The sequence below is a fragment of the Lactuca sativa genome, chromosome 4, assembly GCF_002870075.4.
Source record: "Lactuca sativa cultivar Salinas chromosome 4, Lsat_Salinas_v11, whole genome shotgun sequence".
Classification (NCBI taxonomy): domain Eukaryota; kingdom Viridiplantae; phylum Streptophyta; class Magnoliopsida; order Asterales; family Asteraceae; genus Lactuca; species Lactuca sativa.
Window position 1 is genome coordinate 2,450,466 of NC_056626.2, and position 72,089 is coordinate 2,522,554.

A 72,089-nucleotide genomic window follows, 5' to 3' on the forward strand; every position below is an offset into this window, starting at 1 on the left:
CCGAGGGGTCGAAGGTGAGGTATGCAGCAGGATGTTTACGGGACCGAGCCCGGGATTGGTGGGAGTCAGTGGGTGACTCGTTGGGAGCCTCAGCTATCGAGGCGATGACCTGGTCGGACTTCGTGACCAGGTTCAGGGCAGAGTTTGCGCCGGCTGTCGAGCTTCAGCAGCTGGCCAGGGAGTTTCTTGACATGAGACAGACGACGGAGACTGTGGCGGAGATCACCGCCAAGTTCCGGGAGAGGGCTTTGTTGGTGCCCCAGTATGCCGGTGACGAGGACATGAGGAGGACTCGTTACCATGATATGCTATGAGCTGACATCCGGGAGCATGTTAGCTTTTCGGCTTGCCCCACCTTGGACTCTATGATTGCCAGGGCGAGGGAGAGGGAGATAGATTTGGAGCACATCCGGAAACGGAAATTGGAGGAGGGACAGGCAGGAGGGGCTTCGGGGAAGAAGCCCAAGGGATCAGATGGTAGGCCGAAAGGTCAGTCAGGACCGAGCCGCTGCAGGAAATGCGGCAGGCCGCACGAGGGGGCATGCAGGATGGGATCATCAGGCTGCTACAAGTGCGGCAAGTCTGGGCACATCAGCAGGGATTGCACTGCTCCGACAGCAGTTATTCAGACATCAGAGTTGCTGTGTTTTCACTGCAACCAGAGGGGCCACAAGAAGGCCAATTGCCCCCAGTTGATAGTTTCAACGCCAGTGAAGGCGCCAGTTCCAGTGACCCTGCGGATCACGGATGGCCGGCAGGGCAAGTCAGAGGCTCCAGTGGTGAGGAGCCGAGCATTTCAGCTGACTACCGAGGAGGCACGCGCCGCACCCGATGTGGTGATGGGTATGATTCTTTCCCTCTATCTTATTTTTATGATGTTATGTTATTGATATGTGCTCTGTATGTATATGTATGCATTAGGATCGTTCCATGTGAACGGCCTCCCAGTTCAGGTGTTATTTGATTTGGGTGCATCCCGATCATTCGTTTCCCTTGCGCTTAGCAAGAAGTTTCATGAGCCATCAGGCGAGTTAGGTTGCCCTTTGGAGGTGGAGATTGATGATGATCGATCGGTGCGGGCATCGATGGTATTTCGAGACTGCGTGCTTCGTTTGTTCGAAGAGCGCTACTTGGTAGATTTGGTTCCCATACCGTTGCGTGGGAACAAGGTGATTATAGGCATGGATTGGCTGAGCCCTAATGGGGCTGTGATAGATTGCACGCAGCAGCTAGTGCGGGTCAGGACCCCAAGCGGGGGAGAGTTAGTGATTCATGGTGAGAGGCCCCAGTATGGACCCGCTGTATGTTCAGCAGCGAGGGCTAGGCGCTACCTTCAGCAGGGATGCGCAGGATATGTCGCGTATGTGATGGATACCCGGGAGGCGGGTAAGGCGACAGTGAGCGAGGTTCCGGTGGTCCGAGACTTTGCAGACGTTTTCCCAGAGGAGCTTCCTGGGATACCTCCGGAGCGACAGGTGGAGTTCAGGATTGACCTTGTTCCTGGTGCGGCTCCGATAGCCAAGGCACCGTATCGGTTGGCTCCTCCCGAGATGCAGGAGTTGTCTACGCAACTGCAGGAGCTGCTAGACAAGGGATTTATTCGTCCGAGCAGTTCGCCCTGGGGAGCCCCGATTTTGTTTGTGAAGAAGAAGGACGGGTCGCATCGGATGTGTATAGATTATCGGGAGCTGAACAAGGTAACGGTGAAGAATCGTTACCCGCTTCCGAGGATTGATGACCTCTTTGACCAGCTTCAGGGAGCATCTTGGTTCTCCAAGATTGATTTGCGTTCGTGTTATCCAGATGAGGGTCAGGGAGGAGGATATGCAGAAGACCGCGTTTCGGACGCGCTATGGCCATTATGAGTTCGTGGTGATTCCGTTTGGGCTCACCAATGCTCCTGCCGCGTTCATGGACCTCATGAACCGCGTATGCAGACCGATGCTGGACCGGTCTGTGATAGTCTTTATCGATGATATCTTGGTTTATTCCAAGACCCGGGAGGAACATAAGGAGCATCTAAGAGAGGTGTTAGAGACCCTGAGGAGGGAGAGCTTGTATGCCAAGTTCTCCAAGTGTGAGTTTTGGTTGCGCGAGGTGCAATTTCTTGGACACCTCGTCAACCAGAACGGGATTCTGGTCGATTCGGCCAAGGTCGAGGCCGTGATGAGATGGGAGGTTCCGAAGTCTCCATCTGAGATTCGGAGTTTCCTGGGATTGGCAGGCTACTATCGGAGATTTATTCAGGATTTCTCCAAGATAGTCGTGCCCCTGACACGGCTGACGAAGAAAGCCGTGGTCTTTCGGTGGGGGCCCGAGCAGCAGGCTGCATTTGAGACGCTGAGACAGAGATTGTGCGAGGCGCCAATCTTAGCCCTGCCAGAGTGCGTGGAGGATTTTGTGGTTTATTGTGATGCATCCATTTCTAGGTTGGGCGCGGTACTGATGCAGAGGGGGCATGTTATTGCGTACGCTTCGAGGCAGCTCAAGCCTCACGAGGCGAACTACCCGACGCATGATTTGGAGTTGGGGGCGGTGGTTTTTGCCCTCAAGATTTGGCGACATTACCTCTACGGGGTTCGATGTACCATCTACACGGACCACAAGAGTTTTAGGTACCTCATGGATCATCCAAATCTGAACATGAGGCAGCGTCGGTGGTTGGATGTGGTGAAGGATTATGATTGCGAGATCCTTTACCATCCGGGGAAGGCCAACGTGGTGGCCGATGCGCTCAGCCGCAAGGCGGCGCCAATCAGGGACGTTTGCTTGAGGATGACCGTGGTGACTCCCCTGTTGGAGCAAATTCGGGTGGCTCAGCAGGAGGCTATCAAGGAGGAACATCGGAAGAGCGAGCGTGTGGTGGGTCAGGTTTCCTCCTTTGACTATGATAGCCGAGGATTATTGACTTTGCACCGTAGGGTATGGTGCCGTATCACGGGGGTGTGCGCCAGACTTTGATGGAGGAGGCGCACAAGTCCCGATTCTCTATTCCTCCCGGGGCGACGAAGATGTATAGGGATCTTCGTCCGGATTACTGGTGGCCCTTCATGAAGCGGGATGTGGCATGGTACGTTGAACGGTGTTTGACCTGCAGGAAGGTCAAGGCCGAACATCAGAGACCGCATGGCAAGATGCAGCCGTTGGATATTCCACTGTGGAAATAGGAAGATATCACGATGGATTTTATCACGAAGCTTCCCAGGACCGCATGTGGAGTGGATTCGATTTGGGTCATCGTGGATAGATTGACCAAGAGTGCTCATTTTATACCGATTCAGGAGAGCATATCGGCCGAGAAATTGGCCAACATCTATATCAGGGAGATTGTGGCACGGCATGGGGTGCCAGTATCGGTGATCTCGGACAGGGATGTGCGTTTTACTTCCAGATTTTGGAAGAGATTCCATGACGAGTTGGGCACTCGTCTGCATTTTAGCACTGCCTTTCACCCGCAGACGGATGGTCAGAGCGAGCGGACCATCCAGACTCTGGAGGATATGCTACGGGCGTGCGTGCTAGACTTCGGTGGTAGTTGGGATACCTATCTTCCCCTGGCCGAGTTCTCCTACAACAACAGCTATCACGCGAGTATCGACCGCCCTCCCTTCGAGATGTTGTACGGACGGAGGTGCAGGACCTCGATATGCTGGGGTGAAGTTGGCCAGAGGGTCATGGGGAGCACCGAAGTGGTGCTCAAGACGACCGAGAGGATCCAGCAGGTCCGGAGCAGGCTTCAGACTGCTCAGAGTCGGCAGAAAAGTTACGCCGACAAGCGTCGATCCGACTTGGAGTTTCGAGTCGGGGATATGGTTCTCCTGAAGGTGTCGCCTTGGAAAGGCGTCATCCGATTCAGGAAGCGGGGCAAGTTGGGCCCGAGGTTCATCGGACCGTTCAGGGTTGTAGCCTGGGTGGGCAAGGTGGCGTATAGGTTGGATCTGCCAGCCGAGCTCAGCCAGATCCACAGCACTTTCCATGTCTCTCAGCTACGAAAGTGCTTAGCGGACGATTAAGCGGTAGTGCCGTTGGAGGATATTCAGGTTGATGACATCCTGAATTACATCGAGCGCCCAGTCGCAATCCTCGACAGGAAGTCGAAGGATTTAAAGAACAAGAGGGTGGAGCTAGTGAAGGTGCAATGGCAGCACCGCAAGGGTTCGGAGTGGACTTGGGAGCCGGTGGACGAGATGATGGAGCACTATCCCGAGCTGTTTCAGGATCGAGCAGCAGACTTCGAGGACGAAGTCTAAAATAAGTGGGGGAGATTTGTAGCACCTGATTCCTGGTATGTATTCGTGATTATTAAATCTCTTTATTTTGCACAATTAGCCTTGGACTCGGCGAGTTGAGGGACTGACTCGCCGAGTAGAAGCGGGACTAGACGCGGGATCTACTCGGTCTACTCGGCGAGTAGGTCCGATGGACTCGGTGAGTAGACCATGTTTGGACTTAAACCCTAACCCAGGTGTTTGCACCCTATTTAATCGATCTAACCCAGCCTCCACTTCCCTTAGCACTCCCAAAGACCTGTAGAAAGAAACCCTAGCCTCCTTTGTGTCCTTGTGGGTGATTGTTAACATTTTGAAGGTGATTTGGGGCTTGGGAGAAGAAGTAGAAGATTGAGGAGTGCAAGAAGGGAAGGAGATCCGGAATCTACTCTGTGAAAGGCCCCCATTCAGGTAGAAAAGACCCTAACTTGATCTTTAGCTTATTAGTCCCCTTTTTGTCCCTAAGAAAAGAGGTTTTAAGCCCTAAAAACCTAAATCTCTATGTGTTTATGGCTAATGTTCTGCAAGAACTTCGGATGTGGACCTTTTGGACTTCATAGTAGCATAAAGTCTCAGTGGTTGAGGTAGTGGAAGTCCCCAATGAGCATAGGACCTCTTGTATAGCTTGGAAGTGCATGTTTGAGCTCATAGGGCCATGCATGCACGTAAAGTTTACAACTTTACGTGGTAAATGAATCCTAGGACCATGGATCTGTGGTCTGGAAGTGTTGCATGTCCTAGATCTGGCCTACTCAGGAAGTGGGTCGAAGGACTCGGCGAGTCCCAAGGTGGAACTCGGCGAGTTCTATGAAGATGGTCGTCGACTCGGCGAGTTGGATGAACAAACTCGGCGAGTCCTATGAAGATTGCCTGGAACTCGCCGAGTAGTTCTTCAAACTCGGCGAGTAATATGAACATCCACAGAACACGAGGGGTTTAAGCGTCAAAGGCTCAACCCTTCGTACCTGTGCACAGAATTAACCGTATAACGTAGTCCCGAAACCCCCAAACCCTAGAATGGGGTGTTTTGGTGTGGATTGGAAGCAAGCAGAGGACCTGCTCGAGGAACTCGGCGAGTTGCTCGCAGGACTCGGCGAGTTGGTACTCGAGTCGGCCCCAAAGTCCCGGATAGCGAGTCAGGGGTGACTCAGTGAGTGAAAGAGGGACCTGGTGAGTGGGACCGGATCAGCGAGAGATGGACTCGGTGAGTCCAGTCAACTGGAAGTTGACTTTGACCTGGTCTTTGACTTGGTGAGGGGTAAAAGGGTCATTTTACCCTAAGAACATCTAGTGTGTTTGACTGATCGTTTTGTGGGAATTACAGTCGAGGGACGTTAGCAGCAGCAGCAGCAGACAGCCAGTTCCCACACAGACCAGCAGCCTATTCGAGGTGAGTTACCTTCCAGTAGCGGTGGGTCTAAGGCCACAATGCCGACCCACCAGTAGGAGACGTATGATAGATGATTGTTTTTGTGATATCATTTAGGTTGCTACTACCTGATATGTTATATGCTAGCATGATATGTTGTATGTGATAGGAGTCGAGTTTGGTTGTTAGGACCGAAGGGTAGTCAGACACCCCAGATACGTCTGACAGTATGTGATGATATGTTTGCATGCTGGCTTGTTATGTTATATGCGATAGAGGTAGTATGAGGGGACCAGTCCCTGTGTTCGGTTGTCAGGACCGAAGGGTAGTTCAGGCACCCCAGATATGTCTGATAGTATGTTTATGTTATGATATATGTGATAGTAGCAGTAGGGGGTGGAATAGTCCCCGACGGTCGGTTGTTAGGACCGACGGGTAGTCAGCACCCCAGAATGGCTTGACACGGGTAGTCAGCACCCCAGAATGGCTTGACACAGGTAGTCAGCACCCCAGAATGGCTTGACACAGGTAGGACGGCACCCCAGAACGGCCGCACCGGGTAGTCAGGCACCCCAAAATAGCCTGGCAGTATGCGTGTTAATTGTTTGTATGATATGTGGTACGATGGGGGAACTCACTAGGCTTTGTGCTTACAGTTTATGGTTTTGGTTTCAGGTACCTCTTCGTCGAAGGAGAAGGAGCCGGCGCGGTAGCAGCACATCATGCACACACACGGATTTCTGCACTTACGAGATTCTCTGGGATTTATACTCTGATATTATGATAATTGTATGATTTTATTTTAGACATGGTTTACGTTTTGTTATGGTTTGATCAATCAATGTTTTTAACAATTAATGTTTCTCTAAAGTAATGTTTTTAAAATGAAATTTTTGGATGTGAAATTTGGGTCGTTACACTTTGGCTTACCTGTTACCTGAGAATACAAGTTATTTTGGAAAAACGTCAACATATGAAATGTTGGTGAGTTCATAAGTAATGTTATGGAAAAATGATTTTTGTGAAGTTTGAAACACCCAGAAAATCCGATATTTTCTGAAAAGAGTATTTGTTTATAAAAAGTGTGAAGATCCGTAAATATGCTTGTCGATTTAGGAAACATGTATAATTGTTGAACTTTGTATACATCACATAGGTGAAAATGTTGAACTTTCCGGGAAAACCCGATGTTTTCCCAATACGTAAATTACATGACTTGTTTATTGTTATACCAATACGACGAATGTTTTTGACTACCCAGGTGACATTGAATTAATTAGGGTTTGTGAGTTGTTACAATCACGCATTAATGAAAATGACTAGTTTATAACTACATATTACGAACGATCCTTAAGGCGTCGTTCGTACTACTCACATAATCCAACCACCCTGAATTCTCTTGATTAACGCCACGAATCTGATTACTCGAATTCTCATAAGCCGGTCAACCGAGGAGAAAGGAGGGTACGAAGCCCCCTTTATTTCCATAAGTTATTCAAGGCTATCGGGAATGCGAAAGGCACTTGGCCCAACTCGCATTTGACTTCTCAACCTCACTAGCAGTACTAATGGACCATTAGGGCCCAATAGCACTATAGAGCTATTGAAAGTCCTTTTACATGAAATTGGGTCATAGGAGGCCCACTAACATGTAAGCGCGTTCCCTTCAGGCCCAAAGATCAGGTTATTGGGCTAGCAAGGCCCAACATGCATGATTTGAAACTTTCAAGCCCAAAGTTTGAATGTTGACTCATCATAGTTATTGCGTGTTTATTAAAATACTTTGGTTTATTGGTTTTTGTTTTGTTATTGATTCGAGACCGAATCAATTCCTTTTGTAACGATATTTGTTGTTGAGAGTGTATTTGTTTTTCCATTTCGTCGGTAGTCGTGGATCTTGTATTTTGTCTTAGTGAATTAATTTGTGTAAAAGTAAGATTTTTACTTTTTCACAACCTTTCTTTTATAAAATAGCACTTTTAGTCCTTTATATAAAAGAATTTCATTTTAGTCCTTAAAAGATTATTTTGACACTTTTGTATCATAAACTTGTTGAAAAGACATTTTTAACCCAATTTTATTTTGTCAACAACTTTAGCCCTTCCAGAATGATGTTTTCTCGGTTAAAACCCCTAATTTCGCAACTTTTATAGTTTTGGCCCAAAATAGAAATTTTTTACATTTTTGATCCTTTTTGAATTTGAAAAACATTTTTGACCTTTGAAATAGTTTTAATACACTTCAAATCCCCTATTTTATAGAAAATTGCATTTTCAGCCCCTCAAACTTATAAATCTCGCATTTTGGGGCTTATTGGGCCGAAAAGCCCAAATCTAGCCCATTAGGTTCAAAATTTACATTTTAAGTCCCTCAAAAATGTTGTTGTTCAGAAAATTTATTATGGAAACGGTTTGGAACCTTTTGACCCTCCAGAAACTATAAAGTGTCGGTTTGTACCCTAAGTTTTGTATTTTTGACATTTTAAGCCCAAAATGGGTTTAATATTAGATTATGTTCATCATGACCTTATAAGCCATTTTTCTTGATTTGATTAGTGTATAATAACTTAAGTTATGTTTATATCTCTTCTCACGCCTTAGATCTCGGTTTTTACACACTTTTTGATAGCATATACATCACAAAACACATGATATCACACACAAACATGCATCAAATCACACATAGCATACATTTACACATAGATCTACACATTTTCTTGTATTCTCCCCCCTTAAACTCATAAAAACCAAAAAGAAGGGGGTATGAAACTCACCTTGGGTGTGGTTTCGGTTTTGGAAGGAAAAGATGAAGAAGAATTTGATCCTAGCAACCTTTCTTGGAGGATCTCGAACTTAATGTGCCCTAAGATGCAAAATCATGAGTTTGAATGGATTAAGAGACGATTTTTGATGATAAGGAATTAGCTAGATTATGGATCTAACATCAACTTACCTTAGATGATGTGTTTATGGGTTAAATCTCCTTGAAAGCTTCCTTAATCTCGAAAATATGGAGAGGAGTGGAGAGAGTTTTCTTGAGAGAATTATGAGTGAAATGTGTGTATGTGTGCTTGGGTTCGGCCGAGAGAAAAAGAGAGAGGAGAGAAGAGAGGTTTTTGAATTGATTTGCATGAAAACATGAGATATTGCATGGGAATCCTATGGACAAATGTGAGGTGGCATAGGAAAGTCAACTCTCCTTCTTTGGTTCGGCTTGGGCTGAGATTTGGAGAGAAAAAGATGAGGATTGGGCTTTGTATGCTTAAGCCCATTTCATGGTTATGTTAAGTGATGTTTGGCCCCAATTAAATATAAATATGATTTTTATGACCTATAAGGGCTAAATTTGGTTAATTATGGCCCAATATGGTCCATTTAAATATCTTATTTCATTCTAGGCTCAATATGGCCCATAATATTAAAATAAATAAAAGTGGGTCCAATTAGAGTCCATTTAAGAGCTCTAAATCCATGATATTCCAATTGGAAGCTTATTGGTCCATTGGGCCCAATAAGGAAGTCCTAGTCCAAAATGGACTTAAACAAGGACTTCTAAAGTTTCCAATTGTTTGTTGACTATTTGTAGTGCTTGTATGAAGTGTTTGATTGAAATTTTGTTGTCATAGAGTAAGCATCAAGCATGCTTTCATGTTTTTGATTCATAGTTGACATAAGTGTTGTAGTTACAAGGCACCAAAAATTTCTAGTTGTGACATGTAGGTATATAGCTCCAACCTTGATGAGTATTTTTTTAGATCTAGTTTTAGCTTAAAGTTGGCACCTTTTTGTCCCAAATCTTGATCCTTGTGAGTATGGAGTACTCCAAGACATTTGAGTTGTCCTTTCAGATGTTGTAGGGTGTGTTAAGTCATATTAGTCGAAGTTTATCCTTTCCTTTTACCCAAAGTGGGATAAAAGCGATATCTGTGGGCCCCTTGATCATTTAGTGATAACACCCTAAGCACTTGGCCAAGTCTGGACTAAGTTGATGTGTTCAATTGTAGTATGTTTTCTGTCGTCATAAATTGGAAATCGGGAAACAATACATGGACAGAGAGAATGATTATAATCCATGTCTCATGTCCATACGATATCTTGTAGAATGAAGGAATATATGATCCCTTATCTAAAGGACGCGTTACTAAAAAGACCAGAGTTCGACAACGGTATTTGAAAGCTACGATTACTAATCAGATTCTAAAGTCGTACTTGTAATAATAGTTATTAGACTTATCCAAGTGGGAGACTGTTGGATTAGGTGTCTAATCCCATAACTATTTTTGGTATGTGCTTGATTTGATTATGAGCATGGTCCTTTTGGGTTGCCTTCACTCACGCAACTTGATAGGATGTCAAGTGGAAAGAGAGAGCAGGATTTATTATGTGAATAATAAATTGGTACTCAGAATGATTTTATTAATATATTACAAGATTAATATATTATTTGGAAAACATATTATTAATTAGTAATTAATCAGAAATTAATTTGATATTAATTTTGGGATTAAAGGAACTGATTAATAATTGAGGGAAAACTTTTTCAAATCATTGATAGTTGCAAAATTGGGCTGATGGACTCCATGGAGTGGTGTGGATGAAATCCTGTAGGGAAGCCCTATAGATTTCGTCCATGGGCTCTAAGGAAGGAGTTCATAGGCTGCTTGTTGCCTAAGTAAGGTATTAGGGTTTCCACCTGAAAACCCTAGCAGCCACAACAATATAAGGAACCCTCTATATGGTGAAATCGGCCCCCATGACGTGTCTAAGATAACCCTAGCCGATTTCACCTCTCTCCTAAGTTGTCCTTTGCATTGGATGTTTATGACTCCATTAGAGGTGCAACACTTGGGGTACTAAGCTTTCAAAGGTCAAGGAGTTCTTGTTATTGCTACATAACAAGTAAGGTAAAGTTTCTAACCCTAGTTTATATGTTAATTTCGAAAATTGTATGCTAGTCATAGGTGCTTTGGAGTTTATATTTGCATGTTCAATAGAGAAAAACTTAGATCCAAAGCATTAGGGTTGCATGTACACCATAGATGTTGTAGTGCTCAAAACTCATCATAAAGATGGTAGCTTGAAGAGTATCTAGACTCCATGCATGAGTTTGAAGCTTTATATGAAGTTCTAATGTGAAGAATGAAGTTTTTAAGTCCCATATAGCATGCAAGGGCATAAAGTTGCCAAATTTATGCCGTAGGACGTCTTAATGAGCTTAGATCTGATATTGGACGTTAGAACATCAAGTATTAAGCACTTAATGGAAGAAGGTGCTTAATCTGTTTGTACGTTGGGCGTAATTTAGAGTACGCAGCACGTACATCTCAGGGACTCAGGATGTTGCGCGTACAAGGGTGGTACGCAAGGCATACATACCTCAGATGGGCTTGGACTTTTTTTGGGCTTGTAAGCCCTTTGGGCCTTGATCAGTCATTGGGCCTGGTCACGTTTTAAGTTAGTGGGCCATGGTTACTATGGTTGGGATTTATTGGGCCATGAGGCCCATTAATGATTTTGGAGATTGGATTTGGGCCCATTAGCAAAGGAAGACTTTTGGGCCATTGTGAAAGGACTTGGGGTTTGGGTTCTTTAATTGGATTATGTTCATCCCTAACCTTGGTTTAATGGTATTATTGTTCAGCACGGGTGTTCACGGACTATTAGGAGAGCAACTTTCGGATTCAACAGATAGATGTGAGTCTCTTCAGCATACCAATGGGTCGAAGGCACCAAGGCCGACCCATTTTGTGATATGTGGTACACTATAGTCTAGTTGAATTATATGCTCTGTGGTATGTTAGTTGTATATATGGTATACTTGTATGAAAGACCATGGGGGAGCCCATAACACCTGGATGTCAAACCATGTGGAGAGCCCATGGCTTTCCTATTGAAGACCATGGGGGGAGCCCATGGCACTTGGATGTAAGATCATGTGGGGAGCCCATGGCTTTCCTATTAAAGACGATGTGGAGAGCCCATGACACTTAGGTGTAAGATCATGCGGGGAGCCCATGACATCTTGGAGTAAGACCCTGGGAGGAGCCCACGACATCCTTATATGTTTGTATGCATGGATTATGTGGTTTATGTAGCTTTTATAGCTAATATGGTATATGTAATTATATGGACTGTGTGGGGTATGCTCTTGGGAACTCACTAAGAATTAGCTTACGATTTTTTGATTTGTTTCAGGTACTTCTGAGCCTAAGGGCAAAGGTAAGACTTGATGGTGCGGCATGCACTCTCCGACATTTGATTTGATGAGACACTCTGATATTTGAAATAAAATGTTGATGTTATGGATTTGAAAACAATTGTCATTAATATTTCGCGTTTTATGGGAATGTTTTGGTTAATTAAAAATGAAAATTTTATTTGAAAATTTGGTCGTTACATGAAGAAAGGTTTATCCTTAACTCTGACGATGTAGTTGTTGCCTATTATTCGAATAAGAAGGTGAAAACATTTTATAGAAAGTCGATGAGTGGAAATTTCAAGAAAAATTCGAGAAGAACCTGATCTCAAATGTTGGTGGAAGTCAGAAAGGAGTTGCGAAAGTTAAGAAGAAAGAAGAAGAAAAGAAGTCTAAGGTAAAATTGAAAGGTTATTCGAGGTACAACTGCAATTATTACAGTGGTCACAATCACTTGGCTACATACTGTATGTTAAGATAGAAACAAAAGAAGAAAGAGAAAGTGAAAGATGAAGCCTACTATATGAAAAGTCTTGAAGAAGTTCATGCTCAAATAAAGAATCTTTCATTGATGGATGAAGGAGGTGATGTTAGCGATGATACTTATCAAATATGATCTTCTGGCTCAGATGACGAGGAAATGCATCATCCCACCCATGGTGTATTATTCGCTAAACACGAGGAAGGTGGATCTGGGTAGAAGAGATGGTTTGGGAAAGATGTGGAAGATAGTGATGATGAGAGGATGGAGTATGCAAAAGGAGAGGAAATTAACAAAGAAGATATAGAGACGGGAAGTGCTTTGTTTCGACAACACCAAAATATCCAATGACAATTAAGGTACGTGATCTTCTTATCTCTCTTAATATTCCTTTAAATTCTTATCATGTTATTTTATGTGATTTTGATGAAACTTACTCTTATCATGTTTTTTTATGTACCATATAATCAGACAAATATTATCATAAGGGTATTTTGGTCAATTAAACTATATTAAAATAAGAAATTTTTTGGATTTTAAGGGATAACTAATTCTCTTATTTTTAAAAATCTGAATTTTTTAAATTAAGTCAAATTTAATTATAATATAATTTTTAATAATAACCGATTTTATTTTGTCATAATGACAGAAAGTCAATAATAAACTAGTGAATATATTTTTGAGTTTATTCTTGCAGAATATGGTTACATTTAATATATTTTTAAAATAGCATGCTTAAACAAGTATACAATGTATTATCAAGAATAACATTTTCTAAAAAATACGGCTTTTATTTTTTAAGAATCACTAATTACATTAATTTGTAAATAATAAGACTATAAATAATATTACATCCATTCTAAAAAAATATGACTAATAATGGTTTAAGAATTACATATATTCTTAAAGATTAAAACTAAGAATGGTTAAAAAAGGGAAAAAAAAACATCAAAATCTAACAACACTAATCTATTATGAAAGAATATTATTGCTAAGAAACACTTTATACATTGTAGCATAATATATTTTGGTAGAATACACTCTTGTTCTCCATGTTTTCTTCCTTTTCCACATCAATGTCAGCCTCTTCAAAACCTAAATCCACTATCAACTTTCAAGTATTAAAAAATTTAGCGCATCTAAGAGAATAAAAACAATAAATTTTGACAGAATGTACCAGAGAATATAAAGTCTGACAGAATGTAGTAGAAAAATAAAAGCTATAAATTATGATAGAATGTAGTGAATATTAAAGAATTGTAATCTATTCCGATATGTAGTGATCCTGATTATGATGACATATGCAGAATTGAAAGGATCTAGTGAATCATTCAAACATCAAGAACACAAGGAGTAAATAAAATTATTTAAGCTCCATTAGAATAGTAAGAGTACAAGTGGGTTTTGAATATTCTATCACTAAACTAACACTTACAAAATGGGTCTTACAAGTTCTTAACTAAATGGGAGTCACTCACTTCCAATTTATAGGAAATACTCAACCTGTGACATCCCCATTTTCACGGCCAGAAAAGACCGATTTTGTTTATGCTTTATAAAAATCAGAGTACCTCTTTTTAATAAAAATGTGCGAAATTTGTTCCCAGTGAACATGATAAATACGTTATCAGGGCATTTCCGAAGAAAAGTATTTTTATTCATTTTAAAACATTTGGGATGTCATCGTCAATATAGAAACATAAACATAAACATAACTTACATTCATTATCACTAGTGATTTATATCTCCTTAATCTCTCAGTGTAATGTGACTTCATATCAACACCTGTGATATAAATAAATTGAGTGGGTCAGGTTGGGAAACCTGGTGAGTACATAGGGTTTTCAACCCATAATAATATAATTATTATGTTTAATCATCAAACAGTTAACCCAATTACCCATCCCCATCATCTTCTTTACTCTTAAGGATCTACCCTAAGAATCAACTATTTCTCATTCATTCATTCCTAAGGATTATCGTAAGGAATAGGTACGAAGTCCATCGTTGTCAATGACACAGCTGTCAAGCACAGCTGCTAGTTCTATCACTTAGGCGCAGCTGCCAGAATTGTGACATTCTATGTGAGGCGCAACTGCCAGTATTGTCCTTTGAGCACAGCTGCTAGGGTTATCTCGTTTATTGACAGTATCATTTTCGAGAGTCCAATCGCAATACATGTCAATGGGTTTTTAGAGTACACCGGTGAACACATCGTTCAAAATACCTACAGGTCGCGAGCCTGCTAGTGTTCCACTGGACTGTCTAGAATAGTTCGTGGTTGTCATCCATACTCTGCTAGATGACAGGGCCAACATTTGGGAACAAGGCTTCTCACATCGTCCACCTCTCATCCTTACCTCATGGTCTATATCACTTCTCAACTCATCATCCATCTCATATTTCATATACCCATGTTTTACCCAACATATTATGTAGATATAAATACATATACAGTTTAAATCATATAAAACTTGTATAAAATCGTTCATCCAACATAGATAGCAAGTATACAGATAATATGAACACATAGCACGTAATTTATATAAAATACTTCATACCTATGTGTAAGGTGAAAGGGACCATGCACTCACTTGAAAATGTGGTGATTCCGAACTCAGACAGCGCTTCGCTTCTTAAAAATAATTTTTTTCGACAAAACCTAGTATTATTATCCCTAGAGTTAAATCTATTATTCGTCGAGACTAATTAATAGTCTAGCTATTATTACTATTATATAAGCGTTAAACAATACTTATATAACTCATAATAATAGCCTAAGTACTTATTATAAGTTCATAATAACGTTACTATAATTAAATAAAAGCTATATTAAAAATAGTGTAGGCGTAGCTCACTTACAGCGGGTTTTATAGAAAACCGGACTTTTCTTGGAGCAGCGTTCCCGAGCCGAAAATCTCTTCTTCCCGGAGCCGTTGAGCACTCTGGGGCTTCCGCCTCGTGCTAGGGAGGTTCCCTAGGCTTTTCGAGGGGTTTCGAGGCTAGAGAGAGGTTTTAGAGAGAGAGTAAATAGAAGAAAGAATGGGAAAGGTGTGAAGAAAATGAGGATGGGAGAGGTTCTATTTATAGGGTGAATATGGCTGGACTTGATGCCACATGTTACCATCTAGTGGCAAGACTTTGGGAGAAAGCAATGGTCAAGATTGTGTCACATCACCCATTTTCGCGCAACACACTTCCGACTTTTAAAATCCGTAACCTTCACATACGAGCTCCGCTTTTGACATTCTTTATATCCACGCGTAGGCTAAAATAAGATCTACAACTTTCATTTTGACTCTGTCGACTAATTCTCGACCAATCTTAAATTTAACAGTACGAGGAGATTTTACTGTTAAATGTCTGTGTAAAATTCATAACTTCTACATACGGACTCTGTTTTCTTCCGTCTTTTTACCTTTGAGTTTTCATTAATGAGATCTTCAATTCTCATTTAGGTCGCATAGGCCAAAAACTGCTCGATCTAAAATTCGAGTTTCGGGCTGTGCACTGCTAAGCCAAATCTTAGAAAACTCATAACTTCCTCATACAAAGTAAGATTTGGGTGTTCTTTTTTTGTATGTTCTCGGTTTAACGTATACTACAACTTTTGTTTAGATTTCTAAGGCTAAAAAGTCCTCCATCGTAAATTCACTATTTACGTCTCCCGGTGTCGTGTCGGTTTTGCCGTAAAACTTCGATGAACCATAACTTCTTCGTTATAACTCGAATTTTGGTGTTCTTTATATGTACGGAACCCTTGACAAGTATTCTACAACTTGGTTAATATTATTTATTATTTTTTCAAAAAGTCATTTTTGACCCCTATTATCTCTAAATTGACTAGTCCGGATCTACAGACGTTACACAACTCATTTACACATACAGGAGGGTAAACCATATCTAAAAAGAACTTTGCACCCTAACATTCTCCCCCTAAAAGTTTAGATTGAATGTTCCGGCTTCACTTTCCAAATGATCTTGCGCGACCAAGACCAACTCCCCCTTGAAGTAATACCGATCTTTAAATCCGCAATGAATACCCGAGAGTCTTCGAATACCCATTTCTACATTCTCCCCCTAGTGACTATAAAATCCACAAAGGATGAGAAAAAATCGAGGAATAAACTTGATGAATCTCCCCCTCGATGTGTGCCAAAAATGAAATCGCGAGAAAAAATTTCAAATATCGTGAAATTTTTTGACTTTTGGGTGAAAGTTGCAAGAATTTCGAAAACAGGGTATAAAGTGTCAACTTTACAAATTCTGCAGGGAGCCGTTGCGCCAAAATAACTTCCAACACGAAACTTTACCCCGAATGCGAAACTGGGCATAAAGTGTCAATTTGCATAAACTTCAGGGACCTGATTCGAAAATTCTTCCATTTCTCAAAAAATTTAGCCCAATTGCGAAACTGGGTAAATTTTGCAAATTCACTAAAACTTCAAGGATTCAAATAAAAAATTATGCATTCTTCACAAAACTTTACTCCAATGTAAAAATGGGTAAAAATGCCACTTCATTGAAAGTTCAAGGATGCGAAGCAAACATATTTCTTTCTTCTTCACTTCGTTTCTAGTTGTGTTCACTGAATAATACAAAGAGCGAAGGTGTGTTCGACATCACCTCTATTGAACCCAAATTGAAGCCTTCAAAACGAACGATTTTGATACCTCAAGACTTCGACTCCAAAACAACACAGCGAAGGCTGTTTGACCTACAAACCCAAAATCGCATTCACACATCGAACTCTAATTTAGACATCGACACATCAAAGTCAACTATTTTCTTCCCAGTTCGATGTCCAGTACACATTCAATTTCAAGGCAAAGAATACTAGGATGCGAAAGACCAAAATCAAATATGTTCGACCCTCAAATGACTCCATCAAACATATTCCTAATCAACACCATCTGACTTTGAAATCCAATTTCATTTCTGATTTTTTAAAAGCACCAATTTTGACTTATTGTTTGACCATTGAAATCGAACTGCATAAAAACATTAAGTTCGATCCAGTCGACTTGAACTCAAATTCAATAGCAGTTGATACTTAACTCAAACAACAATATCGATTTCAAACCATCATTCAAGAGATTTCAACTTCAAATCGAACCAGTCAATATCGATTTCAAAACCAACTCAATACCATCCAAAATCATGTTCGACACTATAATTAAAATTGTCAAAATCGATTTCCGACTCAAATTAACACTAATCAAACTCATATTTGACTCTACTTTGCACAAATTGATATTAGATTTAGATTTGAATAGAAAACATATGCGAGAAATGAAGATATGTGACAAAATTGATTTTAGCTTAAGGAATGAACAATATCTGAATTAATCAAGATGGGCTCGATGGATTGATGAATAGTATTTGAGATTAGAAAGAAATAAAACATGAACATTAATGGATTCATTTTTGTTTGGGCTTGAAATTAACAATAAAAGGCTTATAAATTTTGTTGAGATTTGGGCTTGATCTAAGAAAAAATATATTGGATCATCAATGGCGTTGAAACGAAATAGATCCAACAAATCAAAATGATGACAATCAAAAACGAAAAGCACGATTTAAAAAATGATTGAATTAGAATTTTGAGAAAAACCTTGATCATTCATCTTCAATCTCAACATGAATTTTTCGGAATCCATTTGAGAATGTGAGAAACCTTCTTGACGATTCTTTTTCCATTTGCAACACACAAATCAATCATTGAAGATCTTGGTTCTTTTGTTGAAACAAGAAAGTTTCCAATCTTCCCATTATATCACCCACAATGTGTGTTGTACAAACCGTTCTTCATGTTCTTCAACGATCTATCATCATCTTCATAAGAACCATCAACACTTTTGGGTTTTGAATTCAAATTCATTGCAACATTTGATGATTGTTGGTTTGGAACCCAAATGTTTTTCATAGATTTCGGATTCATGATAGCTTTTGAAGATTTTTGTGAAGAAACCCAATTATTCTTGCTTTTGATCTTCTTCTTCTTTTTCTTCCTTTTCATCTTCTTGGATCTTGAAGATTTGAATTCAAGAACAACTTCATTCTCGACAACTTCAACTTTGCAAGTTTGAATCAAATCTTTTGGAGTTTGATACATTTGAACTTCTTGGATTAAATGATTTCGATAAGTCACCATTCCCTCAAATGAATCACAAGAATTCACGCATTCATCGGTTTGAACTCCAATTGAATGAAAAAATTTCACATCCTCATCAAAATCACATTGAATTCCCCTTTCTTGAAATTCAACAAACTTAAGAGCATGAAGATCATTTAGGTCTTCAATAAGAGAAACATATTACTTATCGAATAAATCTCTTTCTTTTCCTTCCTTTTGATTAGCACTCCAAGATAACATATTCATGAAAATTTGAGTCAAAGATTCAATCGTATTAAGAGGTTGAAATATCAACTTTCCTTGATCATCTTTCAATCCTCCATAAGAAATCACAGTTTCTCATGAAATCAACCCGCCTTTCAACAATAACCCATAAAATTATTTCTCATTAACTTTGTATTTGACATCTTCAATCATCACGATCCAAGAATCATAAGCCAAATACACCATGATCACAAGAACTTGAAAATTTCTAGAGAGGGAACGTGATTATGAATGAAATCTATAAAGAGAGAAAGTGAACCAAACATGTATTCTAGAGAGAGAAACTCGAATTTTAAATCAAATCAAGGAATAAATTCGATTTCTAGAACAAATACTTTCTCAAAGATGAAGAACCCACAACAATGAAGATTCACTCAAATCATGTAATCGTTATGGATTAATTCTTGAGAATTTCAAGAACATCCGCTTTGATACCAATTATAGTGATCCTGATTATGATGACATATGCGGAACTAAAAAGATCTAGTGAATCATTCAAACATCAAGAACACACGGAGTAAATAAAATCATTTAAGCTCCATTAGAATAGTAAGAGTACAAGTGGGTTTGAATATTCTCTCACTAAACTAACACTTACAAAATGGATCTTACAAGTTTTTAACTAAATAGGGGTCACTCACTTCCTATTTATAGGAAAGACTCAACCTATTTACACATACAAGAGGATAAGCCACATCCAAGGAGAACTTTGCACCCTAACACAATAGAATGTAATCCTAAAGCTGCAATGAAAAAATGGGGTCTTATAGGCATTTCATCGAACATTTAGAGGGCATAAAAATTATGAAAAATAAATTATGACAGAATATTGTAAGTATGAAATACATCAGAAATGGGAAGGCACATCAATCTAATTTTGAGGGTTTTGTCAATCTAATATTGTAGGTATGAAATACATCAGGCAAGCCAATGAATAAATAATCAACGATAAGGCAAATAATGAAAAACAAATTATGTAGACATCCAAAAAACAAAAAAAAAATAAGAAGCCGAAATCTATTTTTATGAACTCAACCCAATATCAAAAATCAAGATCTACCAGGAGTAATAATACCTGACATAATAATAATCCAAATTACAGAGCCTTTAAAATAAATCAGAGAGGGGGGGGGGGGGGAATGAGTAGAGTATCTTTGGGAATGGAACAGGTGATTCTGATGCAAATAGGGTTATAAGCATTGGATTTAGCGTTGATGAATTGGATTTTGGAAGCACCTTTTTCGTTTAACAGTTGTAGATTAGTTTGTTGATCATGATCTTTGGAGTTAGGGTTTCCTTCCGTTAAATTTGAGAAATTAAGAAGGTGGACCTCGATAGAAGCTTGGATTTAGTGATGCCATCTTCAGTTGGAGAGGGTAGCGCCGAGGTGGGAAATGAAAGAAGAGGGCGCCATAGGTAGGGAATGAAGGAAGCTGCTGGATGATGATAAAAGGGGTCGATGGGTGCTTTTATACAGATCAAAAACTAATTTCTCTGATTTAATGTATATTAAATGTTTTAAATATTCACCATAATTAAGTGTAACAAATATTACTGTTACACCATTTTTATTATTTATTATTGAATTTACTTTTGTTTAATTCTGATCGGTTGTTAGAGACATACAATATTTATTGGGAACATATGAACCTAATTATATATATATATATATATATATATATATATATATATATATATATATATATATATATATATATTGAGATTAAAATCATGATTGTATATTGTTCTTGTTTGAACCTCCATATAAACCGTGATCATAATCGTAGGATTGTACAATCCTACAATATCACCTATATAAATTGATCATGATCATATGTGAGTTGTTTTTGGGTAAGCTTAAAATATGATCGAATGATCGAATTGTAAGATCATACGATTGATTGTAAGATCATATGATTGTTATTCTTTATTTTTTTTTTAAATCTAATATTTTATGTTGGATTAGCTAAGTAAATCGAATACTAGCATGTAAAAATCTTTTTGGAATTGTTTATTCACTTACAGTTATATGAAGTATTTGATAAATATATTTTTAATATTTACTATTATTTATTGTTAAATTGAATAGTCAATTGATGAATATAATGTTTTTTTTTGTTTTAAAATAGTTTTGATAGCATTTTACTATGTCGATTCAATCTTAAAAAATCAAAAATGGTTTTAGGAAAGTATAGTGAAAATTCCTTATGCTTGGTATTATAATCGATTTAATATTTATTTTTATTTTTAAGTCAATTAAGTCCCAAAAACCGTAAATTGTATTCATTTTGATCCTTTTACCAGTAAACTGACGGTAAACCAGTCACCAACAAAATATAAAAAACTTTTCGCGAAAGAAAAAAATATATAAGGATTTTAAAAAAACTATATTAGTTTTCATTTTTTTTAAATATTACTTTGGTAGATTTTTTTGTCTAACGGATTGTATTATCTTATATTAATTTTATAATATTTTCTTTGTCTGGATATCTATTATGAAAATATATTTTTTCTTCTAAATATAATCGTTTTATAATAGTTTTGTCAAAATGATTGTATTATTTTATTTTAATCTAATATTTTTTTTTGTATTATCTTACATTACTTATGATATTTTCTTCGTTTGACAAATAATATCTATTATAAAATTAATTTTTATGTCGAATGAGTTGTATTATTTTATATTAATCTTATGATATTTTCTTTTTTCTTTAGAGGATATCTGCAAATAATTTTATTTTCTTATTAAATAACCGTGTTTATAATAGTTTTGTCAAATAGATTGTATTATCTTATATTAATCTTATAATATTTTGACAAAATTGCAAAAATGGTCCATGTGGTATGCAATTTTTTGGGGTTTTAGTCCAAACCTCGACTTTTTTGGATTAGTGGTCCTTTTGACCATATTTGTATGTAAATTTGGTCCCTCGTAAAATTAAAATGACTTAAATGCCCTTCTGATATATTGTTTTGTGTTTTTTTACCTAATTTAAATGAAAAAGAAATTAATTAATTAATTTGGGCCTACATCTCTCTCTCTCTCTCTCTCTCTCCTTTGTTCTAATCGACCCTCTCAAATAAACCACTGAAGACGCAATGTTTTTGATGATCTTCACCCTTGAATAACCCATCATCGTCGATGATTCTTCCTTCCTCCCCTCACCACACGACTGTCGTCTACTTCCTCCTCCTGCACCGTCGCCGCCTGCTCCTTCCCTTCTTTGCCCTAACCCGTTTTCCCTCTCATCGCCGCCAATAGGCATGCTCCTTCCCCTCTTTTCCCTAAATCCTCACATGAACTCACCGATTTCTCTCCATCAGGCACCAATGACAAACTTTGGAAAACACAACTATTTTTGCTTGGAATTCATCAATATAGCTCCCGCAACCCGGTTCGTGTTCTTGACTCTTGTAAACAAACCCCAAATCCACTGCAACCTGGAGAAGTTTTTTGTTACGTTTTTTAGAACTTGAACAGAGAAGGGGAATCGATGCTCAACCCAGGACATTCGATGGGAACACATGATGACGCCATTACGGGTGCAGGTGTTGGAGCATTGTGCATCTTTAACCAAAGACTAACCAATGTGGGTGGGGAACTCACCAGCTCTACAACAGGTTTTATTTTGATTTTAGGCCAAACCTGTGATGTTTCCCCTTTTTGTATCTAGAAAAATCAATTCCAAAAGTGGTTTGTACAGGGGTGGAGAACTGTTGGGAGATGAAGGTGAAAGAATGGTGTGATGTGTCTGATCGTAGGTGCAACAGGTCGGTCCGGTGTTTGATATTTGGTTTCATTAGCATGTATGTGTGTGTGTTGAATCAAGTTCATCAGTCTGTGAAACCTCATAACAAGTTGAATCGATGTGTGCAGCTTGTTGAACGATGTGTTGTGCGATGAATATGTTTTTCGGATCTGAGAACTTAGGATTTTTTTTCAGGGTTTATCAATGTATGTATGTTGAATAATAGTTCATCTTTGTGTCTTTTGAATCATGGCTTTTTCCTTGATCATATTTCGACACTACCTCATCGGATTTGGGTTCATCAGTGTGGGATGATAACGGAGAGAGCGAGAGAGAGGGAGAGAGAGAGAGAGAGAAAGAGAGAGAGAGAGAGAAAGAAAGAGAGAGAGAGAGAGAGAGAGAGAGAGAGAGAGGTGGCCCCACTTTTTTAATTATTAAAATAAATAGAAAACAATTAGATTTTAAAAGAATGAAAGAAAAATGAAAAATAAATACCCCAAGGGCATTACAGTCATTTCAGTTTACTAAGGGACCAAAAACGCAACGAAACTACTTCAAAAGGACCACCAATCCAAAAAAGTCATGATTTTGACTAAAACCCCAAAAAAATACATACCACAGGGACCATTTTTGCGATTTTGTCTAATATTTTTTAGTATTATCTTACATTAATAATCTTATAATATTTTCTTTATCTGACAAATAATATCTATTATGAAAATAATTTTTTGTCTTCTAACAAGAATCATTTTTATTATATTTCTATCTAACGATTTTTATTATCTTACATTAGTCTTATGATATATATTATTTATCTGATAGATAATATATATATATATATATATATATATATATATATATATATATATATATATATATTATGAAATAGTTTTTTTCTTCTAAAAATAACCGTTTTTATAACATTTTTGTCTAACAAATTGTCATCTTACATTAATCTTATAAAAACGGTTATTTATTAAAGAAAAAACATTTCATAATATATATTATTACAATGAAAATACGATAAGATTAATGTAAGATACTGATATGTTAAACATAAATATTATAAAAAATGGTTATTAAGAAAAAAAAAATTTTATAATAAATATTATCTTTCAGACAAAGAAAACATCATAAGATTATTGTAAGATAATACAATCCGTTAGATAAAAATATTATAAAAATGATTATTTTCAAAAGAAAAAAAACTATTTTTATAATATATATTATCTATCAAAAAAAAATATAATAAGATTAATGTATAACTAGGAAAAGGACCCATGCTCCGCATGGGTCCGAAATCCTTTTTCAAAATCATTAGATTCGATAGGACCGGTTTTTTCTTTTTTTGCCATGTACTAATGATCTGCATGGTTCCAAAAGTTATACCATGTGAACATGAGTTTAGTTTATCATAAAGTACAATTAACCATATATCAAATTCATCCTTACATGGTAGATGTTCTACCAGGTAAGCCAAATAAACAAAAAAGTTATCCTTCAACCCAAACAATCAAAATTTAATGAAACAAATTTAGATTGATTGTTTAGTAATCCATATATACAAACTGATTCACACACCTATACATGTAAATTCACACGTACATCCCCAAATGTAGAAATGTCACCTAATCAGATAAATAGTAAAGTGGTAAATTCAAGTGAATAGCATGATAAAAACATATCAAATCAAATATTTAAATGGAAAAACTATATGAAAACTTTAATATAAAATCTTATATGTTGGATCAAACTGACCACGAAGAAAGCAAAGAACAATGCAACTTTTCCCAACACCAGAGTTTCCCATTTAAAGCCATTTATTTCTATTTCCATTAGCAGCATAAGTTTTGCCTTCATCAGTAAGTTGTCATCTCTCTTTCTTGATATCCTATAAGCAAAATCAATTTCTGATTTATATATGGGAAGATACAAATATGACCACTCATCACCTCTATTTGATTATCCCAAATGCATTGGTTACATCTAATTTGCGAATTAGACTATACTTAACTAATTGTAAATCTACTTTAGAAAATGACATCATTCAATTACAAAAATATCAAATCCAAATATCTACGTTCAAATTAAGAGATGAATAGACAACATACCGGTAAACCCTCAGAGTCAAATGCAGGGACTTATACGAACTTCTCTCCTGATATTATCCCAAATAAGGCAAATAACTTATAGTTTGACAAAATGAAGTCGCAAGCAAAGTCAACCCCCCCCCCCCCCCACCCCCCCCCCCCCCTCTGAGTCGTCTCTAGTCTTCTCTTGTCTCAAAAATTTGTGACAAATGAAACTCCAAAAGTTCAAAATTAAAAGGAGTAATTTTTTTCAAAACTTTATCTAAAAAAAAACATTGCAATAGTTTGAGGCAACAACCACCATGTCTGATTTTTGTCTCCAACAAACGCTTGAAACAAACTGAATGCTTTCGTTTTCAGTATATTTTCCAGAATAGGATCAATAGACCAAAACTTGTGGGAAGTGATATGTATATGCAATGGTCGATAATAAGCAAACACCTACAAACATGTGACAATTAATTGAAATCACCATTCCATTAAAATTTCAAATTCTCAAAATGATAAACAAAAATAGGGCATAGACATAATACCTTATTAGTTTTTGAACCACATGTAATGAATCCATCAGCAACAAATAAACCAAAGAAGAATATTATCATCAAGAGAAAATAGTAAATGTAATAACATACCTTCTCATTAGTATGACCTTTAAAAATAATCCTTATATTTTTGGATTTATTTGTGAAAAAGCTCTTATATTTTCTTGATGACCGTTTACATGTAAATCTGTCAAAATGAATATAATTAACGGTGATTATGACTTAATCGAAACAAAATAATGATAAATCTAACTCAATTATAAAACCTAAATTTAAAGATTTTTCTTTCGGTACATTTTTTACCAATTTCATATATATCTTACAAATTTGATTGGAATGTTAAGAAATTTGAAAAAATAGTGTAAACTAAAAGCTGGAATCTCACAGGAAGACTCACAAGCCGGCTTTCTTTCTAAACACACGCTATCTATCAGTTATCTCTTTAGTCTTAAAACAAATATTTTATAGTTTCTCCCTACAAAATAGCGTTTCGTTTCTACCTCACCCTGTTATGCTATCTTCATTCCTTGATTTTATCCAATTTTGATCATTTATATTAAGAACTAGAATTTTTTTTTGATATGGGGTTTTGATTTTATTCGTGTTGTTAGATTAAGTTGAGTTGTTATGCATTTGGTATCTCGAACTTAACGATTTGATTGAAAAAGTCCCCTTTTCATTTTTATTTTTGGGGAAAAAGGAAACAGTTTTTGTAAAAGATTAATGGGTTGCTTTCCTTGTTTTGATTCGAGGGAAGAGGAGAAACTGAATCCTCAGAAAGTTAGGGCTGATCGTCATGAAGTCCACCCATCTGCGCCTACAAACATATCCAGATTATCTTCCGGTAAGTGTGTTTGTGTTAGAAATTCATGTTCATGAATTGAAGTGAACATATACTAATTCTACTTGTTTGATCTGATCCCTCTATTTTGTTATGTGATTATGATTAATTATTGCTTCAGATTTGTTTATATTGATTTTCTCCTTGTAATATGACCCCATCTAATCATGATATAAGTTTCTTATGATTGAATGTCTTTTCTTTTTTTTTTTTTCATTTTCCCACCATCATTACAATGAATTGCTACTTTTGTGATTGATGGCTGTATAAATTGGCGTAATCAAGCGATGAAACACAAGAATTTATAAGTAATTGTAGTGATACTGTACAGGGACAGACACATAGATGTTTTGTATTTGGATGGAATTGTGTAATAGATAATATATGGGGAAGTGATTTTGAAATGCTATAAAATTGATTTGGCAGGGGTTGATAGACTCAAGTCTAGAAACAATAATGTAAGCCTACGGAGGGAGTCATCAGGGCCTAAAGATTCACCAGATGCTCAAATTGCTGCTCAAACCTTCACTTTCCGTGAACTTGCAGCTGCAACAAACAATTTCAGGCCCGATTGCTTCTTAGGGGAGGGAGGCTTTGGCTGTGTATATAGAGGGCATCTTCAGGGTAGTGGTCAGGTATGGATATTTGATTAACCTGGTTGCTTATGCAGGCATATCTAATAGTATCTATGCATCAACATTATTGTGAATGATTTAATGATGTCAAAATTATGCTTTGAGAAAACCCGTGTAATTAAAGAACGCATAGATAGCATCACGTATCCAGCAGAATAAATCTAGTTCATTAATGGTACTGGATTATATCTTTATATTGCAACAACCTAGTGCTTCCTATTTCTAATTAAAAGGTAACAGTCACAGTCAGTATATATATATCTACTTAGAAGTTAGAACTAGATTGATGAGAACATAAACACCATCACCGGTTGAATGTGCATGCCTATCCATTATGGAATAAACAAACACTATTATTATTTCCATGTGTGTGTGTGTGTGTGTTGATAAACATAAATGATTATATTATTATAGGTTGAAAGAAGTAGTTATTGAATTTTGAGAATGACAGGTTGTAGCTGTTAAACAACTGGATAGAAACGGAGTCCAAGGTAACCGTGAATTTCTAGTGGAAGTTCTTATGCTGAGCCTTTTACATCATCCGAATCTGGTGAATTTGATTGGTTACTGTGCGGATGGTGAGCAGAGACTTCTTGTTTATGAATTCATGGCGTTGGGATCATTAGAAGATCACCTTCATGGTAATGAATATAATTACATACAAATCAATGTCCATGATTAGAAAATAGAAATATAAGTAAGTTGGTTGACAGATGTTCCGGCTGATAGAGAAGCATTGGATTGGAACACGCGAATGAAGATAGCTGCAGGAGCAGCGAAAGGTTTGGAGTTTCTTCATGACAAAGCCAACCCTCCCGTGATTTACAGGGACTTCAAGTCGTCCAACATTTTGCTGGACCAGGGATTTCAGCCGAAGCTCTCTGATTTTGGGCTGGCCAAACTGGGCCCCACCGGAGACAAATCTCATGTCTCCACGCGGGTCATGGGCACATACGGTTATTGTGCTCCAGAGTATGCCATGACCGGTCAACTCACGGTCAAATCCGACGTCTACAGCTTCGGTGTCGTATTTTTAGAGCTTATCACCGGTCGCAAGGCCATCGACAGCACTCAACCACACGGACAACAGAACCTCGTCACATGGGTAAATAATAAATTAATTTTATAATAATAAAAAAAAAATAATATAATGTATGAATTTTGTGCAGGCCCGGCCTTTGTTCAATGACAGAAGAAAGTTCACATCATTGGTGGACCCACGGCTGGAGGGTCGATACCCAATGAGGGGGCTGTATCAGGCTCTTGCGGTTGCATCCATGTGCATTCAAGAACAGGCTGCTGCTCGCCCTCTTATTGGAGATGTTGTCACTGCTTTGTCTTATCTTGCAAACCAACACCAGGGCTATGATCAACCCAGGCCTAAACCTGAAACAAATGCAAGGATTTTATCAACTAATACTGAAGAACAACAGGCTGGAGCCTCAGGGCGTAGCAGATGGGATTTGGCTTTGGAAGTTGGATCAGAGAAAGAAGAATCTCCTAAGGAATCTGCAAAGATGCTGAATAGAGAAAGGGCTGTTGCTGAAGCAAAGATGTGGGTGGAAAAAAGAAGGCAAACTGCTCAAGCTGCCTTCGATGCCAACAATTGACAATGCCTACTATTATTGCCTATTGCCTAGTACTAGTAGTATCTTTATATGTACTACTACTACAAACTGCTATATACTTTTTTAAAAACCTCATATTCCATCCTGTCATTCCCGACATTGGCAGTAATATTGTATAATTTAGTGATCACAACAATGAGTGCGAAATTCCTGGAAAAAAAAAATACAAGAAACAGAAATCAAACAAAAATTAGGTTGGATTGTCATGGATTTCTTGATTTTCTTAAAAGGAGTACAAAACAGTTATGGTTTTGTCTTAATTTTTTTCTTGTGTATAAATGGCGTATCGCATAATTTTTCCATTTTATACCCGGTTAATAATGAGTGAAAGGGTTTTAGAGCTACTATTTTTGGAATTTCATTGCTAAACGGTTAATGCATTCATTAAAATGTAAAACTAAACATTAGAATCTTGTCATTGCGTGGTTGTTTCTGTGGCAATTAAAGATATAGGGATTATTGGTCAACTTATTTATTATTTATAAGGGGAAATTTTATGCGGTTTAAGTTTGTTCGTCACAGTTAGTAGCTTTTACCAAGTCTAATGGTAATGGAAAATCAAGCCCGTAGCTTTTACCAAGTCTAATGGTAATGGAAAATCAAGCCCGAAGGTGCTGTTAATGTTAGGTTGATTTGAATGAAAGCAGGAATGCAAAGCCCATAGATGAAGTTTTGGATGAAACTCTATGCAATGGCAATGATTAGATGGATCTCGTGTTTTATTGGACCGCCGTGGCGTGACCAAGGATTTCCACGACGTGACAGCTGTTCTGGCCCAAGCTCATGATTCTTTTAGGGTTTACTTCATATTTAAACCCATCTAATTCATTATAGAGTTCATTACCTGTCTACAACACCCTTATACCTTAGACAAACCCTAGCTCTCATTCCCTTTGTAACAACCACAAAAATACTAAGTAATTTTTTTTATTTTTAAGTCAACCAAAACTATCAATAATTTATTTTAAAACCATCAAATTACGACAATGTAGAAATAGTTATCAGAGTATAATCATAAAATCATAAAATGCGGAAAGCGGGTGGATGCTGTGCGATCACATCGGGCCCTTCCCCTTCGAACCTGAAGTACCTGAAAACATTTCAAACATAAACCGTAAACACAAAGCTTAGTGAGTTCCTCAAAATACCACATAACATACAAGCAACAAGCCCTACCCAATGAGTATAACGGGACTCGCCCTAACTCACATGACGGGCCTCGCCCTAACTCGCATAATGGGTCATGCCCAACATACAAAACACACAAGTATCACATAGACAACTAGCATCTTACAAACATAATCCAGTGGGCCGATATTGGTGCCTTCGACCCATGAATACAATGAAGAGGCTTACCTCAAAAACACAACTCTTAAGTGGTAAGAAATACATTCTTGTGATGTTGATGACCATACCAAAATCACTTGGGTGTACTTTCGGCAAACCAAATCTGAAACCACCAATGTGCTAATTAACTTCATTCACTACATAGAAGTTAGGGTAGGCAAACCACTTAGAAGGCTGAGAAGTGACAATGGTGGCGAATTCAAGAACAACGCCTTAGATAACTTTCTTGTATCCAAAGGCATTGAGCACAACTTTTCGGCACCCTACACTCCACAACAGAATGATATAGTTGAAAGGAAGAACCGACCACTTTGTGAAACTGCTCGATCCATGTTGATGTTTGCAAACCTACCGCAACACTTCTAAGCCGAAGCCCTACAGCCGCTCGTTTCACTCAAAACATATCCCTAATCAACAACAGGCTTGAAGTCACTGCTTGTGAAGCAATGAACAATAGGAAGCCCAACGTCAAATTCTTTCACATATTTGGTTGTCGTTACTACATCAAGAACAATAGGGATCAATTAGGAAAATTTGTACCCAAGGCTTATGAAGGTATCTTTCTTGGATATTGCCTTTATGCTGCAACCTATAAAGTTTTGAACAAGCGAACTAGGGTGATAGAGGAAAGTAGTGATGTCACATTTGATGAAAGCTATGTGAGGGTTCTGGATCCAAACCACTTTGGTCCTCAAATGGTAGTACCATTTGATAAAATGAACCACCCATCACCTGCTAATGCTTCTACTCCAGTTCATGCTATTGAAGTAGATTTCAAATTCCTCTTTCCAACTCAAGCCTCTTCCATAGAATCAAAAAAGCTCACAAAAAAGCTTCTCCTGATGTCTCTCAACCTCATCAACCATCAAAAGACTCCAGTTCTACCAAAGCTCAGGTTGAGGGGGAACCATCTTTGAATGATTATATTCCTAAAAGTCCTTTAGAATCTTCTGAACTATCTACCCCAACCTCCCATCATCAATATGGTCCAGTCATAACACCAATCATTGCATCTTTTAAGGAGGAACCACCTTTGGATGGTTCCATTTTTAAAGGTACTTTAAAATCCTCCCAACCATCCAGTCCATGGTTTCAGAGGGAACCCCACTCGACTGGTTCCATTCCTTCAAGTTCCTTCACATCCACTCCATCTGCTGAATTTAAGCATGCAACAGTTGAGGGGGAACCACCTATTTCAGGTAGTTCCAGACGCTTTCAAGACGATATTTTTGAAGGAACATTCACTTCTGACTACCCACCTCGTCCAAGAGAACAATATGAGACAGTTTACACTCCTTAAATTCTTAAGGAAACTCGTCTCACAAAATGAACAAATGATCATCCAACCGAACAAATCATAGGTGATCTAGATTTTGGAGTAGTGACTCGTTTAGCAACCAAGAATGAATGTCTATACGCAAGCTTTATATCCATGATATAGCCCAAAGGAATCAAAGAGGCTCTACAAGATGCATATTGGGTAAAAGCAATGCAAGAAGAGTTAGATGAATTTGAACGCAACAACCAGTGGCGGAACACAAGATGAGCTGGGGGAGGCCATGGCCCCCCAACTTTTTATCCTTCTATGTATATATATATATATATATATATATATATATATATATATATATATATATATATATATATGTAGTAAACAATTCCTTTTGTATAAAACTCTTTTCCATCTACTGTTAATCATAATAATTCTCAGATACTTTAGAAAATATATTCCATAACTCATCCCACTCACATGGTGTTGACCTTGTCATTACTTTTAGATAAGAGTATATCAATTTTAAATGAGGTTTAAGATTACGACGAAAAGGATATATAATTAATAGAATTAATAATGTGGTTGAATATAGTGTATCAAATAAGATGGGTATTGAAACGAGTTACCTTAGTTTTCTTATATTATTTTATTTGAAGATTTAAATTATATATTTACAACTTTTTTATGTACAATCATCTCTATTTAATGAATCCAAATCCAAATAATCCGCTAAGTAAAAACTGAAATAATTTCATTAACAACAAACCTTTCCATATATTACCAAATAATATTTATTTGTTTTAAGTTATATAAAAGATACCATGTCAAAAATACAAAATCCATATTCATGTATTTGTAAGGCTTTGTTTTAAAATACAATTACATAATAAACTAGAAAATAAGTTCTACTTTGATTAACAATGTAAGAATATATCTTATTAGTTGTCTTGTTTTGATTGTTTGATGTATTATAACTTTGAACCATATTAAATTATATGGTTTTGTTTTGTTTTAGAATTTAGGTTTCGCCCCCGAGTTGTAATGGTTGTGTTCTGCCCCTAGCAACAACGTGTGGGACTTAGTGCCAACACCAGAAGGAGTATTAGTTTTTGGTTCAAGATGAGTCTATAGAAACAAGAGTGATGAAGATGGAGTCATCATCTGGAACAAAGTCAGACTGGTTTTCAAAGGCTACTCGCAACAAGAAGGCATAGACTATGATGAAATCTTTGCATCTGTTGCAAGAATAGAAGCCATTAGGATTTTATTGGCATTTACTGCACACAAGAACTTTATGGTTTACCAAATGGATGTGCAGCGTGCATTCTTAAACGACGAAATCGATAAGGATGTATATGTTCAACAACCTCCTGGATTCGAAGATCCAAAGTTCCTTAGCCATTGTTATAAGCTTCAAAAGGTTGTATATGGATTGAATCAAGCTCCAAGAGCATGGTATGGAACATTGTCCAAATTCTTGGAAGATTCAAAATTTCAACGAGGTTCTATCGATCCCACTCTTTAGGAAAACCCACAACAACTATCTGATCGTTATGCAAATCTACGTCAACGACATCATATTCAGTTCAACCAGCAAGGACCGTAGTGATGAGTTTGATGAGTTGATTAAAAGAAAACTTAGAATGAGTATGATGGGTGAACTCAACTACTTCCTAGTTATGCAAGTTCATCAAAAACTTGTTGAAGAGATACTCCATGGAGAACGCATCAACTACAATGAATCCAATGTCTACATCCTACAAACTTGATTCAGACCTCGATGGTAAATCTGTAGATCAGAAGCACTATAGAGGAATGATTGGATCATTACTGTACCTTACAACTAGTCGACCATACATCATGTTTTCAACATATATGTGTGCATGCTTTTGAAGCCAATCCCAAGGAATCACACCTCATGGTAGTCAAAAGAATTTTCAAATATTTGAAAGGAACTGCTTCTCTGGGTCTATTCTTGTCACACCCCCAAACCGGAACAACAAAAACGTTCGGGGGCGGATGACGTCATGTTCAGTATCACAACAATTGCATACTAGTAATCAAAGTACAACAACCATTACATTGATAAAGTATAGTTTTACATTCGTGATCAAATCAATGTATATTGACACCAAAATGTATAGCAAAAAATAAAAGACGTGACTCTATGAAGCACCGTCTTCTCAAAAACGTGTGGATACCTGTTTACCGATTTCCTGAGAATACAAGTAGTTTTGAAAAGAGTGTTAACAATTAAGTTGGTGAGTTCATAAGTATGTTTGTAATTGAAATCTGTCATTTGTTCCTTGAAAATGTAAGTATGTTTTCCTAGAAAATCCAATATTTTCTATTGTAAATGTGTTTGTAGTCTTAATACCCTAAGACCAGAATGTGTAAATGTTGTTGTACTCTAAAATAGTATGATATAGTTTTAATCCCCATAAAACCATAAAAGAAATGTTTCCTAAAAATGTAAGTTTCTCTCTATTAAGAAATTAGTAAATTGTAATTGTAATTGTATGAAATTCTGTGAGTGTGTGCCTGGATCCACCAGTTGTACTGTGAAATATTGTATTGTAGTTTTATTATTTTAATAAAACTATGTGAAGTTGTTTACTTATTCATACACTAATTGTATTGTTCAATACCAAATTATGAGTTATCATAACCATGCTTGATGACCTAAGATGGCCTGAACACGGCGTTCTGCAGGCATCGCAATCGGTACGACATTTGTCACCCAGGACTGTCGGCCTAACTATAGCTAAGAGTTAATGTGCGGGATTGTCAGTCCCGTATAGATATATACACAAGTGTCACGCTCTCCCTCCAGGAGGCTCTGGTTATAATTCCAGGGCTTGGTCAGCACTTAGATAAGTACGTTGATGCGACATGGACCTCCGGCGGCTCTTCTAGTCTTCTGATGCGGTGGAGATCTGCTAGTCACAATCAGAGAGATGTGTTAGAGCCGTCTAAGGGACTGTGCCCCGGGAGCGGACTCCGACGATCAAGTTAGATCAACTAGAAGATCTGAGATGGTAAACCATTGGACCGCAAACACACGGGACCGTGAACCCACTGGACCGTAAACCATTGGACCGCAAACTCACTTGGTCATGCCATTTGGACCGTAAACTCTTTAGGGTGGCCATACACCCTAAGTGTGCAATCATATGTGATTGTATCCCTTCAATCTAAGAGTTTCCTAGTATATTGGGGGGTTATCCCTTATAATTAGTTGTTTATACACTAATCAAATACACATACATGTCATTATATGTTTATTAGGATCTTTGTGTGCTCAAGGTTTCACCTGACACTCTACATCCTTTTTCCAAACATACTTCCGTATCACTCACTACAAGTGAGTTCATACCCCTTCATCTACCTTTTTAAATGATTTTAAATGCTTTTATGGGGGGGGGGGGGGAGGGGGAATACAAGTTGAAACATTATAGTTATTATATCAATCACATGTGATTAATAACTATCAAACAAATGGAATTGCTATACTTTTAGCTGTTTTATCAAACAAACTACTTCAAAATGTTTATCAAACTCTTTTACATGTTAAACTCTTTATCAAACTTGTTATTACATACCAAACCTTTTCCTTGAACTCTTTTAAACTTATATATTGTCAAAACCGTGTCTAATGCATGTATAGTTATATAAGTAAGGTTGGAAGGACTTAGGACTGATATCTCACTTTATTTCATGTTCCTTGTTTGGTTATGGACTTAGAGTACCCTGTTGTTTGTCCGAGTGTCGTTTAATCCTTAGTTATATATTATGTATATATGTATATGACATAAAAGCTTTTGCCTCAATTCAATACACTCAGTTAAACAAACAACTCTACTAGTAAACTAAAATAGGTATAGTTTAGGAAGTCACCATTCACTATTTCGAGTACAATGAAACATACAAAGTGTCAGTTCATACATGAGTCAATACATATTATAACGAGAAACAAATAGAGAATACTATAACGAGAAACAATACATACTATACACTATACAAGAGAACATACTATGATGAGAAACAAAGAGAACATACTACATACTAGACAGTGAGAACATACATTACAATAGTATATACAATACATATACAAGAATACTATAACATAAATGTGAGCCACGGTTTTGGGGCATGGCATCACCTGCCATGGCTCGTTTTGTATCCAGAGTCTCCTGGAGGTAGAGCGTGAATTTGTGTATAGATCTATACTAGATTGACTATCCTACACCTTGTTGTTCGCTACAGTGGGACTTGCAAGTCTACGAGTGCCAAATATCATTTCTTCTGACGTCTTTCATCGTCGTATTTTTAGTCGATAGTATGGTACAATCATATCACATTATAGCTTAATTAACAACCAGTTTAAGGTAGTTAGTATATCAGTAGTTACAATAATACAACACTACAATACTTTATTATTTTCCCATTGCATTCACATTGTGATCCTCTCACATAAACGGTAATGTAAAAACTATATTTTTGGTTAATGATAGTCACAATTGGGAAAATATACACTTTTACAAGAAACAAACATACAAAACATTTGATGCCTTGGTAGAAGGCTACGTTTAGTAGAAAATATAGGATTTTCTAGGAGATACAAACATTTACTACAAACATTTACAAACTTATACATCAAACACTTACAAACATTTACATTGAACATTTACATTGAACATTTACAAACATTTTCAGTAAACTTATACAAACATTGACACTAAATACTTATGAACTCACCAACTTTAAAGTTGATTAACTTTTTCAAAATAACTTGTATTCTTAGGTCATCAGTAGACAGGTACCGATGCCAGGTTTTGAGAAGATGGAGCTCGTTCAAGACTCATCTCTTATTTTAACTTACATTTTTGGTGTCTTATAAACTTCACAAAACACACCTGTATTAAATTATATTATTAATGCAACGGATGATGTTGTTGCTTGTTTACTAATTTGCATTGTTATGATACTGTACATGACGTCCTCCGCCACAGAACGTTTCTGCCGTTCTGGTTTTGGGATGCGATAGATTGGTATGAGAGCATTGTTTATAGTGAATCGAGTATATCAACCCATAAAAGATATACAAACTATAAACACAACGGGATTAAAATACTCTGACCAAGAGTTTATACTTTTAAATAATAAAATATTTAACCAAGTATACCTACTTGCATTCATACTAAAATCAGTGTCACTAGGACATAACAAAAGTATTACGATTGTTGAGCAACACAATTAGGCTTAGAGACATATAGTCAAATCTGGGAGTGATATAGCCTGATCAACTATATTTTCCGTGGAGTGACTAGCATGTGCCTAAAAATGGTTGTGATGTTGCAACAAGTCTAAGGACTTACCAACACTACTACAATGAAAACATTAGAATAGAACATAAACCTAAAATACTATAGGAGTATTTTGTGTTACTATAATTACTTATTTGAGAACTAAAAAGGTCTTTATTAGTAGGTCAATAGTTGCTAAGTGGATACACTAAGGTTATATGTGACTAGGATATCATAGACTTAGAATATATGATCTTTGCTTTACTTCCTGTTCCTTGTTTGGTTGTGGATTTGGAGTTAGGTCATTTATTCGAAGGTCTATCCTGTTTTAATTACATGTAACTGGTATTCACTATGCAAGTATTGAAGTAACTAGTAGGGATCATCTTATAACTATCTTAAGTAGTACGTCTATTTTTATAAGATTCTTATACCCCTTTTCTCGCGTAGATATCATGGCTGGATTCCATCCCCATGGCGACCCATACTTCCCAAACCAAGGCAATGCTAGATGGCTCGAAGCAGAGCCAAAAGATAATCATCTAATCCCTTTGGATGATCACCTCGCAGAAGGCTTCTCGGAGGATTCTGACTCCGAACCAGAAGTCAATAACCTACCCCTAGTGGCTCAAATCCCTAATGCTAACCCTCGTCCAGCATTTCAAGGTCCCACACCTCTGTGGGCAACAAACTTGAACATATGGAGCCATGAAAAGGGTCAACCCTTACCATACAACAAATATTGAAGCTTCTGTAAATTGAACGAGGGAGGCTCAGCAGACAGAGTCCTGCCTATACTGATCTGCAGGATTGCCCGTAGTGATGAGCAAGGTAGAGCGGCCATCAACCGAATCATGGAAGTTGACGCCGATGCGGGAGTTAATACCGTACGCATTCGCTATCTGGAGTCTGCTTATGAAAGGACTCAGAATCAGAATGCAGCCCTGTAGAGAGATCTTACTGCAACCCATACTGAAGTCAGGGAACCTCGAGCTCGGCAAACAATGACTGAAAGGTACATGAGAAACATGGAGCGCCATCTGTCAGAATCAAGGACTCATTCTAGTGGTTCTCGTCATAGATAGAGCCTACTCAACTTTCTCTTTTGGATATAGCGTAGTCTATGTAAAAATTCTAGTTTAATTTCCTATCTATGTGAAGACTTTGAATCTATTAAGTCTTGTTAGGTCGTAGTTCTGTCAAAATTTTCCCATGTTGGTTTGATGTAAGACCTACTTCTAGGTCATTTTTCCCGAGCTTGTTACATCTGTAATACCAGTATTATTGATAGATATCTAATCTCATGGAAATTATTATCCAAATGCTATCATCTTTTTAGTACTAGATCTACATTCAAACATATATTCAATTGTGTTGTTGGGCTATGGAGAGTTAGCCCATGGGTCACTCTCATCATTTCTCTTTATTAAATTTTTACCAGTATCTTCATCTTTGTAAACTTTTAGTTAAAAGATGCCTCCACGCCAATCAATGAGACGCGATCCTCGGGTAACTCTAATACCACCACCACCTCCTTCACACATCGATACGGTAGCTCTAAATACTGCAGTAGTTGCGGCTGTGGCAACAGCCATGGCTCAATATCACTCTACCAGTACCAGCGGAGGTGGAACACCTATTCATTCTACTCAAGGTGATGTCCTTGTGCACTCGAGAGAGTGCTCCTACAAGGACTTTACGAACTACAAGCCAAAGTCCTTTAAAGGGACTGGCGGAGTCATTGCCCTCTCGCAATGGTTCGAGAAGAGAGAGTCGATTTTCGAGATCTGCTCATGTCCAGAAGAGAGAAAAGTCAAATTTGCTGCTTGCACCTTCGAGGAAAAAGCCCTGATGTGGTGGAATAGCCATGTCAAGTCACTAACTCTAATAGTGGCAAATTCTATGGGCTGGGAAGCTTTGAGAGAACTCATGATTGAAGAATACTGCCCGAGGGGCGAAATCCAGAAACTAGAACAAGAACTATGGAGCCTAACCATGAAGGGCTCCGACATAGTTTCCTATACCTCCAGATTCTGCGAGCTGGTGGCCATATGTCCCAACATGGTTCACACGGAGGGAAAGAAAATAGAGAGGTACATCTGGGGACTGCTGCCTCCATTCTAAGGGAATGTCTTGGCTTCAAACCCCATTACATTCGATAGTGCCAAGCGGTTGGCACAACGGCTCATTGACCATGGGGTCCGTACCCCGTCAATAACAACAACCCTAGCCATCTCAAAACCCTCCAAAGCCGCTACCAACAAGCAGAAATTCTGGGATGACAAGAAGAAGCAAAAAGCTGCCAAAAAGCAGCAGGGCATGGCGGTTCATACTGCGATAGTACCTGTCGCTGGTACTCTGGTAAAGCAGTATGTGGAGAGTTTGCCAAAGTGCAACAAATGCAACTTCCACCACATTGGAGCCTGCCGGGAAATGTAGTGTTCTATCTGCAACAGGAAGGGGCACACTGCCCGTTTCTGCAAATCTCCGGCAAGGCCAATCAACCAAGTCCTCAGCGCTGGTGTGGGCCAGGCTTGCTACGGTTGTGGCGAAGTGGGCCACTACAAAAGGAATTGCCCGAAGGCAGGGAATGCCTGTGGAGTAGGAAGAGTGTTGGCTATAGGCCACGAGGAAGCAGTTGTCGGCCCCACAGTGGTCACTGGTACGTTTCTCCTCAATAACTCTTATTCATGCATTCTGTTTGATAGTGGAGCGGAGAGGAGTTTTGTGAACCAAAAGTTTGCTCACTTACTTAAACAAAAATCACGAACACTTAAAGAACCATTCACTGTATAAATGGCTAACGGGAAGACTGAGAGCACTAGCAGTATATACATAGGATGTACTCTAACTCTAGATAGACATTCAGTTTCAATCGACCTCATGTCGGTCTCAATTAAAAGTTTCGACGTCATTATCGGCATGGATTGGTTGAGTCTACATCATGCCGACATCATGTGTTATGAAAAGGCTGTTCGCCTTAATCTTCCATCTGGCGAAACTCTAGTAGTCTATGGTGACAAACTCGACACGAGCCTTCGTATCATCTCGAGTATTCAAGCCCAGAAGTACTTGCGAAAGTAATGTCGCGTATTCCTTGCTCATGTTGTTGATGTGAGCCAAGAGATGAAGGAAATTAAGAACATCCAAGTAGTACGCGATTTTCCCGACATCTTTCCAGAAGAACTCCCAGGATTACCTCCACAACGTCAAGTTGAGTTCAGAATCGACTTAGTCCCAGGGGCTACCCTAGTAGCCAAATCGCCCTATCATCTAGCACCTGCAGAGATGCAAGAACTGTCCGGTCAACTTAACGAACTGCTCAGCAAGGGCTTTATAAGACCAAGCTTCTCACCCTGGGGAGCTCCGGTCTTGTTCGTCAAAAAGAAAGACAGATTGTTTCGTATGTACATCGACTACAGGGAACTCAACAAGCTTACCGTTAAGAATCGTTATCCTCTGCCTCACATAGATGGTTTGTTCAACCAATTGCAAGGGGCGAATTACTTTTTGAAGATAGATCTGAGATCTGGGTATCACCAGTTACGAGTGCTTGAGGAGGATGTTCCGAAGACAGCCTTCCGTACTCGTTCCGGACACTATGCGTTCGTAGTGATGCCATTCGGATTGACCAATGCGCCCGCAGTATTCATGGACTTAATGAATAGGGTATGTCGTCCTTACTTGGATCAGTTCGTCATCGTCTTCATAGATGACATACTTATCTACTCTCGTAGTAAGGAAGAGCATAGTCAACATCTACGTCAGATCTTGGAAACATTACGATCAGAGAAGCTCTACACGAAGTTCTCTAAATGCGAGTTTTGGATCTGAAGAATCAAATTTCTGGGTCACGTTGTTAGTGAAGAAGGAATTCATGTTGACCCTTCCAAAATTAAAGCTATTGAGAACTGGTCAGCACCGAAGACGCCTACAAAATTTCGTCAATTTCTACTCCTCGTTGGCTACTATCGCAGATTCATTCAGAACTTCTCTCGAATTGCGAAACCTCTTACGAATTTGACCTAGAAGGGTGTGGCCTTTGACTGGGAAGAGAAACAAGAGAAAGCGTTCCAAACACTGAAACGAGCCTTATGCACCGCACCGATACTATCCCTCCCAGAAGGAATAGAAGACTTCGTGGTCTATTGCGATGCATCCAATCAAGGGATCGGTTGTGTTCTAATGCAACGAGGTAAGGTCATTGCCTACGCCTCAAGACAGCTGAAGACGTACGAGGTCAACTACACCACGCATGATCTTGAGTTAGGAGCAGTTGTGTTTGCTTTGAAGATCTGGAGACACTACCTATACGGTACGAAGAGCACTATCTTTACAAAACAAAAAAGCCTACAACATATATTTGACCAGAAGGAGCTCAACATGAGACAACAACGGTGGGTCAAGCTACTCAGTGATTATGAATGCGAAATTCGTTATCATCCCAGCAAGGCCAACATAGTAGCTGACGCCCTAAGTCGGAAAGAATACTCTAGTCGTAGAGTCAAATCATTGACTATGACTATCCATTCACACTTGTCCACACAAATTAAGGAGGATCAGATCGAAACTTTGAAACTTGAAAATGCGGCGAGTGAATCCCTAAGAGGATGGATAAGAACTTGGAAGTCAAGGGTGGCGGAGCCTTATATTTCATGGATCGGATCTGGACAACGAAACACGGTGTCTTCAGAGACTTGGTCATGACCGAAGCGCACAACACTCGATGTTCCGTCCACCCAGGTTCAGATAAGATGTATCTGGATCTTAAAAAGTTATACTGGTGGCCTAACATGAAAACAAGGATTGCTACCTTCGTAAGTAAATGCCTTACTTGCGCCAAGGTTAAGTTCGAATACCAGAAACCATCAGGTTTACTTCAATAGCCGGAGATACCGGAATGGAAATGGGAGCGAATCACAATGGACCTCATAACCAAGTTTCCTAAGACAACGGGTGGACTTGATACCATTTGGGTTATCTTTGACAGGTTAATCAAGTCCGCACACTTCCTGCCAATCAAGGAAACTGACAAGATGGAGAAGCTCACGAGACCTTATATTAGAGAGATAGTACGACTGCACGGTGTTCCCATATCCATTATCTCTGATAGATATAGTAGATTCACTTCGAGGTTCTGGTAGTCGCTACAAAGTTCCCTAAGAACGAGGCTGGACATGAGTACAACCTACCATCCGCAGACCGATGGACAAAGTGAGAGAACTATCCAAACCTTGGAAGATATGTTGTGATCCTGTGTGATCGACTTTGGGAAGGCATGGGATACTTATTTTCCCCTTGTCGAGTTTTCCTACAACAATAGTTATCACACGAGCATAAAGGATGCTCCATTAGAAGCCCTCTATGGCCGAAAGTGCAGATCCCCTCTGTGCTGGGATGAGGTGGGTGACACCCAGTTAGCTAAAGGACGAGTTCGTGACAGCATTCTCACAGGTCCAGAGATCATTCGGGAAACAACAGAGAAGATTGTTCAGATTCGTGAACGATTGAAAGCCTCTATAGACCGACAGAAAAGCTACGCAGACAAACGAAGGAAACCTTTGGAATTCCAGGTGGAACACCACGTTCTTTTGAAAGTCTCACCCTGGAAGGGCTTGATACGCTTCGGAAAGCGTGGGAAGCTCAATCCAAGATACGTAGGGCCTTTCGAGATTCTCGCAAGAATCAGCCCTGTAGCTTACAAACTCAACCTACCTCACCAACTAAGTAACGTACGTTCTACTTTCTACGTCTCGAACTTGAAAAAGTGCCTATCCGACGAGACTCTTGTAATCCCACTCGAGGAGATCGAGATCAACAAGAGCCTCAAATTCATGGAAGAACCAATAGAGATCATGGACTGAGAGGTCAAGCAAACGAAGTAAAGCTGTATCCCGATAGTGAAGGTTCCCTGGAACGCCAAGCGAGGACATGAATTCACTTGGGAGCGCGAGGATCAAATGAAACTGAAATATCCTCATCTTTTCGCTTAGTTATTTGAATTAACTTAATTGCGTAAACTCTAATTTCGGGACAAAATTCTCTCTAACGGGGGGATGATGTGACAACCTGAAATTTGTAGCTTGTATAAACGTTCAAATCTATCAAAGTTAGACCCGTGTTACTATCTTTTAGCACTATTTAGGGTCTATTCTGTGTATTTTGAGACTAGTGCATCAAAGGAATCAGTGTTTGGATTCGTCAGTTAAAGTTCCAAACCATCTATCAAACCTTAAACCTCCTCAAAAGGAGTTTACGGTCAGGACATTAGAGCTTACGGTCAAGGTGACCGTAAACTCCCTCCTATATATATATATATATATATATATATATATATATATATATATATATATATATATATATATATATATATATATATAGTTCATGATCATTTTTGATCATTTCTTCCATTTCAAGCCTAGAATTCCGAATTTTCTCTCAAGTATCAAAGGGTTTTTCTTCTAAACTTCAAATAATGTAAGTGATTCCTTCCCTTTTGGAGTTGATACATCTCTTCTTCTTGATTCACTCTTGAATTCATCCACAAATCTCATATTTTGAGTCTAGATCTTCAAGATCCTCAAGAACATCAAGAACACTTTAGTGTTTTGGGCCGAAAACACCCTTCTTTTCTTCCAAATTGTAAGTATCTATCTTCTATACTTGTTATCTAGTTAGGATACTTGATTAAGGCCTTGAAAACATTCTTTTTTTCATGAACAAAAGGTGTTTACGGTCTAGTGTATCTCCTTAGACCGTAAACCCTTATTAAGGGTGCAAATGAGACATTACACCCTCCTAAAGATTATAATGGAACCTAGAACCCTTCTACAAGCTTGAATGCCCCTAAAAATCACTCCTATGAACGAAATAACATGAGTTTACGGTGGTTAACTCATGGACCGTAAACCCTATGACCGTAAGGTCATTGGACCGTAAACCATAGGACTGTAAACACATGGAACCATGAACCCATAGGACCGTAAACACGTCGGACCGTGAACCCATTGGACCGTAACCCATTGGACCGCAAACTCACTTGGTCATGCCATTTGGACCGTAAACTCTTTAGGGTGGCCATACACCCTAAGTGTGAAATCATATGTGATTGTACCCCTTCAATCTAAGAGTTTCCTAGTTTATTAGGGTGTTATCCCTTACAATTAGTTGTTTATACACTAATCAAATACACATACATGTCATTATATGTTTATTAGGATCTTTATGTGCTCAAGGTCTCACCTGACACTCTACATCCTTTTTCCAAACATACTTCCGTATCACTCACTACAGGTGAGTTCATACCCCTTAATCTACCTTTTTAAATGATTTTAAACGCTTTTAGGGGGGGTAGGGGGAATACAAGTTGAAACATTATAGTTATTATATCAATCACATGTGATTAATAACTATCAAACAAATGGAATTGCTATACTTTTAGTTGTTTTATCAAACAAACTACTTCAAAATGTTTATCAAACTCTTTTACATGTTAAACTCTTTATCAAACTTGTTCTTACATACCAAAAATTTTCCTTGAACTCTTATATATTGTCAAAACCGTGTCTAATGCATATATATTTATATAAGTAAGTTTGGAAGGACTTAGGACTGATAACTCACTTTATTTCTTGTTCCTTGTTTGGTTGTGGACTTAGAGTACCCTGTTGTTTGTTCGAGTGTCATTTAATCCTTAGTTATATATTATGTATATATGTATAAGACATAAAAGCTTTTGTCTCAATTCAATACACTCAGTTATACAAACAACTCTACTAGTAAACTATAATAGGTATAGTATAGGAAGTCACTATTCACTATTCCTAGTACAATGAAACATACAAAGAGTCAATTCATACATGAGTCAATACATACTATAACGAGAAACAGATAGAGAATACTATAACGAGAAACAATACATACTATACACTATACAAGAGAACATATTATGATGAGAAACAAGGAGAACATACTACATACTAGACAGAGAGAACATACATTACATTAGTACATACAATACATATACAAGAATACGATAACATAAATGTGAGCCACGGTTTCGAGGCATGGCATCACCTGCCATGGCTCGTTTTGTATCCAGAGTCTCCTGGAGGGAGAACGTGAATTTGTGTATGGATCTATACTAGATTGACTATCCTCCACCTTGTTGTTCGCTATAGTGGGACTTGCAAGTCTACGGGTGCCAAGTGTCATTTCTTCTGATGTCTTTCATCGTCGTGTTTTTCGTCGATAGTATGGTACAATCATATCACATTATACCTTAATTAACAATCGGTTTAAGGTAGTTAGTACAAAAATAGTTACCATAATACAACACTACAGTACTTTATTATTTTACCATTTCATTCACATTGTGATCCTCTCACATAAACAGTAATGTAAAAACTATATTTTTGGTTAATGATAGTCACACTTTGGAAAATATACACTTTTACAAGAAACAAACATACAGAACATTTGATGCTTTGGTAGAAGGCTACGTTTAGTAGAAAATATAGGATTTTCTAGGAGATACAAACATTTACTACAAACATTTACAAACTTATACATCAAACACTTAAAAACATTTACATTGAACATTTACAAACATTTTTAGTAAACTTATACAAACATTGACACTAAATACTTATGAACTCACCAACTTTAAAGCTGATCAACTCTTTCAAAATAACTTGTATTCTCAGGTCATCAGTAGACAGGTACCGATGCCAGGTTTTGAGAAGATGGAGCTGGTTCAAGACTCATCTCTTATTTTGATTTACATTTTTGGTGTCTTATAAACTTCAAAAAACACACTTGTATTAAATTATATTATTAATGCAATGGATGATGTTGTTGCTTGTTTACTACTTTGCATTGTTATGATAGTGTGCATGACGTCCTCCGCTCCAAAACGTTTCCGCCGTTCTGGTTTTGGGGTGCGACATTGTTCAAAATAAGTGGGGAAAGTTTACGAGGATTGTCAGTATTTAGGGCTTGGGAAGTAACAAGGCCATAGAAATAAATATACACATTGCGTTGAGACATAATTGGTGAGTACAAATTGGGTTATTCTGTGTGATGTTAAGGAATTCAAAATATAATAATCAACAAGTAAATTCTTTATAATGCGAAGTGAAGAATCATACACATAATTTAGTTGCTTGATAAATTTGTATGTAACAGCAAGATAATCCTCAATGCCTCTAAATCAATCAACTAGTGTTGCATTAAAGTTCTTGTTTTCACATGCACACACTTCACTGCATTTTACTATTCCATTCTCAGATTCTCTATCTATATGCACACACAGCACTTTCAAAGTTATATTATTCGATGTTTGCACTTTTATATTTTCTGTTTAACTCATGCCTTAGAATTTTGCTAAAGCAGCTAAGTTAGATAGAAAATATCACTTACTTGATCATGGAAAATCCTGAGCCAAGTGGAGCATCTTATCACAACGGAACATCCTCTTCAAGTAAACCATATGTGCTTGTCTTGGAACATCCTGAGCCAAGTGGAGCATCTTAAAAAGTAAATCTCTGCTATCTACATTGTGAGTTTCATGACCATAACTGACTGGATATGGCCTGCAACGACCGGTATCCTTTATGACTTTGTCACCTGTAGACCTGCCGGTTCGACTATAGCTAGCAACAAGGTGCGGGATTGTAAGTCCCGTATAGATCTATACGCAATAGTCACGCTCTCCCTACAAGAGATTCTGGTCACAAGTGCTAGTCCTACACTCCGATTCTTGTGGTGAGTGTTACCAAGGATGTGTCTCCAACTTAGACTAACAAATTTACAAGTAATAATATAGAAAATCCTATTGTGATTAAAATGAATCCTTTATAAAACGATACATTTTGCTACATGATTCCTAAGCTCATTGCCCTAGTTTTGAAAACTGTTTCTACGAGTTGATTTCTTAATCATTTGGTAAAAGCTGTTTTCCATGTTAAAAGCATTCTGAAAATATAATTATCTTAAACAAAATAATATACTTTGAGCACAAGTTTCCTTGTACATTTTCTTGTATTCCCCTCGTGAAAACATGAAAAACTCAGAAAAATGTAGGGGTATGAACTCACCTTGAGCGAGTGGTTTAATTGAAGGATCAATACGGAAAGCTGGATGTTCAACTGAAGCCTTGGACAGAATTTGATCCTAATTAACACAAAATGACACATAAATGAGTCAAATGAGGGTATTTCACTACTAGATGTGATGGAGAACCACTCTAAGAACTTGGGACTACCTACACTAAGTGCTAGAGCCTTAAAGGATTGCATGACGGAGGTGTATGGCTACCTTAAAGGTGTGTACGGCCATGGGTGTGCGACCCAATGGGTGTACCGCCGTACACTCATGATGGAAGGTGCTTTTGAGGTCCATACTTGCATCCATGAAGTGTTCTAGGTCGATACTAAGTTGTAGTATAAGTTTAGGGTCTTAGAAATGAGTTTGTGGTCCTAGGGTGTGTGTGGTCGCACACGGGAATGTGATGCTGCACACAAGGAGTGTGCTACCGCACAAGGGTGTGTGCAGCCATACACAGGTGTGTGCGGTCGTACACCCTACATGATGATGTCCAAAAATGCTAATTCTAGGGTGTAGCAAAGCTAGGTTCATGTCCGACTCGAATATGGAAGTCCAACTCTCACTTTGGAGGGTCTTTTAGGATTATGAGGCAACCTTATGTGGGTTTGCGGCCGCACTCCTTTAAAGAGATGCTGAAAATGATGGGATTCAATGATTCAAGGCTTAGATTAAGTGGTTCTTCAAGCACAACAAGCTAAGGGATGGATTACTCATGTTTTTAAGCCTTGGGAGGGTTTGTGGTTGAAGAAGCTTGAGAGAAATGGTGTACTGCCAAGGTGTTAAAGGAATGAAAGGAAAGGGGTCTACCCTTTATATAGGGGTGGGTGTGTGGCCATGAGGGGTGTGTACGGACGTACACCCATGTGTGCGGCCGCACACTCCTCCAAAAGGGGTATGTGGACTGATTTCGTCACTATATGACTTGCTGACTCATTCCTAATCTCGACTTTGGTTGTACTCAAGTTTAGAACGCTTAAATGAACCCTTAATCAGTGTTAGGAGTTAAAAGAAATGAGTTTAACTTAGATTAACGGACTAGGTGTACCAGGTAGAAGTTTTGGGTTGTCACATCATCCCCCCGTTAGTGGGAATTTCGTCCCGAAATTCAAGAATAAAGATGTAACTCATGGACTTGGAAATGATGGGGGTACTTCTATTTCCTTGGATTCTCGTGCTCCCAAGTGAATTTTGGTTCCTGCTTGGCAGTCCAGCGGACCTTCACTATCAGGATGTGACATTATTTCACTCGCTTGATTTATCGATTCGTGTTTCCAATGAAGCGTAGACTCTTGTCTAGCTTGATATCGTCAAGTAAAAATCCCAAGTGTCTCATCGGACAAACACTTCTTTGGTCCGACATGAGGGAGACGGGATGAACGTTGTTAAGCACTTGAGGTAACTGGAGTTTGTATGCTACGGGACCGCTCCTAGCAAGGATCTCAGACGGTCCAACGTATTCTTGGATTTAGCTTTCTACGCTTTCCGGAGCGTATCAGGTCTTTCCATGGTAAGAATTTTAAAAGGACAGGGTCACCAACTTGGAATTCCAAGGGTTTTTGTCTCTTATCGGCGTAGCCCTTTCGTACGATCCATTTTTAGTCGCCTTTCGGATGATTTCAGGACTCGTGATGGTACTGTCGTGGACTTGACTCTTGACTAGTTGTGTGTCACCCACCTCGGCCCATCATAGAAGGGATCTATACTTACGGCCATAGAGGGCTTCGAACGACGCAACCATGATGTTGGAAAGGTCGCCGTTGTTGCAAGAAAGTTCCACTAAGGGTAGATGAGTGTCCCACGACGTATCTACAATTGTCCTGGTTGTTCTCTTACTTTGTCCATTTCTTTGTGGGTGATACTCTTCGCATGAATACTTTCGGGTTTCGAAGAGATGAATTTTCGAAGTTCGCATTTAATTTGTCGTTACGAGCGACGGGAGTTTTTCGATCTGACGATTTAAGACAAAAGGGTTTGGTATACATAGACTCAGTCAGAATACGAGGGACGACGTCATAGAGTCGCGCATTAAGTTAGTTTGGAAGGATCGTTTTGGTAGGAAATTACTACCCTTGGGTGAATGTCTCTGGTGTTTGCTGTGTTTGATTCGAAATTGTAGGGTACCGAAAGTACGAGGGTTCTGATACTTCGAAATCATGAACTTTTTTATGAAATGATTCTTACTAGATCTTCCTATAATCGTTTGGTGTATACAAGTCATGTATAACTACAACTGACCTTAGCGTTTTCACTAAACTATCATAATTTGCTCATTATGGCTTTAAACCTTATAAGGATTTCGTGATTTAATCCGGACGAGGAAGTAATCGAAATTATGAACAATTATCGGGGTTTTCGAAAACGTACCAAAATATAGGAGGGTTCTTTGATGCTTCCTCATTCCCTGAGGTCAGAATCCTCCGGTTTCCTCATTGTTCTTCTCTGTTGGGCAGTCTCTTTTGAAAGGTCCCATTTCTCCACACGTACAACACACTTGAACTATGCTAGCATCGGTAGTGGAAGTGATGTGTTGAGTCGGGGTCTTTGCGAAACGAGCTTCCTGGCCATCTTTAACCCTTGGACAATTTCTTTCGAAATGCCCGGGTTCGCCACAATTGTAGCAAACCTGACCCATCATTACACCAGAATTCGAGGTGTTTGGCTTTGCAGGTGCCCCGCAGTATCGTGTGGTGTGTCCTTTCCTGTTGCAGTTCTTACATCGAAGTTTGTGGCACTTTCCTACGTGGTGGAAGTTGCTTTTCTCGCAATTTGGAAGTTTTCCAGCATATTGCCGCACTGGCGTTGGCACTGGTTGGGCAGATGTGGTGGTTGTAGGAGTTATCTCGGGTTGTCGTCTCTTGGAAAGTTTCTGAGACGACATGTACATCATCTCGATCCAAAATTTTCATTTGGCACTCTTAGGTTTGGGAGTTGGAGTGTCCTCTTGGATAAGCCCTTGTTGGTTTCCTGGTGTGTTGCTACATTTCGAGGTGTGGAAACTGTTCCCATTTAGGTTGTTAGCGTTAAGAATAGCTAGGGCGGCTGCTACAGCTGCTGTGACAGTAGCTTGGAACGTGGCTGAGTCCATCTAGAGGACTGGTGTCTTACTGGTGGGTTGGTTACGTTCCTTCGGCGGCATCATTCTGCTACATGTCAAGAAAAGAAGCTTGTGAGCAACAATGGTTGCCTCTGGATGTATCCTAAATGTTTATCTATGCATTGGGATTTCCCCGTTTTGCTATCTGACTCTCATTGATTCGACCTACATCCCCATGATGCGGTCTTAGCAAGAATAGAAAATTTTGAACGCAATAAAGTCCACATACAATAAACTTACGAACTCCTTGTTGTTCAACTCATTGCGCTGGTTGGATAACTCTCACATTTTCGTCGGCTCTAGACGTTGTGGAGATTTATGTATATGGGTAGTTCCAGGGATCAGGTCGATACGGGGTTCAACTTGACACTCGGAATAAACCCCTGGATTGTCCTTGGGGAAGACATCAGGAAAGTCGCAAACTTCGGGGAAACTCTCGAGGTCTCTAACTTTTTGCGTCTCATCAAACACATGAGCCAGGAATGCATGGCATCCCTTTCGCAGATACGTCTGGTCTTTGGTGTAGAAAATGACACTAAGGTTCGAACAAATTTTATCACTATAACCAGTGAGGACTTTGTCAAAGGGAAAGATTGAGACGAGTCACCCTTTCGTGTGCAAAGGACATCAGCACGATATGCGGCTCAACCATCTCATGCCGATTATGACATCGAAGCTTTTCATGGAGACTGATATGAAATTGATGGGGAAAAGGAATGATGGTCTAAGTACATCCTAGGATACATGTTTTGAGGACAAAACAGTGATAGGACCTTGATAAAGTTGCTTAATTTGCAATGTATCGATCTAAGGTATACTTTTGAAAAAGATAATCTTTAACTGAAATATGATTGTTACCATCATAACTGAAACTGAGATTACACATATTTCGGAATCCTTGACCTAAAAATAGGTCTAAGTCATTCTAACAGGGAAAGAATCTTGGCAACATGAAGGACATAGATGTTTACAGAAAAGAGCTACTTAGAACATAAATATGAAAGTTATTCCTTAGACCAAAAGGAAGGATGAGTAGAGTATTCTCCTATTTGCGACGTGCATTCCTCGGACGGATCCTTATGTTAGCCAGCTGGCGCTCCATGTCAAGCAGGCGGCTCTCGTATACTGTCTGGCATGCACGGAGCTCTAAGACCTCAGCTCGAGTAGTAGCTAGATCTTGTTGTAGAGCTTCATTGTTCCTCGTAATTCTCCTGTGAGCAACTTCAAGATTGCGATTGCGGTTTGTGTTGGCATCCAAGTCTGCCTCAAGCTCTATAGTTCGTTGAATGGCCACCATGTTTAGTTCAACGTTGTGGGCCACTCGGCGGACTATGATTGGAAGGGCTCTATCTGCGGAGCCTCCCTCATTCACTTTGTAGAAGCGATGATCCCCATTGTACGGGCGAGGTTGGCCTTGTTCGTGACTCCACCTATCCAGGCTTCTGACCCACATAGGCATTGGGTCTTTGAACTCAGGTCGGGGGTTAGGATTTGGTATCGGTGCTACTTGAGGTAGGTTCTCGACTTCAGGTTCTGAGTCAGTCTCTTCAGGAAATGGTTTGGCGAAGTCATCGTCCAAAGGAATCTCATGGTTCACTGCTAGCGCTGGTTTGAGCCATCCATCATCTCCTTGGTTGGGAAAATACGGGTCACCAAGGAGATGCAATCCGGCCATTCTATCTACACGAGATAGGGTAAAGGGATAGTAAATAGGCATCGAATCTAATAACACTTCCAATGTATTATAGTTACATGATTGATTATTGAGGGATGGATCCTTGGCTAAGTTTTCGGTTCGGTTGTTATAGCACCCTAAAATACTCCTATAGTATTTTAACCCTTATGTTTGATTCTAGAACTTTCGTGGTACCTAGGTAAGTTTTAGGCTTGCTACAACACCACAGTCACTTCGAAGCACATGTTGGTCATGTCTCGAATGAATATAGTTGATCAGGCTATATTGACCCTATACATGATTACATAACTGCCCAGGTTTAATCGCGATGTCCAACATCCAAATACTTTTGTTTTGTTCTACTTATGACACTTATTCAGGTACTTAGGTATAGTTATATACTTTGTTATAAAAATACTTATATCTTGAAAGTATACTTTTAGTTTAGAGCACTTAGGCCCCTTAGTGTTTATAGTTGTATAACATGTAAGGTTTGGTATACTTAGCTCACTATAAACAAGAGCTCTGATACCAATCTGTCACACCCCGAAACCAGAATGGTGGAATCGTTCCGAGGTGGAGGACGTAATGTTTAGCATCACAACCATTGTACTATAGCAATCATAGTAACACAACCATTACAATGAATATATATATATATATATATATATATATATATATATACATACATACATACATACATACATACATATATATATATATATGACAAATGTTTACATCAGTTTGGAACTTGTTTTAAATACATCAAAAGTATGTAGAATACAAAAACATGACTCTTATTGCTCCGACTCCTCTAAATCCAAGAAGTATCTGTCTACTGATTTCCTGAGAATACAAGCAGTTTGAAAGAATATCAACATAAAGCTGGGGAGTTCATAAGCGTTTAGTTTTGATGGAAAATGTTTCTTTGATCCTTTTGAAAAGTGTTCCTCAAGAAAATCCTATATTTTCTTATGAAAAGTGTGTTTGGAAACCCATTCCTTCCATGACTTCCAGATTCATACAAGGTATGTACAATTCAAGGGGTCGTGGAATGAATATGAACATCCGTTAGTTACTTGTTTAAACAATCCATTTATGAAAGGCCGAGTTATCCCGGGAAAATCCTATATTTTCCCTAAAAGTAGGTTGTTAGTTATCGGTTCTGAAATGAAGTGTACAAGTATCTACCATACTTATATCGTTAAACATAGTTTTCTTGAAAAACCCTGGTTACTCCCAGTGAGGTATATTAGCCTTATAACATAAATAAAACTAATAAGCATGCAGTGAACTAAATCCTGAAGGTATTATTAATACCCTATAGTAATCATATCGGTTATTACTTTGGGGTTAGTTCACTTGATTCGTTATTACAAAAGTAAATCTCTGCTATCTACATTGTGAGTTTCATGACCATAACTGACTGGATATGGCCCGCAACGGCCGGTATACTTTATGACTTTGTCACCTGTAGACCTGCCGGTTCGACTGTAGCTAGTAGCAAGGTGCGGGATTGTTAGTCTCGTATAGATCTATACACAACAGTCACGCTCTCCCTACAAGAGATTCTGGTCACAAGTGCTAGTCCTACACTCTGATTCTTGTGGTGAGTGTTACCAAGGACGTGTCTCCAACTTAGACTAACAAATTTACAAGTAATAATATAGAAAATTCTTTTGTGATTAAAATGAATCCTTTATAAAACAATACATTTTGCTACATGATTCCTAAGTTCATTGCCCTAGTTTTTAAAACTATTTCTACGAGCTGATTTCTTAATCGTTTGGTAAAAACTGTTTTCCATGTTAAAAGCATTCTGAAAATATAATCATCTTAAACAAAATAATATACTTTGAGCATAAGTTTCCTTGTACATTTGCTTGTATTCCCCCCTGAAAACATGAAAAACTCAGAAAAACGTAGGGGTATGAACTCACCTTGAGCGAGTGGTTTGATTGAAGGATCGATACGGAAAGTTGGATGTTCAAGTGAAGCCTTGAACACAATTTGATCCTAATTAACACGTAATGACACATAAATGAGTCAAATGAGGGTATTTCACTACTAGATGTGATGGAGAACCACTCTAAGAACTTGGGACTACCTACACTAAGTGCTAGAACCTTAAAGGATTGCATGAGGGAGGTGTATGGCTACCTTAAAGGTGTGTACAACCATGGGTGTGCGGCCGAAAGGGTGTACGGCCGGATACGCATGATGGAAGGTGCTTTTGAGGTCCATACTTGCATCAATGAAGTGTTCTAGGTCCATACTAAGTTATAGTACAAGTTTAGGGTCATAGAAATGAGTATGTCGTCCTAGGGTGTGTGTGTGGTCGCACACGGTAGTGTGCTGCCGCACACAAGGAATGTGCTACCGCACAAGGGTGTGTGCGGCCGTACACAGGTGTGTGCGGTTAATGTGTGTAAAACAACTTAGTTTTAAACCTACTTTTAATTATAAAATGAACACACAAAGGCAGTGGACCTATCAATTGTGGTATAGCTAAATAAGTAGGGTATCGAACACAGGGAACGGTAAATTAAAACTAAAAACTAATTTTATCTAAATTAATTAATAAGTAGGGGTTTTCTCTAGTTTTACAAGACTAGAAACTTACTAACTATCACTTAAATTAAGAACTAGAAAAGCAAAGAATTAACTAGATTCAATAATGGGAAGGACTTCTGTTTAGTTCAACTCAATTGATCCTATGGTTGATATTATGGTAATTGTGCAATGGATTAATTCTTCTATTGGTTACCGATTCAAGTGATTAGATTCACGTTCGCTGCACTAATCCTTAGAGAACAAACTAACTCAAACAATGATCAGTTGTCTAATTTAATTTAATTCACTAGATTATTTGTTCGGGTTAATTTAGACTTGTAATAGCTAACTAATTTGGTCCTTTAGTTAACTTCTTGTTGATGGTCATCACACAAGCTCATACATGAATTTACCTATTTTTCTTATTAATTCTAGTTTCATGTTCATTAATCCTAGTCATATGATGAAGTGGTCACATAAGCATATGAGGTTGACAATTAAAAGATGTTCATACTATTTAATTATCTTCCTATTAACAGAAAAATAGTTATTATTCACACACAATGTTCTTTAACAAGCTAAAATCAACAAAATCACCAACATTGAATTAACCCTACCATAAATCAAACCATAGTATCAATATTGTATCCCCAAACAGAAGTTTAAGAGTTTTAGCTCATGATTGACGTAATTAACAGAAACAAAACGAATTCTAATTGTCTAGCCATAGTGGAAAACAAAAGATTAAGTAGAATGATGAAAATTTTCCTCAAATCTCCTTTGGAATTGGATTCTAGGTTGTATCTTCGTTCTCTAGGGTTCTTCTGGCTCTTCAATCGCAACTATTCTCTCCAGAAGGGTTCCAGAATGTCGAATGTCGATATGAGAAGTTATCTTTATAGATGCGAACCGACTCGTCGAGTCCATTGCCGACTTGCCGAGTCCATCTCTTAATTCTTGTATACGATAAGTCTCAGAGTCTTTATCTTCTCGAATCTTCGATCAGACTCGCCGAGTAGTCGTCGGTACTCGCCGAGTAGGTGTTGTTTTTGGTGGTTTTCTTCTTTGTTCAATTCCCAAGCTCCCAATCGCTTCTCCTGCTTCCTTTTGCTTCCGAGCTTCACTTTTGGACAGAAAATACAATTCAAACACTTTTAAGTACCTTTTGTCAATGATATGCAATAAATTATCTAATAAACGATAAAAATCTATACTTATTATGAGGCTAAATATGCAAATATCAAAATACCCCACACTTGACTTTTGCTTGCCCCCAAGCAAAACTGAATTTTAGCACATTAGAATCACATATGACAACTCCAATCTAACCCAACCATTATGTCAAGACCGCAACGCATGCATTTTTGTCTAAAATTTTCCTAATAACCTCCCAGACTCCAAATACTCACAAACCTCATAAACATTCGCCCACTTATCCCGAACAATGCTCATTTTATGCATCCCTCCGAATCCATCCGCATAAAACCTCCTATCCTCAAGGTATTTTTGGTTGATCAACCCAAGCATACATAATCTAGAATTACAATTTATGATACCACATTGAAGCTCTTTGGAATTCTTCATTTCTTTGGCATTTGATCTTTGATTTCTTTGAATTCACCACCTTGTTGTTTGATTTTTGGTATCTTCATTTTTTGAACTCTTGGAATTTTGATCTTTTAATCTTCACTTTAGTTGCTCCAAAATTCTTCAAACTTTTCTTGCAATTCTCTCTTTTTTTTCTTTTTTTTTTACATGTACCTCACTTTTTTCACTCAAAACCCTACATGCTTAAGCAGGGGAGCTCAACTTCAACCTTTATTGGCTAGCAATAATAATTTTCATGGATACATTTATGGTACACGATGCTAAACATATTGCATCCTTCGGGCTGATCGAGGTCGTGTTTTTGTCCCATGATTGCACTGGAATAAGGAAGCCACAAATGCACTAGAACGTATATAGGCTCAACTAAACATTTGGGTCTTCATGTAATCATCAACACAACTCTAACATGGAATCCTACTTACTTTTTACCAAAATTTTCTAAATTAATCCCTAAGTCACATTTTTGGTATGCAGCAATTTTAAAAATTAACCTAAATTAAAAATTCTACATTTACTAAGACGACATCAACCCCTTACCCCACACTTAATTTATGCAATGTCCTCATTGCATGTTATGCATGAAATATAAAAACATGAAATGTAGAGAGAATTAGAACAAACTCCCCTGGGGTAGCAGTCTCTAGGTCGATATCTATATTCTTCAACTCCATCTTCAATTGACTTTAGACATGGAAAAAACTCATCCACGTCTAGGGCATCAAATCATATGTGGGCAGCTCCAAATATGCAGGAAAAATAATGTAAAATCTTCAGGAATTGATCGGGAAGAACAAGTGGTCAAGTAGTATGTGCAACAGTATCGAATCAGCAGTCTTCTCGATGTAACAATAAGTGACTCGTCGAGTTATATAAATGACTCGTCGACTATAGTCGCGGAAAGCCTCGAAAGTGTGAAAATATAAAGCGACTCGTCGAGTCCGTTAATTGCACTCGGCGAGTCAACCGCTGGGTGGAAAAATGAACATTCTGCACTTGCCCTAGCTTTTGATGAATCTCAAGAACTTCTCATAATTTCTAGTCTTATTCACTCATGTCCCTTAGGACCGGACTCGACACCTTAACTCTAAACTCCACCCTTTCTTGACCCTTTTCACTCTTTTTCCATTCCTTTTTCTCTCAAACTCTAGACCCTTTATGCAAGCATTCCAAAATCTGAAAGTACTCAAGGCAAATAAAAATTAAGCATAAAAATAAAAGTCTTAACTAAAAATTCCAACACACCAAACAAAACAAAAATAAATTGAAAATTGTTCCATTAAACATAAAAAACTAATCATCTTCTTCCTCATCATGGCCATGAGCTCCCCCGCTTCCACCGGCTCCACTCCGTCTTGCATTAATGATCTCATCCCACGATGGTATGTAGGGGAAGTTACCCCCATCAATGTGTGGAATATGGAAATGGTCAAAAAGCCGCACATGAGATTCATTGCTAAAATTGATGCCCCTCGCCATTTGATCTTGTAACCGCCTCATCTCAACATTGTACCAATCCATTGGTACTTCTTTATTGTCCACCGAAATCACCGGCGGTTCCTCCTCCACGTCCCGCTCACGTCTCGATCTAACCCTCCTTCCCGGTGCCTCGGGACCAACCACCGGATCATCATGCGGGATAGCATAATGACCACCGCCATAATCCTCAATAATTTGTGCCCTCCGAAAAAGAATAGGATTAAAGGGAGGGGTAGGAATCATCGTCATCAAGTTCCATGCACTGCGGTTCATCAAACCAAATGAGTTGGCTAGCCGTGTCACGAACATGCCACCATTAATTTTGGAGGTTTTGCGATCCTTGACCATACCCTCCGACAAATAAGAAGCCAAACACCATGGAATGTTGCAAAAGGTGTCGGGCGTGATAATACTCCAAAGGTAAAAGACGTCAAGGTTAGAAACCTTGTCGTCGTCCTTCCGTTGATTGATAGTGGTGGAGATAAGGCGGTGAATGAAACGGTGTGTGGGTAACCTAATACTTCCTTCTTGGTCTGACTTCGGAATGTATAATTTGTTGGCGATTGTGTTCCACCAACCCGTACTCGTAACACCATCGGGGAACACCTTATGAGAATGTTCCAAGAAGGTGTGAAAAATAGCAGTAGTAACCAATGGTCGGTTGTAAATCCCCAATCGGCATGCCAAATCAATGACCGAACATTGATGGAACTCGCCCCCAAGGCAAAAAGTAAAACTCGCAGGGTGGTAACAATCATCTCCTCCTCGGAAAGACACCGTGGAGAAAAATTCCCAACAAAGTTCCCGATACACCGGCTCTTGAATTCTAAACACCCGGCTCCATCCATCACAAATCATTGCCTCCCCCTCGTACGTGAATTCCTTCAAAAGGTAGGGCGCCAACTCCTCTTCATACCAGACGTTCTTCAACCAGTCCCAATCAACCCTATTTGGTACATAAACCTCCTTCTTTCTGACCTCAGCCAGCTTCTTCCTCCATCTTGTCATTGTTGAAGCAGATTCAATTCGAGGGAAATTCAACCAAGGAAAATCTCCTTGGTTTCCACTTGAGCTCTGTCCCCTTGAAAACACTGTCCCTGCAAAACAAAGAACACACAACCCAGAAAACACATAAAATCATCAAAACATATTCCACCTGGGTCCCCGACGTGACTCGTCGAGTCCATGAACGACTCGGCGAGTCGTATGAACTGCGCAAGTCTGTCGATGGGTCGATCGAATTCGACCATAAAACTTGAATTTTTTTTTCTCAAGGGTTTTGTGCCTGGATGTTTCTAAGATGTATTAAAGCAAAAATAATCATCCAAAACAACATAATTAAAACTAAATCAAAACCTTAAAAATTCACTAAACTTCAAAATCGGGTGTTCTATGAAATTGACACCCTAGATCATCAAAAAATCATAACTTTAACCGAATTATGGAAGAGATTAAGTACCTTTGTTGATAGATTTCAAGAATTTTGAAGAAAAGATGTAGAACTTGAAGAATGCTTGAGAGAGAGCAAGGGAGGCGCACGTCGAGTAATGGGGGAAAATGATCTCTTTAGGGTTAAAAACCCTAGTTTTACCGGTTGTAAAAATCATTTTAAATTAATTTTTTTTATGTAAATAAAATCGATTCGTCGAGTCAGGGTCAGACTCGGCGAGTCTGGTCGCGAATCTAAAATTATATGGGACCGAAAGAGACTCATCGAGTCAAGGTTAGACTTGTCGAGTCACTTGCAAACAATTCAGAAAATATACCATTTTGTCATTAAAAGTTCATTCCACCCCACACTTAGTCCGTACGCACTCTCAAGCAGTCATGTCTGATGATTTAGAAGACGATAAAATCCTAAAAATGAAAATCAAACCAAAACAAGAAAGATAAAAGAAAGCAAACTCTAATAACGGGTTGCCTCCCGCCAAGCGCTTCTTTTTAAGGAGTCGTTAGCTGGACTCCTTCCCCTCTACGTTTCTTCATTTTCCTGCATCGGGAACGCACGCCTAATCTTTTGCGGTTTATACTTTGTCTTGTAAGCGTGTATCTTCTTCTTGTAAGCCTGTCTTAATTCTTCTCACTTTTTCCTTGTAGCATCATCCTCAGCTGCATGAATTTCCCTTTTTCTCATCTTTTTCTTCTTTATCCCATTCTTTTGCACCTTCTCTTGCACTCCTCCTTCTTTAATCTTCATTACTTCATAATTGGTGAAAACTCGGGCTCGTGGCTTGGTAATGAATGGTTGATCAGCATCATCTCTCCTTGCATTTTCCTCTTCTCTAAAGCTTTCCTCCTCTTCAAGTCGATTGTCTTCATCATCTTGCATTATTGTGTCAAGGCATGCTACTTGAACGTGTTGAAAATCACCATCCAATCCTTCTTCCACTGCTTGATCTTCTAAAGAATTAGGGAAAATTTTCATGTCCAGAACATGCAGGGAACTGGTAACAAGCAGATCCAAATCGTCCAGGTTGCTGAAATTTTTGAATGGACTCGTCAAGTCCATGAAAGCGACTCGGCGAGTCAGGTCGTATTCCTCACATCCCACTGTGGTTTCTAATTCAGTTTCCTTCAACAGCTTCTCTATTTCTTCCAAGTCTTTTTCAACATCATCAATTCCTCCAGAAGATAGCAAGAATTACTTGGATCTTCTTCTTGCAAGAGTGCAAGTTCTTTTTGTAAAATCTCATCATCCAAATTAATGAATGAGACTTCTTCTTCTCTTCCTTCTTCTTGCTTAATCTCTGGTAGAGCTTTAAAAACTGCTGACTCATCTCCTACCCTCAATGTGAGTGTGGACTCGCATACATCTATCAATGTGCATGCGGTATTCAAAAATGATTTTCCCAAAATAATTGGAATTTCGGGGTCTTCTTCCATATCAAGTACCACAAAGTCCACGGGGAATATGAATTTATCGACCTTAATGAGGAGATCTTCACAAATACCTCTTGGACGAATAATCTTCTTATCCACCAAATGGATCTTCATATTCACAGGCCTTGGCTCCGGTAAATTCAGCTTCTTGAAGAAAGAAAAAGGCATTAAATTAATACTTGCACCCGAATCGGTCAACGCTTGAGTGGCAAGTACATTTCCAAATTGACAAGGAATTATGATGCTTCCCAGATCGCCCTTCTTTTCTGGTAGCTCACTCAATACTATCTCCGCGACTTCATCTAAATCTTTTCTAGCAGCAAAGAGACCCTTTAGCAAGTTAAAATACTTGGGTGTTTGAAGCATTGTTTCCACAAATGGAATGTTGACTTGAAGGGCTCTAACATGCTCCATGAAAGCTCTATATGCTCTGACTTTTTACTCAGGTATGGCTCTGATTGGGAATGGAAAAGGAGGGTTGTAAGGCCTTAAGGAAATACCAGAATTGTCATCAGGGCATGGACTCGTCGAGTCCATTTGAGGGACTCGGCGATTCTGGTTGGGTTTAGCTGGATCCGACTCTTCTGTCTTTTCTGTATGCTCCTTGGAGATCTTCTGTGCAGGTGTGAAAACTTCTTCATAGCTGGAAGTCACAACATTCACATTCTCCATTCTTGGCTTATTCTCGGTTTTACTTGGAAGTTGGCCTGGTCTTCTCTCGTTCACTTGATGTGCAAGTTTTCCTAGCTGTTTCTCAATGTTGAGAATAGATGCTTGCTAATGCCTTAGCAAATTTCTGGTCTCTTGTATTGCACAATCATGATCATTGTGTCTTTTTTTGGACGCGGCTATAAACCTAGTGAACATTTCTTCTAAATCGGATTTCTTTTCCATAACCAGTTCTTCCTTTTGACAAAAACCCCTCTCCTCCTTCTTGTATTTCTCCTCCTTAGCCTTTTTATATTCTTCATACGGGAGCCATTCCTTCTTGGGTTTTTGCCAATTCTCGTCATAGATCGCCGCTTGAGTAGAACACTTGAGCTTTCTTGTTTCCATTTTCATCCAAGTCACAATCCTTTGTGAGATGAGGCCCTCTACAATTCTCGCATCCAACTCGAATAGCAAGGATTGTTTGATCCATTTTTTTCATCCTTCTATCTAAACTCTCGAGCTTAGCTATCACCGCCGCCATGCCATCATTGGCCGAGTTCACTACCCCCGACTTACTTCATTTCTTGGGTTGTGGTATTCTCTATAATGCTTAGAGAATTCTTCAATTAATTCCTTGATTACTGGGGGTGCCTTCTTTGTGAGTGGGCCTTGCGAGTCGAGCAATTGCCTTGTGGTGACATTGACTCCATCATAGAAAATGGAGACCTCTTGTTGGCTATTAAGGTCATGGTGTGGGCAATTTCTAAGAAGACCTTTGTACCTTTCCCACGCCTCATAAATGGACTCTCCGGGTTGTTGCTCGAAGTTGGCAATGGCTTTCTTTTTCTTGGCTATTTTGGAAGGCGGTCAAAAGTGGTCTATAAACTCCTCTTTCATCTTAGCCCATGTGGTGACCGACCCGGGAGGAAGTGACTTGACCCAATCCTTTGCAGCACCTTTGAATGTGACTGGAAGCATGCGAAGTAGCTGAGTCTCGCGTGACACATTTGGTACGTTAAAGTAGTCAGCCACATCATTTACTTCATCCAAGTGCATGTAGGCATCTTCGTGGTCTTTTCCATAGAAAGGAATCTCCTTGAGTTGAGCGAGGATGTGACCCTTTAGTTCGAAAGTAGCGGTAGCGGGAATTGCGGGTTGAACAAGTCCCGGGCCAGTGTCATCGCGCATCTTCTTCTTCCATTCCCCCATGGGGACTTCATCAATATTAGCCATAATGATAGCTAAATCGTCTTCAAATTCGGATTCGTGCTCATATGTAGGTTCTTCTTCTTCCTCGGTCTCGTACTCAGTGTCTTCTTTAATTGGGTCTTCGATTGTCAATGAGGCGCTGGATGCTCCTGATTTGCTGCTCTTCTTCTTGCTGAAAATAGACTTGAGGTTCTTTAGTAACGAATTCTTTGGAGAAGTGGATTCTCCAATGGCTTTTCCTTTGCTCCTCCTTAGTGCGGATTCCGGGTCTTCGAGAGGAGGGACCACAGGTGTATCAGATCTTCGGGTCATGAAACAACTGTAAACAAAACAAAAAAAATGCGTAAAAAGAACAAAAATAAAATAAAAATTAAAACTGTGAACAGCGATGGACTCGCTGAGTTGTCACGAGTGCACTCGGCGAGTACAAGGCAAAAACAGAAAAACTTTTTAATTGCTTATTAAAACGGATTTTTATTAAAACTTATCCTAATTACTAGATTACCTAAGAATTAACTCTGTGTAAGAGAATTCTTACACAAAGGATCGATAAAAATAGAATTTAATGCTAATTTAGAACCGTTCCCCGACAACGGCGCCAAAAACTCAAATCTCCTTCGGAATTGGATTCTAGGTTGTATCTTCGTTCTCTATGGTTCTTCTGGCTCTTCAATCGCAGCTATTCTCTCCAGAAGGGTTCCAGAATGTCGAATGTCGATCTGAGAAGTTATCTTTATAGATGCAAACTGACTCGTCGAGTCCATTGCCGACTCGCCGAGTCCATCTCTTAATTCCCATATACAATAAGTCTCGGAGTCTTTATCTTCTCGAATCTTCGATCGGACTCGCCGAGTAGGTGATGTTTTTGGTGGTTTTCTTCTTTGTTCAATTCCCAAGCTCCTAATCGCTTCTCCTGCTTCCTTTTGCTTCCGAGCTTCACTTTTGGACTGAAAATACAATTCAAACACTTTTAAGTACCTTTTGTCCATGATATGCAATAAATTATCTAATAAACGATAAAAATCTATACTTATTATGAGGCTAAATATGCAAATATCAGCGGTCGTACACCCTACATGATGATGTCCAAAAATACTAATTCTAAGGTGTAGCAAAGCTAGGTTCATGTCCAACTCGAATATGGAAGTCCAACTCTCACTTTGGAGGGTCTTTTAGGAGTGTGAGGCCACCTTATGTGGGTGTGCGGCCGCACTCCTTCAAAGAGACGATGAACATGATGGGATTCAATGATTCAAGGATTAGATTAAGTGGTTGTTCAAGCACAACAAGCTAAGGGATGGATTACTCACGTTTTTGAAGCCTTGGGAGGTTTTGTGGTTGAAGAAGCTTGAGAGAAATGGTGTGCTGCCAAGGTGTTAAAGGGATGAAAGGAAAGGGGTCTACCCTTTATATATGGGTGTGTGGCCATGAGGGGTGTGTACGGCCGTACACCCATGTGTGCGGCCGCACACTCCTCCAAAAGGGGTGTATGGCCCGATTTCGTCACTATATGACTTGCTGACTCGTTCCTAATCTCAACTTTTGTTGTACGCAAGTTTAGAAAGCTTAAATGAACCGTTAATCAGTGTTAGGAGTTAAAAGAAATGAGTTTAACTTAGATTAACTGACTAGATGTACCAGGTAGAAGTTTCAGGTTGTCACAGCATTCAACCTGAACCAACTACAAGTACTTTGGAGCAACTAGATGATCTTGGTCACTTGGACCATCTTCAATCAACCTGGAGCAACTGCATGCTCTTGGACCGTCTTGGACCATCTCCTCTTCTTTGGACCAACTAGACGAATGAATGAAGCATCTTCATTCATCTTGATCATCTTAAGGCATGTTGGACCATCTTCATCAACTTGATCATCTTGAGGCATGTTGGACCATCATCATCAACTTGATCATCTTGAGGCATCTTGGACCATCTTGATCATCTTGAGGCATCTTGGACCATCTTCATCAACTTGATCATCTTGAGGCATCTTGTACCATCTTCATCATCTTGATCAAATGGAAGTATTTTGGAGCAATTTCACTAACTTGAAGGATCTTGATCACTTGGATCAGCTTGGAGCTTCTTCAGTCACTTGGAGCATGTTCAAGAACATTGAAGCATGTTCAAGAGCATTAGAGCATGCTCAAGAACATTGAAACGTGTTCAACAACATTGGAGCATGATCAAGAACATTGACACATGATCAACAACTTGAAGCATCTTCAGCCACTTGATGCATCATGCCCATGTGGCTCATTAAGTCCACATAGAGCATAATAAATGTGCCATGCATGCTTTGAATAGGCCATACACATTTTTAATAAGCCATGTAGGTTTTAGGTAGGCCATGCACATGTCAAGTATGTCATGCACATTTCAAGTAGGTCATTCCTTAGGTGCCATGCACGTCTCAAAGATAACATCCATGCATACACCACCTTTTCTTTCTTGATTCTCAAGGAATCATTCTCGCGCTCGCGACTAAAGTTGACATTATCCTATTTATACTTGTCTACCATGCAAGCCTTATGAGCCCACAAGTTGGCTCATGCAAGCCCTATCTCGGCCCATTGAGAAACCCTAGAAACCGTCACCTATATATAACTCACTTCTACTTCTCATTCTTGCTTTTTCACTCTCTCACAAATTATTACCCTCATTCTCGTTTGGAGCAACAAGGCTTCATGAGCAACAAGGCTTCATGAGTAACAAGGCTTCGTGAGCAACTGTCGTATAAGCATAAAGCAACTTCGGTTTGTGAGCAACAAGCAGCCTTGGCACAATAGCAAATTTGGCTCAACAACCAAATTTCAAAATTCCTTCTTGAGCCACAAGTTTTTTTTTTTTTTTTTGCAAACCCTAATTTGGATTAACAACCAAATTTCGAAATTCCTTCTTGAGCCACAAGTTTGTTTTTTTTTTAATGCAAACCTTGATTTGGCTCAACAACCAAATATCGAAATTCCTTTTTGGGCCACAAGTCATTTTTGTTGCAAACCCTAATTTGGCTAAACAACCTCATATCGAAATTCCTTCTTGAGCAACAAGTCATTTTATTTCAAACCCTAATTGTGATCAATTAGTGACTTCGTGTTCACCTCTTGGACCATCAAAAACTTGCGCCACCTCAAACCCTAGTTGCACCAACCAATTTTTTTCTTCTTGAGCCACACTTCTCTTCGTGCGCCACAAACCTCTCTTGCTCAACTTTTTTTGTGGTCATCAAGCTAGCAAAGAAAAAACCCCCTCTTGCACCGTTACTCTTTTTTCTTTTCTCTTATGCCACTCTCCCTTGTCAATCCAATTTGTTTTTGGTCCATACACCTCTTGAGCATCAAGTCCAAATTTTCTTTGGCACAACTACACCCTCTTGATCATCTCCTGGTGCAACATCCTTTGGCACATCTTTTCTTCATCTTGCGCCATCTACCCTAGAAAAAACCCCACTTGCGCCATTAACCTTTGGATTGTTTATCACAGCCGACGTTAGCATCACCATAACGTGGCCTACTAAACATCGATGTATCTCCTCCCTGCTTTGAGTACTCTCCCTTGTGATCAATATCTAGTGCGCCATCTAATCATGTACTTCTTATGTTCAGATCAGGTGCACCATCTCCATCGTGTTATCGCTTCCTAATCAATATCCACTCAACACTTGAGAACAAACCCTAATCACAGCCTTGGTGCAACTAGACCAAACAATTTTTGGTGCAACTTCCTACTTTATTTTTTTGGCGCATGATCACTCATCGAGAATACCTTTGTGGAGATCAAACCCTACTTGCGTCATCTATTCTTTATTGAAACCTTTTGGCACAACATCCCTGTGCTTTCATTCTACTTGCGTCATATCCTTCTACTTGAAGCATCTCTGATCAGATCATCGTGTCCAACTGAACAACACTTAGCGCAACTCCACACTCAAATCCTAGCGATCCCATTCATTTCTCTATATTAAAAAAACTCCACACATCGGACTTGAGGGTGCCACACGATCACACAATCGGTTATCGATCATCCCACCAATGGATCATCTGATCTATCTGTTGGCATATCTTCAAGACCTAATCTGATAACGGAGTGTTCCACCATCTTACATGGAAAAAGCTTAGCATAAAGTGCATTTAATCTACTCTCTCTTGTTGGCACTCTTGACATCGTCAACTCTAATGCACCATTGACACATCTGCCTTGGCGCCTCAGCCTATGGAACATCGATTATCAACTTCCTTGGCTCTTCAGGGTTATTGCTTGGAACTCATGTATTCGAATTGGCATACCACTCCATCTCCATTCACGATTTGTAGGTATTCATGCTTTGATGGATCAGGGTGTGCATCATGTTATAGTCAAGTAACATTCATATCCGGTATATGTTTAGTGAACATCACCTTCCCCTGACCAGATACGGGCGCTATTGTTGCAGGCCCTGTTTCACACAACTAAAACAGAGCAGAAAATGGAGAGGATTAGAGAGATCAAAGTACAAGACGAGATGGAGCAATTTTCTGGGTTTTCTCACTGCTTCAAAAACAAAGACGTTACAATCTACTTATCCTATCAATAAGCTAGAAATGTGGAACCACTAAACCACTTAATTGCTAGTTCCTAAAGAAAAGGGAAAATGACCAACATGGCCTTTGACAGCTTCCTATGTGAATACTGGAAATAGACATAAATGAAAAACAAACATAAATGGTCCCCAAACTTTCTGGATTATACCAACAAATTCCCCCTAATCCAGAATGCTAGATGCTCTTCATTCCAAGCATGTTCCTCATCTCCTTGAACTTGTTCCTTGTGAGTGCCTTAGTAAGAATGTCTGCCTGCTGCTCCACACTTGCAACAAACTTAACAATGACATCTCCTCGTTCAATGCATTCTCTTATGAAATGAAACCGAGTATCTATGTGCTTGCTACGTCCATGGAAAACCGGATGCTTGACTAATTCCAGTGTTGACTTGTTGTCAATGAGTATTGTTACTGGACCCAACTTTTCACCTGTAATTTCTTGAACAAGTCTTCGGACCCATAAGCCTTGGCATGTCGCCAAGTTTGCAGCCATGAATTCCGCCTCGCATGACGAGAGTGCAACACACTGTTGCTTCTGAGAGTTCCATGTCACCAGATTTTTGTTCAAGTAAAATACCATGCCACTTGTGCTTCGCCTGTCATTCACGTCTCTTGCATGATTTCTGTCAGAGTATGCTACTATTTGCATTTTTCCTTTGCTTCGTGTGTATACCAGACCAAGGTTGAGAGTTCCTTTTATATACCTTAGTATTCTTTTCACAGCATGATTGTGTTGTTCGGTGGGTCTCTCGAGGAACCGACTTACAACTCCAACAGCATACGAGATGTCTGGCCGTGTGTTGCACAGATATCTTAGCCCACCCACTATGCTTCGGTATTCAGTAGCATCCACCGGTTTTCCACTTTCATCCTTGGTGAGTTCGAGATTGTGCTCCATTGGGGTCTCTATAGGATTGCATTCCAGCATACCGGTCTTTTCTAGTAGTTTTTTTGCATAACCTGTTTGTTTCAAGGTTATTCCATGCTCCTTTTGTGAGACTTCAATACCCAAATAATATGTCAGCAACCCCATATCACTCATTTCAAACTCTTGATTCATTTCCTTCTTAAACAAATCAATTTCCTTCTTGCTTGTTCCGGTAACAATAAGGTCATCAACGTAGGTGCCTACAATCAATAGGTTGCTGTTGGTTTTCCTTATGTATACTGCATACTCATGGGTGCATCTTACGAACCCAATTAGCTTCAAATGTTTATTAAGGCGTGCATTCCATGCCCGGGGGGCTTGACGAAGACCATACAAGGCTTTAGACAGCTTGTACACCAATCCAGATTTGTTTTTCTGCACGAATCCCTCAGGCTGTGTTACATATACCTCTTCCTCCAACTTGCCATATAAAAATGCTGATTTCACATCCAGGTGATGAACGTGCCAGCCATTAATCCCTGCTAAAGCCAGAAGTATTCTCACCGTTTCCAACCGAGCCACAGGAGCGAATACATCTTCAAATTCGATCCCTTGCTTCTGAACGTAACCTTTGGCCACTAACCTGGCCTTATGTTTCAACACATTACCATTGGGATCTCGTTTCAGCTTATATACCCATTTGAGACCGATGGGTCTTCGGCCAGGTGGCAGTCTGAATAGCTCCCATGTTTTATTTCTTTCGATTGTAGACAACTCAACTTCCATCGCCTTTACCCATTCCTTTTCTTTACTAGCTTGACTGTACGACTCTGGTTCTTCATTGTCAAGTGCAAACATCAGTTCATCTTCCTGTCTGTAGATATCTGATAGTCGTCGATATCTTTTTGGAGCCCCGCCTCCGGTTGATTCAGATGATGTCGTGTTCGAACCGGTTGAACTGATGGGTGTGATAGGGTTTTCTTCTAATGATGGTGATGGGCTATTGTGGGGCGTTTCTTGGGCTAACTCAAGTGAATCAGAAAATTCCTCACCCTAGGCCTGCTGAGTTGGGCTATCTTGGGGAATGTTGTCGTAGGTCACTTCTCTTGAGTTATTGCTGTTATCGACATTAAAAGTGTTGGGTAGCGTAGGAATTATTTTGTATTGCGTCATTGGGCTCGGTTTATAGTCCAGTTTTTCACTCCGGTTTGGGCCTGTCCAACTGTGAGCATGAAGGGTTTACTATATAATAATGTGCTTGCATGCATATTAGGTTAACGTTTTGATAGATCGATTGATAGCTTACAGAATACCTTCCTTCATCGTTCTTGTAAACCTTTTAATCCTCTACAGTTGTAGTTCTTCATCGAGCTCTTCTGAGGATTGTTTATAATCATTCGACATTGTTCGATCCATTCTTGAGTTGTTTACTGTTTTCGTGTTCTTGCTGTTTGCTCTTTATTTTACTTGTTTAAGATCTAATCGATCTTCAAGTTAGTTTTTCTTAACTTATCAATTGGTATCAGAGCGGGAGGTTGTGTAATTGATACACTTCTTTTCTGTGAAAAAGGTTTCGATTAGGGTTATTCCGCAATTACTAATATTTATTGAGCCGTCATCTCATTATTGACGTATCTCGATATTTATTGTTTTGCCCTAATTTGATTTATTACAAGTCTGATCTTTGAACAGGTTATTCGATCATTATGGACGAGTCGCAATCGAATCCCATCAATATTTCGAACAGCATTGGATCAACAACAAAGATTCCCATCCTGTACACCCATGATTATGAAGTCTGGGCGCATCACTTTGAAGATTATGTTATAGGATCTGAGGATAATGGATACCTCATCTGGGAAGCAATCATTAATGGACCGTTTTCTCATTCTGCAACATCAAGGATTATTAAAACTCAAAAGGAGTATAATGATCTTCTGAAAGATGTTAAAGATATTGCGCAAGATGAAAAAGATAAATTTCAGTACAATATCAAGGCGTTAAGATTGATCAGATTCGCCCTTCAGTCCGACACTTTCAGGCTGGTAAATTCATACACGACGGAAAAAGAAATATGGGACAGATTACGTGAACTGTACTCTACAGACGAAGATCTAGAACATTCCATTCAAACATTACTCTTGTCTGAGTTTGGTGAATTCGGGCAAGGAATTGAAGAAACCGTGACCCAAACATTCGATCGCTTCAATCATCTTCTTAGCAAGATGATCAAACATGACATCGAAAGGAAGCTTATTGAACAGAAGGTTACGTTCTTAAATGGTCTAAGATCATAATGGAGAGCAGTCGTGTCCACAGTTAAAGCCCACGAGCAATTTAAATCATATTCCTTGGCGAAACTGGTGGGCATTCTCAAATCTCAAGAGAAGATTGTGTTGCAGGAGAAGAATGTGGTTTCAAGCCTAGGTTCGTTAGCCCTCCTGTCCAAAAGTAAAGCTGTAATGGAGGACGAAGACCTCAACTTGGAGGATTATGACCTCACGTCTGAGGATTATGCTATGATGGTGTCCAACCCCAAGAGGTTCATCAAAAAGAGATTTCCCTCCAACAAAAACCGAAACTGGCAGGGGAGTTATAGTTCTGAAAAAGTTAATAATGAACCGAAGGTTGAAGAGTCAAAGAAGGAACCAAAGGCTGAAGGAGATTCTGGAGTAAGCTGTTACTATTGTGGTGGAAAGAACCACTATGCAAAGGATTGTGTCCTTAAAAAGATGGCTGAAAAGGATGAGGAAAAGGATGAGGAAGCTTTGCTGCAGAAAAAGCTTGATGAGATAAGGAAGAAGAAATCTACCGCTAACCCTTCTATGAACGCTCTAATTGTGCAGGGTTCGGTTGCTGATGACGAGTTCAGTGGCGTGGAGGTCTGGTCAACCGACTCTGAAGATGATGAAGTGAGGAAGCCTACTCATGGAAAGGCTTATGTGGCAAAAGAAGAGAGTATTGGAGGAAGATGCTTAATGGTGTCTGACGTATCTCAGATGAGGGGATACAACACTGATGGTGGGAGTAATGAACCGAAGGAGCAACAGGATATGTGCTTTACAATCCATCTTTGTCTCATTTAAAGTCCCACAAAGCTCATATGAAAAAGAACTAAAAAGTGTTAATTCAAGAATCTCTCATCTAGATAGTAGTTTAACTCAAACTCGTGTCACCAATTCTAATCTAACTAATCAATTAAGCAGGGTGTCTTCGAAGAGTGAGGAACGGCGCATGTGGATCGAACTTAAGGAGTCGGAATTAATCAAAACAAAAGATGAAAACATTTATTTACAGAGAGACAATTTAAAGTTGTTGAAACAGCGAAACATTTTTTGTTTAATTGCCAAACATCTTTACACTAATATTACTCAGCTTCATTTGGATTGTGAAATAGGACAAAAGATTCATCGCATGATTTTACCCTTCCTTGAATTTAAGGAGGATGAAATTGATGCTGAAGCGTATAATTGTGAGAGTGTTATTTCATCTGAGGACGTTAATCCAACGTACATGTATGGACTAGACAAAATAGAATCTTTCATTAAATCCAAGGACCATAAGGACATGCTTAAAAACCTTTTGGATGAAAATGATAAACTGAAACTGAGAACTGAAACCATACAAAAATTTGATTCTTTGAACGCCAACTTGAGCTCAGAAAATAAAATTGATGTTTAAAATGCATCTGAGCTTAATGAGGACGATAATATGAGTGAAATTTCTGTAGAGGACACGGTTGACTGCTCAGAATTTGTAAAAAGCGAACCCGAAAACCACAAGAATCTAATTTCAGAAAATTCAGTAGAGTTCGCTCGTTTGTCCCAACAAAAGTCCCCGATTCTTGTAGAGAAGGTCGTAGTATATCAAAAGGTTAGAACCACTCCAAATCAGGTATACAAGGTCACAGGCGTAACCGAACATCAAACTGTTGAACTCACAGCTATTGTAAACGAAGACAATGCTGATGGCTGCGATGAGTTCTTCTGGTCAGCTCCAATCGATAATGCTGATGAAACAGTAGGTTTGTCTAAAAGGACCTCATGGAAAAGCAAAGGGAGATACGTACCAGAACCCTTGAATAAACCTGATAACTTCGATGTGCCAAGCACAAGCGGTACGAAAGACATTCCTCAAGAAAAAGGAATTCCAGCAAAAGAAGTCACAACTTCAAGTGAAACTTCCTCATCAGTTTGGAGTGAACAAGCCAAAGAAAAACCGAAACCGAAAGCTAACATCCATCATCAACCGAAGCAGATGAGATATCAAAAACGTCAAAGGAATCAGAGATACAGGAAGAATCTCTCTGAAAGAAAACAGTTTTGGCAATCTCAGAATGCCTATTTCTCGCATCAAGACAAGAACTTAAAGTCAGAGAAGAGTCCTGTTGAATCTCAAGAGAGCAACAACAACCGAAAGCAAAGGTTCGGTTCGGAGAAAAATATCAACCGAAAGCAAGGGTTCAGTTCAGAAAATGACTCCAACCGAAAGCAGAAGTTCGGTTCAGAGAACTACATCAACCGAAAGCAAAGGTTCGGTTCTGAAATCAAAAGAGATCAAAACTCTAGTGTCAGTCCCACCAATGATCAAAAGCAAAAGGGTAACCTAGAGTCTCCAGCCAAGAAGTCATCTCAATCTAAGCTCTCTCATTCTACCTCATCTAATTCTGCTAATTCTTCCAACTCTTCTCCACCTCGTTCTAAATCCCATTCTGTTTCCTCTCAAAAATCTCAATCATCAGTAGAACAAAAGGGAAAACAGAAGGTTTCACCGACTGAACCAGAGTCAAAACCGAAAGAACCAAATCCTAATAAAATTAAAGTTTTTACCATCAAAAAGAAAGATGAAACAACTCTAATTAAACAAACATATTTTGTTGACATCTCTCTTACTATTCCTGTTCCTGTGAAAGGCTCACGAGGACCCAAGAAACTTTGGGTTCCTAAATCTGCTTAATTTTTGCAGGTTATCAGTGACGAGCAGTTTGACGAAGAATGGTACATTGATAGTGGCTGCTCACGTCACATGACAGGAAGGAAGGAAGAGCTAAGGGAATACAGGTCTCTTTCAAATGGTGGAAACGTCAAATTTGGAAACAACTCCTTCGGCACCATAAAAGGATATGGAATGATTACTAACGGTGATTTCACGATAAGGAAGGTTGCATACGTGGAAGGGCTACAACACAACCTCATCAGTGTATCTCAGCTTGTTGGAGGTACCGGTCTCAAAGTCTCGTTCGATGATGAGGGTTCTGAAATAATTG

At 39.0% G+C, this 72,089-nt stretch overlaps 3 protein-coding genes across 3 annotated transcripts; 1 reads left to right on the forward strand and 2 right to left on the reverse strand.

The window, feature by feature from the left end:
• The first annotated feature begins 25,448 nt into the window (after positions 1-25,448).
• Positions 25,449-28,458, forward strand: LOC111889829 (serine/threonine-protein kinase PBS1). The gene is made up of 5 exons (XM_023885982.3): positions 25,449-25,938; positions 26,362-26,570; positions 27,022-27,211; positions 27,284-27,675; positions 27,740-28,458. The coding sequence occupies exons 1-5, from the start codon at positions 25,818-25,820 to the stop codon at positions 28,178-28,180; spliced, it is 1,353 nt and encodes a 450-aa protein (XP_023741750.1). The 5' UTR covers positions 25,449-25,817; the 3' UTR covers positions 28,181-28,458.
• Positions 28,459-48,638: 20,180 nt separating this feature from the next.
• Positions 48,639-49,109, reverse strand: LOC111889848 (uncharacterized). Its single transcript, XM_023886007.1, has one exon. It carries the CDS (start codon positions 49,107-49,109, stop codon positions 48,639-48,641), a length of 471 nt encoding a protein of 156 aa, XP_023741775.1.
• A 10,114-nt stretch (positions 49,110-59,223) lies between these two features.
• LOC128133180 (uncharacterized) lies at positions 59,224-59,931 on the reverse strand. The gene has a single exon (XM_052770116.1). The coding sequence runs from the start codon at positions 59,929-59,931 to the stop codon at positions 59,224-59,226; it is 708 nt and encodes a 235-aa protein (XP_052626076.1).
• Between the last annotated feature and the right edge of the window lie 12,158 nt (positions 59,932-72,089).

Excerpts from the sequence above, each read along its gene's own strand:
- LOC111889829 (XM_023885982.3), top strand. The coding sequence starts at position 25,818 with ATGGGTTGCTTTCCTTGTTTTGATTCGAGGGAAGAGGAGAAACTGAAT. Across the intron at positions 25,939-26,361 it reads CATATCCAGATTATCTTCCG|GGGTTGATAGACTCAAGTCT; the intron begins GTAAGTGTGTTT and ends TTGATTTGGCAG. Across the intron at positions 26,571-27,021 it reads ATCTTCAGGGTAGTGGTCAG|GTTGTAGCTGTTAAACAACT; the intron begins GTATGGATATTT and ends TGAGAATGACAG.
- LOC128133180 (XM_052770116.1), bottom strand. The coding sequence starts at position 59,931 with ATGGAGCATGTTAGAGCCCTTCAAGTCAACATTCCATTTGTGGAAACA.
- LOC111889848 (XM_023886007.1), bottom strand. The coding sequence starts at position 49,109 with ATGTCGTCTCAGAAACTTTCCAAGAGACGACAACCCGAGATAACTCCT.